The 72089-nt window shown below is 44.3% G+C and overlaps 1 protein-coding gene across 1 annotated transcript; it reads left to right on the forward strand.

The window, feature by feature from the left end:
- The first annotated feature begins 14385 nt into the window (after positions 1-14385).
- On the forward strand, positions 14386-32225 carry LOC124719672 (potassium channel KOR2-like). The gene is made up of 4 exons (XM_047244883.1): positions 14386-14400; positions 16722-16789; positions 22110-22229; positions 31697-32225. Exons 1-4 carry the CDS (start codon positions 14386-14388, stop codon positions 32223-32225), a joined length of 732 nt encoding a protein of 243 aa, XP_047100839.1.
- The last annotated feature ends 39864 nt before the right edge of the window (positions 32226-72089 follow it).

Below are 72089 nucleotides of genomic sequence, written 5' to 3' on the forward strand. Positions count from 1 at the left end.
ACTACTACAGAAGTCAGACAGATGCTCCTAAGGTTCTAAAGAGAAATGCCTGAAAAACTTTCAGCAATAAATATCTTCTGGAGTCATCCGCTGTAAGGAAATGATACAAAAGTTCACAAAAGTTCTTACGTAACTAGTGGGATACTTGGGTACTGGAGTAGCGCTAATTAGCGTCAGAAAAACATGAAACTAACGAAAATTATTATTTTTTTTGCAACAATTCTGAGAAATCACAATGGCACTTTTAGTTATGAACTGAACAAGTTATTTCCGGGTTCTTTTCGGAATGTGAAATTACCTCTTAAGGATAGGATTCGCTAATGAAATTTCTATTCAAAGTTTAATATTGTTATTGACTTGGCAGAATTGCTGAGAGCTGCGCCTACTCAACTTGAATAATTATCCGTTAGAATGTTGCTAGGTACAGTTGAGGCTGTCGCGTGTGAAATGCAGCTAAGTGTACTGTTGTGGAGGAAATATGGGGCTCGCAAGAGCTGTAGCGCACAATACCGTAAGCTGCGATGACTGCTGTCAGCGCCGCTCGCTGCTGACAAATAAGACAACTCTCGTTCTATCTGGATTGACCTTCGCAAATCAAACTCTCCCTATGCCTTGATGAAGTCAAGGACTCCTATTCGCACCTAGTCTGTAACTATTGGCGTGGTACACCGGTCAGATAACCAGTCCACCACGATGCCACTCAAAAATTCGCTCAAAGGCATTTAACTATAACTCTGTCTGTTCACACCACACAATAAGTGTGGTGGCCAACACAATGAACAATGCTTAATCACAAGGACTCAATATAGAGTCGCACTCTGATTCGCTCTCGACAGAGGTGCTCTCCCAGTGGAGTACTGAGGAGAGACTTGTTCCTCACTGAGTACACGTACGAGCGCGCACGCTCTCGTTACGTGTTCTCGCTCCAAGAGCGACAACGGAACAGCCCCTCTCCACGCCAGATGTAATGGGGTATATCTATCAGTCTCTTCCATTTCTCCTTCAGCTCAAGGTGTCAGAAATATCGTCTACCAATCAGCATTGCTCTTCTAAAACGGGAGAATGACGTTTCGTTCAAGGCGACCAATCCGGAAATCTGTAGCATCAGCGTTTGGCGTTTACTGTCTCCCTGTGAAAACGTCTGAAACTGCGTGCTATGTTTGTAAAGAATGTGTAGGCTGGGCGCTCCCACACAATGTAGCGGATTTTGCATTTAAGCCGAACACGGGGTCGCTCTCCCTTTCACTCGGGCAAATGCTGTCTGCTCTATGGGTGGTCGCCGGCCGACGTAGATAGGCTGACTCGTCCTTAGAAGTGACCAGCCTCCTGGCGCAACGTTTGCCTCTCCCGAACTAAAAGCTTTTGTGACCGTTGTGTCTTGAATGTGCGTGTGTGTACGCCAGCCTCGAGTATTTCAACCTCGGTGCGCACTTCGCGATTTACTTGTTATTTGAATATCGTTTACATGAATTCATACAACAATGACTTTATCTTATCGCGTTTGGGTTCGAATGAAGCGTCTTGATGTGCGGAATACGATTGTGAGGGCGGAATATGTAAGCAATGAAGGTCAGGAGACCGCGATGTCTTACACCATTTTCTATGTTTCCATACTGCGTTGACTTGTCGAAGCTTTTAGATGTAGTAAAACATATCACTATTACGACCTCAACCCCACATGCAGGGTCTCACGCTACTAGTAGCCTAGCATTTGCTGCAATTTCCATCAAAATGCTGTGAGGCGACTCGGCCATCCGGATGTGCTTTTAATAATTTTACTTATATCTTGACCATACCTTTATTTTTCATCAACCTGACGCATTTCGACTTTTCATCATTTTCAAAGGTGCTCTATCTGAAGATGTCGGCCAGTTGCGCTGATGAAATATTGTGCAGTTTTCACTATGACATCCGACGTCTCGCCTGAGAACCATATATACAAGTTTTTTTTAGTGCTTGTCAGATCTTGACTTCCATACCCTTAACTAGGCAAAAAAATAATACTAGCCAAGGCTGCCCACTTGTATCGGCGCCTCATACGAAGCTTAAGAAAGCTGAGACAGCCAAATGCTAGGCTTTTAAATACTTTTACTTATGTACACTTTTATTTTTGATCAACCTTATGCATGTCCACTTTCCGTCTTCTTCAAAGGCAGTGCTCTGTCAGTCACGTAAAATCCAGAAATACGGAATAAATCTGAAATCCCCTGTCAATAGCACACAACACTTCATGTGAATAAAGATCTAGTTGTCTTTCACAGGATCGACGTTTTCTAAATCCGTGTTGACTGTGTGTCAAATGACCGTTTTCTTCTAGGTAATTTATAATGTTCGAACACAATACATTTTCCAAAATCCTGCTGCCTATCGACTGTAACTATATGGGCCTGTAATTTAGTGGATTACTCCTACTACCTTTCTTGAATATTGGCGTGACCTGTGCAGCTTTCCAGTCTTTGGGTACGGATCTTTCGTCGAGCGAACGGTTGTGTATGATTGTTAAGTAGGGAGCTAATGCATCAGCATACTCTGAAAGGAACCTAATTGGTATACAGTCTGGACCAGAAAGCTTGCTTTTATTAAGTGATTTAAGTCGCTTCACTACTCCGAGGACATCTACGTTACTCATGTTGGCAGCTGTTCTTGATTCGAATTCTGGAATATTGGCTTCGTCTTCTTTTGTGAAGGCATTTCGGAAGGCTGTGTTTAGTAGCTCTGCACTGTCTTCTACAGTATCTCCATTGCTATCGCGCAGAGAGGGGATTGATTGTTTCTTGCCGCTAACATACTTCACATACGGCCAGAATCTCTTTGGATTTTCTGACAGGTTTCGAGACAAAGTTTCGTTGTGGAAACTGTTATAGGCATCTCGCACTGAAGTCCGCGCTAAATTTCGAGCTTCTGTAAAAGATCGGCAATGTCGGGGCTTTTACGTCTGTTTAAATTTGGCATGTTTGTTTCGTTGTTTCTGCAACAGTGGCCTGGCCCGTTTTGTGTACCAAGGAGGATCAGGTCCGGCGTTTGTTAATTTGTTTGGTACAAATCTCTCAATTGCTGCCGATACTATTTCTTTGAATTCAAGCCACATCTGGTCTACATTTATATTTTTAATTTGGAAGGAGTGGTCTCTCAAGAAGGCAAGAAGTGAATTTTAATCTGCTTTCTTGAATAGGCATATTTTTCGTTTATTTTTGAAGGATTTGGCGGGTACAATATTCAGTCTCCCTACGACAACCCGGTGTTCATCAATCCCTGCATCCGTTTTGATGCTCGTTATTACCTCAGGATTATTTGTTGCTAAGAGATCAACTGTGTTTTCACAACCGTTTACCATTCGCGTGGGCTCATGTATTAACTGTTCCAAATAATTTTCAGAGAATGCGTTTAGCACAATGTCGGATGATATTTTTATGCATACCTCCGGCATTAAACATGTATTTTCACTAACATATCGAGGATAAATTAAAGTCACCAGCAACTATAATCATATGAGTCAGGTACGTGTTTGAAATAAAACACAAGTTTTCTTTGAACCTTTCAGCAACTAACTGTATCATCTGGATTGGGAGGTCGGTAAAAGGATCCAATTATTTTATTTCAGTTGCCAACAATGACCTCTACCCATACTAACTCATAGGAAGTGTCTACTTCAATTTCGCGACAAGTTAAACTACTTCTGACAGCAACAAACTCGCCACCGCCAACCGTGTTTAGCCTATCTTTTCAGAACACCGCTAGGTTCTTCGCAAAAATTTCGGCTGAGCTTATATCCGGCTTTAGCGAGCTTTCAGTGCCTGTAACGATTTTAGCATCAGTGCTTGCTATTAGCGCTTGGAGCTGTGGTACTTTCCCAACACAGCTACGACAATTCACAACTGTTATACCAAATGTTCCGGTATGTACGTTCTTCCTGTGTTCGGCCTGCACCCTTTGTGACTGAAGCCCATCTTGTGTTTTCCCGAGACCCTGTAACCTAAAAAAAACCGCCCAGTGGGCGCCACACAGCCCCTGATACCCGTGTAGCCACGCAAGATCATTTCAGTAATTTCAGAGGTTCGAAGAAGGTGTATTATCGAATAGTGTATTAAGCATTGCTGTCCAGTTTCGCAATATGCTGCGGAATTCTGGTCGTATGTAAAGTACACACTCGGCAAGACGCAGTCAATAGCTTCGTTGCGCAGTGCCGATGGTTCTGTTACCGACGTCCGTGCCGCTAAAGCGGAGTTATTGAACGCAGTTTTCCGAAATTCCTTCACCAGGGAAGACGAATGGAATATTCCAGAATTTGAAACACGAACAGCTGCTAGCATGAGTTTCTTAGAAGTAGATACCTTAGGGGTTGCGAAGCAACTCAAATCGCTTGATACGGGCAAGTCTTCAGGTCCAGATTGTATACCGATTAGGTTCCTTCAAGATTATGCTGATACAATGGCTCCCTACTTAGCAATCATATACAACCGCTCGCTCACCGATACATCTGTACCTACATATTGGAAAATTGCGCAGGTCGCACCAGTATTTAAGAAGGGTAGTAGGAGTAATCCATCGAACTACAGACCTATATCATTGACGTCGGTTTGCAGTAGGGTTTTGGAGCATATACTGTATTCAAACATTATGAATCACCCCGAAGGGAACGATCTATTGATACGTAATCAGCATGGTTTCAGAAAACATCGTTCTTGTGCAACGCAGCTAGCTCTTTATTCACACGAAGTAATGGCCGCTATCGTCAGGGGATCTCAGGTTGATTCCGTATTTCTGGATTTCCGGAAAGTTTTTGACACCGTGCCTCGCAAGCGACATCTTATCAAGCTGCGGGCCGATGGGGTATCGTCTCAGTTGTGAGACTGGATTCGTGATTTCCTGTCAGGAAGTTCGCAGTTCGTAGTAATAGACGGCAAATCATCGAGTAAAACTGAAGTGATATCAGGTGTTCCCCAGGGAAGCGTCCTAGGACCTCTGCTGTTCCTGATCTATATAAATGACCTGGCTGACAATCTGAGCAGTTCTCTTAGGTTGTTCGCAGATGATGCTGTAATTTACCGTCTAGTAAGGTCATCCGAAGACCAGTATCAGCTGCAAAGCGATTTAGAAAAGATTGCTGTATGGTGTGGCAGGTGGCAGTTGACGCTAAATAACGAAAAGTGTGAGGTGATCCACATGAGTTTCAAAAGAAATCCGTTGGAATTCGATTACTCGATAAATAGTACAATTCTCAAGGCTGTCAATTCAACTAAGTACCTGGGTGTTAAAATCACGAACAACTTCAGTTGGAAAGACCACATAGATAATAATGTGGGGAAGGCGAGCCAAAGGTTGCGTTTCATTGGCAGGACACTTAGAAGATGCAACAAGTCCACTAAAGAGACAGCTTACACTTCACTCGTTCGTCCTCTGTTAGAATATTGCTGCGCGGTGTGGGATCCTTACCAAGTGGGATTGACGGAGGACATCGAAAGGGTGCAAAAAAGGGCAGCTCGTTTTGTATTATCACGTAGTAGAGGAGAGAGTGTGACAGACACGATACGCGTGTTGAGATGGAAGTCATTAAAGCAAAGACGTTTTTCGTCGCGGCGAGATTTATTTACGAACTTTCTCTTCCGAATGCGAAAATATAGGTGGGAATGATCATCAAAATAAAATATGAGAAATCAGAGCTCGAACAGAAAGGTTTAGGTGTTCGTTTTACCCGCGCGCTGTTCGGGATTGGAATGGTAGAGAGATAGTATGATTGTGGTTCGACGAACCCTCTGCCAAGCACTTAAATGTGAATTGCAGAGTAGTCATGTAGATGTAGAAGTGTACAATCATTGTTTCCGCAGGTAGCGGATTCCATGGCGGTGGGGCAGAAGCTACGCACTGTAGTGAAATTTCAGTTAAAAATGAAGGACAATACTCATTACGTGACTTGGTTTCAGGGTTTGGACGATTGCACAGAGTTCCACACTATAGATTTGCATGAAACTAGCATTACGTGGAACATTTTCTCTCGTGTTAGTGGGTATGAAGCCTCTGGTAAACTTTATGTAGAATACTTTGAACATAGCTGCTAAGGTTCAGTGACCGTGTCAGAATTATATTGGAACAAATAAGCTCTCGGTCACAAATATTAAGTCAAAATTGACCTGGTTTCGATGCTACTATGAGCGTCGTCTTCAGAATTAGACTAACTGTTCTAAAACATATTAGGTATATAGTAAATTAATAAAATTAAAGTACTGAGTGGAAAAGCTGCAGTACTTAACAGTCACATATTAAAAAAAGATCTAAGCCGGAAAGGCGGCGTCATGAACAGTTGTGAGATGGTGAGCCGCTAAGGGCTGCTCATACTGTGGACAAGGGTTGCAACCCTTAGCGGCTCGCCATCTCACAACTGTTCATGACGTCGCCTTTCCGGCTTAGATCTTTTTTTAATATGTGACTGTTAAGTACTGCAGCTTTTCCACTCAGTACTTTAATTTTATTAATTTACTATATACCTAATATGTTATAGAACAGTTAGTCTAATTCTGAAGACGACGCTCATAGTAGCGTCGAAACCAGGTCAATTTTGACTTAATATTTGTGACCGAGGGCTTATTTGTTCCAATATAATTTGTGTAGAATATTTTCTCTATTGGTACTCACAAGGGAACCTCCCCATCGCACCCCCCTCAGATTTAGTTATAAGTTGGCACAGTGGATAGGTCTTGAAAAACTGAACACAGATCAATCGGGAAAACAGGAAGAAGTTATGTGGAACTTTGAAAAAATAAGCAAAATATACAAACTGAGTACTCCATGCGCAAGATAGGCAACATCATGGCGAGTGAGAACACTGCAGCGCCGTGGTCCCGTGGGTAGCGTGAGCAGCTGCGGAACCAGAGGTCCTTAGTTCAAGTCTTCCCTCGAGTGAAACGTTTAACTTCTTATTTTCAGACAATTATCAAAGTTCAGGCACTCACACATAATCAAATTCGCTCTCCAATATTCCAGGACATGTTCAGATTTCCTTGGACATATGCAGGATTTGATGGTCTACACGCGGAAGAATTTGAAAACGTTAAAAACATATGTTATGGCAGAGCAGAGGGAAAACTGTGCGACTGTGAAACTGTTGCATTCATTTGTTGCAGTTTATGTGACTAACTCTTATCTTTTCATCACTTTTTGGGAGCGATTATCACATTCACAAGAAAACCTAAATCGGGCAAGGTAGAAGAATCTTTTTACCCATTCGCCAAGTGTGCAAGTTAGGTGGGTCGACAACACATTGCTGTCATGTGACGCACATGCCGTCATCATTGTCGTATAGAATATATCAGACGTGTTTTCCTGTGGAGGAATCGGTTGACCTATGACCTTGCGATCAAATGTTTTCGGTTCCCATTGAAGAGGCACGCCCTTTCGTCTACTAATCGCACGGTTTTGCGGTTCGGTCGCAAAACACAGACGCTAAACTTATTACAGTGAACAGAGACGTCAATGAACGAACGGACAGATCATAACTTAAAAAAAAAAGTTTTTTCACTCGAGGGAAGAATTGAACCAAGGAACTGTCGTTCCGCAGCTGCTCACGCTAACCACGGGACTACGGCGCTCCTATGTTCACATTAGCCATGATGTTGCTTATCTTGCGCATGGACTACTCAGTTTGTATATTTTGCTTATTTTTTCATAGTTCCACACAACTTCTTCCTGTTTTCTCGATTGATCTGTGTTCAGTTTTTCAAGGCCTATCCACTGTGCCAACTTATAACTAAATCTGAGGGGGGTGCGATGGGGAGGTTCCCTTGTCAGAATCGACAACACTCACTTGTCATCTGGTAGGGAAACGTGCGAACCATTAGGATAGGCGAAATGTTGTAAACAGGAAATGATAACAACAGCTTTCACTGCCATCTTGCACAGGTTTCTGCAGTCGCTGAAAGCAACGAGTGGTTACTTACGAGACAGTAATTCCTACTATCACTCCATACTTCCGTACGCTTCTGCTACCGAGCGAGGTGGCGCAGTGGCTAGCACACTGGACTCGCACTCGGGAGGACGACGGTTCAATCCCGCGTCCGGCCATCCTGATTTAGGTTTTCCGTGATTTCCCTAAATCACTCCAGGCAAATGCCGGGATGGTTCCTTTGAAAGGGCACGGCCGACTTCCTTCTCCGTCCTTCCCTAATCCGATGAGACCGATGACCTCGCTGTTTGGTCTCTTCCCCCAAACCAACCAACGCTTCTGCTTTCAAAGGAATAGTCGTGGCTTTACGTAGTAACAAGGAAGAGTGTTTTGTAGAGCATTGCACGATTACTCATACATTGAGAGAGAGGGAGTATCGTCTCACACATAGCGGTTTACAGGAACAGTTTTCGCGAGACTTGTGAAATTTTGCATGGAAATTATATTATTTACACTCACACGCCACAGGTCTGATGGCTGTCATAGAGTACTTAGGACAATTGCACAGAGCTCGCGTCTTCCACGTATGGCACAGGGCCTGAGGGTTCAGAAGCTTGGAGTAGAAGCCCAGTTGCGCAGAGCTCATCATTGTTGTGAAATTTCACACGAAAATGAAGCTGTTTATCAACGCAATACACGTTGTTGCACACGTGTTTGAGACCTCAAGGCACTGAAGCTTAGCGCAGCTGCATGCATTCACCTCAGCGCTTTTGTGAAAATACACATGACAATTAATGATGTGAAATTTGATGTCCAGTACTCTGGAGCGAAATTAAGACTATTACCAATTCTATAATGTAAGCCGTTTATGCTGTTACCTTTTCCTGTTTCACGTTCACATCCTGCAGCATCAAATCCTACTGTCCTGCCCCACTCCAATACTTTCTACATTATTAATATGTTCCTTAGATTCATTTCTTGTTTTATTTACTTCTGTGGATAATTGGGTGTTTTCCATTGTCTCGCTCATCTTTAAAATCCACAAGATCTTGCTTAATCTGACCAACAGCAAGACTTCAACTTCGCAAAATCTGTTGTCTCAGTTCATTATCAACTTGCATTGCACGCTCAGTAAAAGTTGCCTTTCTTATTTGATCTGTTTACCTATTTTGGCTTCGCTGCTAACAGCAAAATCTACCTCGCATTTTTCAATTTTACTTACAAGATCACCTTCAGTATTCTGTAATTCTTTCAACTCCCCATTAGTACATTTTAGATTTTCTACACTTCTAAAAGCAAAATATCTACTGCAAAATTACTTTGCCTTTTCTCCGGTTTCCTCAGTTGTAACTGCATACTCTTTAGCAAGATTAGCCTGAGTAACGTGATTTACTGACTATAAACTATTGAGATTCTACAAAAGTAACGTCATTGTGCTAGAAGGACCTCCTGTTACCGGATTACCCACGTCTATTTCCTGCTATTTGATTTGTAGTGGCCGTCTCGAGCATTATGACCAACAGTGTCTACAGCACTATTCATACCAAAAATGGTTTCAGATCTACAGTGTGTAAACTTTTAGATGGGGAGTTGTGAGGGGAGTGCGGTGAGAGGAGGAAGCAAGCATTGGCTAGTGAGGGGTGAGGAGCCGTTGGAAAGCAGACATGTTTGTCTACTATGCGCTCACAAATCATTCATCCGATTGCAATGAAACTGGTGAGTTGTTCTCCGAACGTCCAAAAACAGTAATGAACAATGTTTTCTTATAAGTATGTCAATATTACGTGTATAGCGCAATTTATGAAGTTCGGGCTTGTTATGCAGTGGACCCGGGTTCGATTCCCACGCCTCGCATTTTTTTTTTTCATTTTATTTCATTCCCCGCAATGTTAAACTATTAATTATAAAATTTAAATATACTTAAAAAAGGTCCTATAGTATATCGTAACTGTCAATTTTCTATGTATAAAAATGAATGTATGTATGTCTGCCCTCTGTGCGTTCCCAAACCATTCATCCGATTGCCATGAAATTTTGGTGATTTGTTCTCCGTACGCCCACGAAGATTCCTAGCCGAAAAAAAAAATAAGACACATTCTTGAGGAGATATGACGTCATAAACAATGAGATGCCACCGCGGGAAAATACCCAGATTTATGCATCTACTATTTGAGAATGAGAGCACTTAGCGACTAGCAACAAACGTCACATACAATTTCAAACCTTTAAGAAAAATTTTCTTGCTGACAGCCCCCACAACATAATGAAAGGAAAAAAAGGTTGCCGCTTACTACATTTTCTCAGTACATACCGTAAATCTGCCCGCAACATATTTCCCATACAATATCCACATATATCAGTAAATGCGCCGGCAAATTTATGTCTCTTTACGACATATAATTCAGGAGATATGACGTGGTAAACATCGAGATGCGTGAAAAAGTGCCGTGTCAGGCATGACGTTTTGTTCTACTATTTCTTCACTACTAAGACTATTCGCAACACGTTTCGCAAACGTGTTAAAAAAAGTATTTGTGAAGCAATTTTTTCTGCTCCCTTCCCCTTTCGCAGCATTCAATCACACGCAATATAATTTTGCGAGCATCGCTACGTAATACTGGTTTACTTCTAACCGTAGGCCTACCGGTAGGGGTTGTTGGCGACTCCCGAGATGGGCCAGCAACTGCCTCTTCACTCATTTTGATAATATTTAGCACAACTGCACAATAAAAACACGCAGAACAGTACAGCGCAAAACAATAACGAAGCAGACGACAATGGCTGCCATGTCCAGCACAGTCAGCTACGTAATGTTGGTAGCAGTCAAAACTGCGTGCCTACCGAAGCCTCCCGACGTTTACCGACTTCTACCGATTCAGGACTAGGGAGAGTCTGCCATCTAAACGTTTACACGCTGTACTAAATTAGTGCTTGAATCTACTAATCTTCATGTTGTGTCCTTAACACTAATTAAGGCTACATTCGCCATATACTCTGTCTTCTCTTAGCTGCCAATCTTCAGTTTCTTTCTATACGCCATAAAAATGGGTCCCAACACAGCCCAGTAAATTACTCCTTACAATGTAGTTTTTAAAAATTACAGTACACCATCAACGCTACTGATCATGCTTAACACCAATACAGCCTCATGCAATATTATGCCGCCGGCCGCTGGTGGCCGAGCGTTTCTGGCGCTACAGTCTGGCACCGCGCTACCGCTACGGTCGCAGGTTCGAATCCTGCCTCGGGCATGGATGTGTGTGATGTCCTTAGGTTAGTTAGGTTTGAGTAGTTCTAAGTTCTAGGGGACTTATGACCTCAGCAGTTGAGTCCCATAGTGCTCAGAGCCATTTCAACCAATATTATGCCCTTTGCCCAACTGTGTGCATGCTTAACTTTGTCTGGTTGTGGCAATGATTTTGCCGCTGATGCATAGTACAGAAGCTGCTATGTGATGCGACATGATTGTGCTTCAACTCTTCTTTCTTGTGTACATCCAGGTGCGATGAAAATACTTTCCACATACGATTAAATACTTCCCACATACGATTAGTTATCATTTGCGTCCATCGTTCCTAATTCACTTTTTTGGCATATCGTCTTTACTCAATGTGCACTATTAATTCTGCACCCAAAAATTACTGGCTTTTTACCCAGCCTGTGCAGACTTCTTACTAGTAAATTGTTATCACAGTTCATTCTGGCATAGTCAGATTGGCTAAAGTTCTTCTTGCAAAATTTGATCTTTCTTTCATTAAACGAAATTTAATTAATATCCGCTCATTTCTACTGCTTCCCACAGTTTCATCACCGAAGAACAGAGTTTTTCGTATGGTGACAACATATGTGCAGTTCTCCACAGAAGAACACATTCATTTCACGTTTCAGCTAACTTATCCAAAGATGGCATCAATTCGTTAAAGACATCTGTGACATACATAACCGCTGTCTATTTTATTTTAATGTTTATTCTCTCTGCAGTCGTACGAATGAGAAAAAAAAGGAGTGATGGGTAGAATAGATATGTAAAGGGGTATTGAGTTCTACCGCGGGTCTGAACTGACGTGCGCACTGTTTCCTATGCCTAGAGGGGTCTACATTCAAGAACAGAACTGAGAGATAAAAGTTACTCAATGGAAACCCAGTTTATCAATTCTTGTAGGAAGTAACTGGTCTCCATTCCTTCTCGGACAGACTCACAGCACTGATTCCGCCTCGCCATAATGAAAAAGCTGCACCTTCCGAAATTATACCGAGAACGATGTGCCTGTCTCTCTGGCTTACTCGATGAACAAAATAATTTCTTCTCCATTTGCTTAATCACTTCCTTTGTTCACTGTTCTTTTCAGAATATTTATCACGCAACGACATTAACTTGCTCTCAGACTGAGGCTACACTCTAACCATCACTTTCAGCCACTCATCCAACATTCCAATAGCTCTTCCTGTTTAAGCACACACACTCAGTTGGCGCCCAACTGTTCCCTCTCATAATATGGCAGCAACTGGAACCACAGTCAGTTCCACAATAAAGTGTACACCGTCATCTACTTGAAATAAAAGGCACTATTATAAAGATTAGATGGGTAGATCACGTAACTAATGATGAACTATTGAGTAGAATTGGGGAGAAGAGGAGTATGTGGCACAACTTGACAAAAAGAAGGGACCGGTTAGTAGGACATGTTCTGAGGCATCAAGGGATCACAAATTTAGCATTGGAGGGCAGCGTGGAGGGTAAAAATCGTAGAGGGAGGCCAAGAGATGAATACACTAAGCAGATTCAGAAGGATGTGGGTTGCAGTAAGTACTGGGAGATGAAGAAGCTTGCACAGGATAGGGTAGCGTGGAGAGCTGCATCAAACCAGTCTCAGGACTGAAGACCACAACAACAACATTATAAATGTATGTTTACATGAAAATAGATGTTATTACCAACTGCACAATTACCTAATACTTAAACCAAGCGTCGCCATTATCAATTATAGCTTGGGACCTTAGCGCTTTCTCCAGTAAATTATTCACGTTTCCAACCTGTAAATACCGTTTGATCCCATTTGCAACGAATGTCTTTGACTTTCTAAGAATCTTAGCAGCAGCTCCATATGATAGCTTTGGTCACTTTGGATGATTTACAAGGACTCTGCGTCGCCACGCTTCAGGTATTTTGCATTCATTTTAAACTGCAACCGACAAAACAAAACATTCAACTCTGTTTATCTGTACACTGTGCAAAAGCTCATTGATTACAGATTCGAGACCACTACGAGAGATGTCGCTGCGAACGTTACGTCTAAAATTGTGCCGCACACTTTCCTGTGCAACTGAGTGTGTGTGGCTGTGATCGGTTATTGGTAAAGGTATCAGGAATGGTACCCTTACCTCTCAACTCTGAATCACCTTTCCTGTTAATATGAAAACTTGCTGTAGACCCATTTATTGTCTGCGCGTCTTATAGTTCAGTTCCTAAGACATGATCAGCAGATACTTTGAACAGTGTGCGATGATCATAGTTTTACATTAAGTAGACGTAAGGTGTAACACAACCATTTTAATTTCTGTGACAATATTGTGAGAGTGATGTATCTGAACTGTCCTGTCCTATGAATGTCCTGCCAGACCAGAAATATTGTTCGTCAATACACTTCCCTATAGTTACTGCTTCATTTTGAACAATCTGTTGCTCAGCATACTAAGTTATGCTAATGCGGAGTGTAAGAGGAGCAGCCATTAATTCATTGGTAATTCATTCATGTTAACTGACAAGTCATTCTCGTTGACAGTGTGTGTTCTACACTCAAGGGCGAAAGAAACTGGTACACCTGCCTAATATCATGTAGGCCCCCTAAGAGCCGCAGAGTTGCCGCAACGCGACGTGGTAGGGACTCGACTAGTGATGGAGGGAACTGACACCAGGAATCCTGCAGGACTGTCCATAAAACCGTACGATGGGGTGGAAATCTCTTGTGAACAATACGTTGCAAGGCATCCCAGATGTGTTCAATAGTGTTCACCTCTTGGGAGTTGGGTGGCCAGCGGAAGTGTTTAAACTCAGAAGAGTGTTCCTAGAGCCACTCCGTAGCTATTCTGGACGTGTGGGGGTCGCATTGTCCTGCTGGAAATGCCCAAGTCTGACGAAATGCGTGAATGGATGAAGGTGATCAGACAGGATACTGTTGTGTGTGTCACCTGTCAGAACCGTATCTACACGTATCAGGGGTCCCGTATCACTCCAGCTGCACACGTCCCACACCATTATAGAGCTTCCACCGGCTTGAACAGTCTCCTGCTGACATGCAGGGTTCACGGATTCATGAGGTTATGTCCATACCCGTACAAGTGCACCCGCTCGATACAATATCAGGTAGTATGTTTCCAGTCATCAAGGGTCCAGTTTCGGCGTTGACAGGCCCAGGCGAGGCATAAAACTTTGCGTCGTGCAGTCATCAAGGGAACACGGGTGGGCCTTCCGCTGCGAAAGCCAATATCGATTAGGGGAGAGCGGAGCAATGCCGTACAGCGGGGTAATAGGCTAGGCGCAAATTGAGACGCGTATAGCGCGACGCAGCGCAGCGCGTGTTTTTAACTCCACAGGTTGAGATGGGACCGCGGAGCAAACTGCGACGCGACGCGACTGGGACGCGACGCGCGCCTGCGCCAGGTCATGGTTGCGGCACAGTTTCTCGCGCCGCGCGTCGCGCGTGCCAAGCTAGCAGCGTGGGAAATTTGAGGCGGGGAGCGGAAAAGTAGACCGGCCATCTGCTCACATCGGGGCGGCTCATATGAGCAGTGGTAGCACTGCCCATACGATAAGTTTTGCCTTACTGTGTACTAAATTTTATTGCCGTTGGGTAGTCTTTCGTTTTTCGCCATTTAAACGATCCAGCTTTGTTCGTTAGTACATTATACTTTTCTGTTATTTATATCTGTATAGTTTTGTTTTGTTTTGCTTTTCTTCTGTCAAGAAAAATGCAGACTTCAGTAACTGATGAGCAATTGGCCGCTGGAATTGAATCATATGCCTGCGCGATGTTTTCAGATCGCAAGAAGGGGCAGTGGGTAGTGAATAAGGAGGCAAGGAATATTATAAAATCATGTGATTAAGAATCAAGGCAGGAAAGTAAAGCAAGGTTATCTTCTCGCTGCCTAGTATGCTGGCGTATCTGTACAATCTGTTACAAAAATTTAGAAAGGGATAATCTCCACAGTTGTGATCCCTTTGTGATCCTGGTAAAAAAGCGTCCAAGATCTGAAGCATAGAAGTCTCACTGTGATTACTCTGATATGTATGTAATAATGTAATACGACACACTGTACTACATGCATGTGAACAACATATTTGCACTGCAAGCTAGAAACAGTCGAAAAGCAGTCACAAATAACAATGTTTTAATTGGTTCGCCGTGATGAGGAAAAGCATTTCAATTGTTGCATGGACATTATCAGCATTAATAAACTAATTATACAGGTTACACAAATGAAGAAAATTATCGGCATTATTACGAAAGTAGGAATATCCTAAAACAGGGTTGTGATTAGATATATTTAATTTGTTGAAATGTACAGATGACGAAGGCACTTCTACTTTCATGACAATATTTTTTGAACTCCATCTCACAAGGCACACATGGCTAGCTTGTGCATTCCTGTCACGCGCATTATCCTCCGCTGCTGACAATACACTGACCAAATATGTTGTGAGACAGATCAGTCGTATTTTTTTGTAAATAACTATTTTATTTGAGATCACACATTGTCAGTTTGGTAAGCCGTACGTAAGTAACCAATATCTGGCATGTGCCTATCATTCCGCCTGAAGGAACGCTCGTCATTATTTTAATACTGCTCAGATCAAGAGAAGGAATAGAATCCTTTGGTAAGTTTCCATTCCAGTCGCTCAGTGTTAAAAATACGATGGGTTACGGGGATTGCAACAGAATTGGCAATCTATTTTTGTGTGAGTTGTTAACCTTTTATCATTCGAAGAAGCATCACCGTTTGTGAGTAACGGCCACATTTCTCTTGGTGACTGGTTTAATTGTACGTCCTTTGTCACAGTGTAATTTGCCAAACTCATCTCACAGCAGCTATTGAGACAGAATTCCGAAACGGAGTGCCTCATTAAACAAGTAATTGGCAATCACAGAGCTCCAAAGCTTACGAAAAACATAGTGTCGGTTTTCAGTAACATAAAATAAGAAATTTCGTATTTATTTTGATACTAGGAAGCTCTTGTTTCGCTAGCTGTCGATAACTCTTGAAAAATCACAGTCACTGGAGTGAAGTAAATAGAAAGGGAAGTATAAGTACTGATATATCGCCATAGATAAGAAAGTTCCGTGTGCTTAAGAGTTGGCAAAACACTCTCCTATTTGTGTGCTATCATTCGCCAAACTTTCGTTTCGATGTCTCGAGCTGTTTAGGAGATATGAGAGATGTTGCGAGTATTTCATTCTCGCGGGTGTGAGATCGTAAGTGAGCGCGCTACATGGGATCCATTTCCTCGAGATCGGAGGCAGATAGAGACCCCCTCCCAAGTCTAAACAAAAATTCAGAATGTTAGCTAAATTTCATACGTAGCAACATAAGGTGTAATCCGCACCAAACGCAAAATCATAGCAACCACTAATCATCGTTGCAAACTTTTTTGAGTTTTGCGTAGTGTCTTACTGAAATGTGTACATCACAATAAGAATGGTCATTAGCGAGGTGATGAGCACTTCGCCACGAAGATGACATATAACGCTACAAGTAAGGCAAAAATCATATATTTCCAGTGAATAGTTTCTGTGAAATCGGTCGAGGGAGATAACAGATTGGGCGCGCTTCGGTTCTGTCGGCGCAGAGCGTCGCCAGCCGGCGCGTGCGAGGTGTGGTGTACGCGTCGCAATATGTGCTGCACCCGCGCGACTCGTGCGTGTCGCGCTGTAGTGTCGTGTCACGTGACACGCGCTGTACGCGTCTCACTTTGCGCCCAGCCATACCGTGCACCGCTTTATCCAGTTTCCCAGAGAGCGCAAAGAGCGCTGCACGGTGCTGCCACAGAGCGGAAGTAACTACACTCCTGGAAATTGAAATAAGAACACCGTGAATTCATTGTCCCAGGAAGGGGAAACTTTATTGACACATTCCTGGGGTCAGATACATCACATGATCACACTGACAGAACCACAGGCACATAGACACAGGCAACAGAGCATGCACAATGTCGGCACTAGTACAGTGTATATCCACCTTTCGCAGCAATGCAGGCTGCTATTCTCCCATGGAGACGATCGTAGAGATGCTGGATGTAGTCCTGTGGAACGGCTTGCCATGCCATTTCCACCTGGCGCCTCAGTTGGACCAGCGTTCGTGCTGGACGTGCAGACCGCGTGAGACGACGCTTCATCCAGTCCCAAACATGCTCAATGGGGGACAGATCCGGAGATCTTGCTGGCCAGGGTAGTTGACTTACACCTTCTAGAGCACGTTGGGTGGCACGGGATACATGCGGACGTGCATTGTCCTGTTGGAACAGCAAGTTCCCTTGCCGGTCTAGGAATGGTAGAACGATGGGTTCGATGACGGTTTGGATGTACCGTGCACTATTCAGTGTCCCCTCGACGATCACCAGTGGTGTACGGCCAGTGTAGGAGATCGCTCCCCACACCATGATGCCGGGTGTTGGCCCTGTGTGCCTCGGTCGTATGCAGTCCTGATTGTGGCGCTCACCTGCACGGCGCCAAACACGCATACGACCATCATTGGCACCAAGGCAGAAGCGACTCTCATCGCTGAAGACGACACGTCTCCATTCGTCCCTCCATTCACGCCTGTCGCGACACTACTCGAGGCGGGCTGCACGATGTTGGGGCGTGAGCGGAAGACGGCCTAACGGTGTGCGGGACCGTAGCCCAGCTTCATGGAGACGGTTGCGAATGGTCCTCGCCGATACCCCAGGAGCAGCAGTGTCCCTAATTTGCTGGGAAGTGGCGGTGCGGTCCCCTACGGCACTGCGTAGGATCCTACGGTCTTGGCGTGCATCCGTGCGTCGCTGCGGTCCGGTCCCAGGTCGACGGGCACGTGCACCTTCCGCCGACCACTGGCGACAACACCGATGTACTGTGGAGACCTCACGCCCCACGTGTTGAGCAATTCGGCGGTATGTCCACCCGGCCTCCCGCATGCCCACTATACGCCCTCGCTCAAAGCCCGTCAACTGCACATACGGTTCACGTCCACGCTGTCGCGGCATGCTTCCAGTGTTAAAGACTGCGATGGAGCTCCGTATGCCACGGCAAACTGGCTGACACTGCGGCGGTGCACAAATGCTGCGCAGCTAGCGCCATTCGACGGCCAACACCGCGGTTCCTGGTGTGTCCGCTGTGCCGTGCGTGTGATCATTGCTTGTACAGCCCTCTCGCAGTGTCCGGAGCAAGTATGGTGGGTCTGACACACCGGTGTCAATGTGTTCTTTTTTCCATTTCCAGGAGTGTATAATCAGATACATAGGGGTCTATATCGTTCAACGGCGCAGACGTGGTTACCTGTTCTTGAAGCCGTGCGTCGTCATCAAAACGCTGCACAACCAACCATTTCTTCATTGCTGGGAATAAGTGGAAGTCGCTCGGTGCCAGGTCGGGACTGTACGGCGGATGAGGAAACAACTCCCACTTAAAAGATTCGAGAACTTCACGAGTGGCGTTTGCCGTGTGGGCCCGGGCGTTGTCGTGAATCGGCAAGATCTTTGAGCCCAACGTTCCCCTGCGCTTGCTTTGTATTGCTCTCCTGAGGTTGTGCAGAGTTTCGCAATACCTTTGAGACTTTATTGTAGTGCGTCTTTCCAGGAAATCCACAAAAATCACACCTTTTCTGTCCCAAAATAAGAGGTAACCACGTGGTTGAAAGCGCAGGCGGCCGAATTTTACGACGAAGGAATTTCCAAGCTCGTCCATCGCTACGATAAGTGCCTTAATTTAAATGGCAACTATGTAGAAAAGTAGTATTTAAGTGTGGCTTTCATCTGTATATAATAAAAAAAATTCCAATACTTTATTTATTTTTAATTCCAAAACGTAATGTACTTTGTGGATAGCCCTCGTACATTGCGCGGTATTACCCCACCCCTCGGGGTGACACGTTTGTAAAACAGCTGTAGGAACGTAAATCGATTTAATATAGCAAATATGAAGCCATAAACGTGTGGGGCATTGATTTCTTGCCCCAAAAAAAAAGGTGTTCAGCATTTCAATTGAGTTCGAAAAATACGAAATATTTGAAAAATGGCTTACGTGCACGGTATTTCCCCGCTCTCCCCTATGTTTCAGTGAACGGTTCCCACACTGACATTTGTTGATCGCCCAACATCGAATGTGCAGCAATTTGCGGAAGGGCTGCACTTCTGTCACGCTGAACGATTCATTCGTCGTTGGTCTCGTTCTTGCAGGTACTTTTTCTGGCCGCAGCGATATCAAAGATTTGATGTTTTAACGGATTCCTGATGTCCACGATATCCCTACTCCATCGCTACCTCGGAGATGCTGTGTCCCATCGCTCGCGCGCCGACCATAATACCACGCTCAAACTCACTCAACCCTAGGACGCCCAAGCCCCCTCCTCTAACTTGGATGCCCTAGGGGGATTTCGGCGAGCCCACACGTATTAAATAAGTTTACTGACGAAAAATTACAACTTTCAAAATGGTTTATGTATTTTAACTAAGGCATCGGTTTGTAAATGTTGTTAATTGTTATAAATATTGGATTGAGTGAATAAAAAATTGACATATTACAAAACAAAATACAGATGTGTTCATATACAATAGACTACTCTGAGTCCTCAACTTCAAGGCAAGAGACACACTTCACAACTTTTTCTGGATGTGTGTTACACACATCTTTATGACACTGTCCACAATTCTGTTTTGGTTTACTTAGATTGTTGAACTTCTTTGTTTTAGCTTTTCTTACACAAATATGGCACCGACCTTTCCCTGCAGGAGGCTGACGTGCTTCTGTTGTCCCTTCTTTGATTTTATTTTGTAGAATAGTCTCCATTGATTGAACAATTTGGTTAGATAACCCTCTTGCATTGGCACTTCTTTCTTCTACCTGGAATTTCACAAGTTCCATCCCAGCTTGCAGAAGATAAAGTTTCCGTTTGCTGTGTTTCTTTTCATTCCATCTTGGATGTTGCTGGATGAAAATGGTGGTTGCATTGATATCACAAATGTCGATGAGAGAGTAAAATACAGATAGAGGCCATCTCTTTGTTCCCCTCTTGCAGGTGTACATACGCGCCATTTTATCAATGGTATGAGTTCCACCTTTAGTGGAATTATAATATGCATTTATCTCGGTTTTATTCTTCTCTCCTCCAACAGTGCCTTTATCTTGGTGCATTGTTGACAACGTCAGTAAGTTTTTACTTGGTTTCGTTTTTCCTGTAGTTACTGGAGGCCTACGTGTTGGGAACTGCACTAACTCACTGCAAGTTTACAAGATAAATAACAACTGACTGACATCAACAATCACTTCCTCTGAAAGTAAACCGATTGTTGTGAATATCAAAAATACCAACCAACAAGAAACCAACTTGCATTGTTGTAGAGATGAGAAATACGAAATCTTACTAAGGGAAATTTTCTATAGCATGGAAGCCTAAGGGAGGGGGGGTTGTTTGGACCCATAATAAGTTTATTTATTTTTTCTTTCAAAGCAAGAATTTTCTATAAAATATATTGACGCTAACGTTTCATAAAATAGCCAACAAACATAACTCAAAGGGAATATGTAGTATGAAAGTTACTTGGGCAAAAGCAGGGGACATAAAAAAATTGTGTGTTCAACGAACACCCGCCTTAGGCGTCCTAGGGTTAAATCTTGATAACCTCCCTGTTTGGACTCTGCCACTCACTCCAACTGCCATCTAGTGGCAGCTTCAAACTGGGCAGGTCAGACTGTCCAGTATAGTCTGCTCCCTGTCAGAAGAACTTGCAACCTACGTGCGGCAGTGGATCTCCCAGGTCCTTTGTTCGCGCAGGTAGGTTTAGCCGTTGTAACGGCCGGGCAGGTAGCTGCGAGACCCCGTAGCGGGCGGGCGTGTATGTCTTACAGCTAAGGCAGGAGCCGCAGTTGGCGCGCTGCCTGTGCAAGTTGTAAAGTTTAATGTAATAAATACTTGTAAAAGACAACTTCCAGAATGAAATTTTCACTTTGCAGCGGAGTGTGCGCTGATATGAAACTTCCTGGACGATTAAAACTGTGTGCCCGACCGAGACTCGAACTCGGGACCTTTGCTGTGAGTACCGGACGTGAGTCGTGCTTCGGTAGCTCAGATGGTAGAGCACTTGCCCGCGAAAGGCAAAGGTCCCGAGTTCGAGTCTCGGTCGGGCACACAGTTTTAATCTGCGAGGAAGCTTCATAACAGACGACTTGTTCCGTCTAGTTATTGTGAGTGGAAACAAGGGGAGGAGAGTAAGTGCTCTCGGACTACACATTCACACTCCAATGTGCCACCACGGGAGGAACAGCCCGCGCGCACATTTTTTGGTCCTCCGGGCCGGATACAGTGACCAAGCGGAATTTACGTTCGCGCGGACCTATATTCCGGTATTTGTGATGGCACATTGGAGTGTGAGCGTATAGTGCGAGAGGACTTACTGTCCTCCCCTTGTTTCCACTCACAATAACTAGACGGAACAAGTTGTCTGTTGTAAGTATTTATTACGTTAAACCTTACAACTTGCACAGGCAGCGCGCCAACTGTGGCTCCTGGCTTAGCTGTAAGACATACACGCCCGCCCGCTACGGGGTCTCGCAGCTACCCGCCGGCCGTTCCAACGGCTAATCCTACCTGCACGAACAAAGGACCTGGGAGATCCACTTCCGCACGTAGGTTGCAAGTTCTTCTGACACGTAGCACACTATACTGGACAGTCTGACCTGCCCAGTTTGAAGCTGCCACTAGATGACAGTTGGAGTGAGTAGCAGAGTCCAAACACTCCATTTTTAATAGCAGTAACAGATCTAACAACTGCGCCAGGCACTTGTCGTGTTATACAGGCGTTGTCGACAGCAGCGCCTGTTTACGTATCTCTGTATTTGAATGCGAATGCCTATACCAGTTTGTGCGTGCATTATCGTAGACAATCCGACAGCCTTAATGCCCGTAGTAAGCAGCCCCCGGCCCCCGTGTGAGCACGCTCGCCCACGCAGCGATTCTCTCTCTCTCTCTCTCTCTCTCTGTGCAGCGCGCCAGCCACCACCAGAAAGGGCCAGAGCGACCGCGGCCGGACCCCGGCGGCGGCTCCGCCCACCACGGCTCCCGGCCAAACTCCACCGCCTGACGAGGCCACCGTCTCTCGCTTGCGGTGAGTTGCCTAACTGCAACAGCACGGCTTCTGCACTCACAGCACAACTTACTCACGTGTTGAACAAGTGTAATACTGAAAAAAATCGAACTTGCCTTCTGTTTGTCTTTTCGGAGAAACCAAAGGTAACAGTCACAGGTAACAGTTATAGTTTTTAAGTTATGATATGGCGATTACTAACGCAATTTCTTTACAGACGAATGGAAAAACTGGTAGAAGCTGACCTCAGGGAAGATCAGTTTGGATTCCGTAGAAATGTTGGAACACATGAGGCAACACTGATCCTACGACTTATCTTAGAAGAAAAATTAAGGAAAGGCAAACCTACGTTTCTAGCATTTCTAGACTTAGAGAAAGCTTTTGACAATGTTGACTGGAATACTCCCTTTCAAATTCTGAAAGTGGCAGGGGTAAAATACAGGGAGCGAAAGGCTATTTACAAATTGTACAGAAACCAGGTGGCAGTTATAAGAGTCGAGGGAAGCAGTGGTTGGGAAAGGAGTGAGACAGGGTTGTAGCCTCTCCCCGATGCTATGCAATCTGTATATTGAGCAAGCGATTAAGGAAACAAAAGAAAAGTTTGGAGTAGGTATTAAAATCCACGGAGAAGAAATAAAAACTTTGAGGTTTGCCGATGACATTGTAATTCTGTCAGAGACAGTAAAGGACTTGGAAGAGCAGTTGAAGGGAATGAACAGTGTCTTGAAAGGAGGGTATAAGATGAACATCAACAAAAGCAAAACGAAGATGGTGGAATGTAGTAGAATTAAGTCGGGTGATGCTGAGGGAATTAGATTAGGAAATGAGACACTTAAAGTAGTAAAGGAGTTTTGCTATTTGGGGAGCAAAATAACTGATGATGGTCGAAGTAGAGAGGATATAAAATGCAGACTGGCAATGGCAAGGAAAGCGTTTCTGAAGAAGAGAAATTTGTTAACATCCAGTATAGATTTAAATGTCAGGAAGTCGTTCCTGAAAGTATTTGTATGGAGTGTAGCCATGTATGAAAGTGAAACGTGGACAAAAAATAGTTCAGACAAGAAGAGAATAGAAGCTTTCGAAATGTGATGCTATAGAAGAATGCTGAAGATTAGATGGGTAGATCACATAACTAATGAGGAGGTATTGAATAGAATTCGGGAGAAGAGGAGTTTGTGGCACAACTTGACTAGAAGAAGGGATCGCTTGGTAGGACATGTTCTGAGGCATCAAGGGATCACCAATTTGGTACTGGAGGGCAGCTTGGAGGGTAAAAATCGTAGAGGGAGACCAAGAGATGAACACAGTAAGCAGATTCAGAAGGATGTAGGCTGCAGTAGGTACTGGGAGATGAAGAATCTTTCACAGGATAGAGTAGCATGGAGAGCTGCATCAAACCAGTCTCAGGACTGAAGACCACAATAACAGACAACAATGGCGACATTTAATGTTTGACTGGGAGTGCACAAGAGAGAAATACACTCCTGGAAATGGAAAAAAGAACACATTGACACCGGTGTGTCAGACCCACCATACTTGCTCCGGACACTGCGAGAGGGCTGTACAAGCAATGATCACACGCACGGCACAGCGGACACACCAGGAACCGCGGTGTTGGCCGTCGAATGGCGCTAGCTGCGCAGCATTTGTGCACCGCCGCAGTGTCAGCCAGTTTGCCGTGGCATACGGAGCTCCAGCGCAGTCTTTAACACTGGTAGCATGCCACGACAGCGTGGACGTGAACTGTATGTGCAGTTGACGGACTTTGAGCGAGGGCGTATAGTGGGCATGCGGGAGGCCGGGTGGACGTACCGCCGAATTGCTCAACACGTGGGGCATGAGGTCTCCACAGTACATCGATGTTGTCGCCAGTGGTCGGCGGAAGGTGCACGTGCCCGTCGACCTGGGACCGGACCGCAGCGACGCACGGATGCACGCCAAGACCGTAGGATCCTACGCAGTGCCGTAGGGGACCGCACCGCCACTTCCCAGCAAATTAGGGACACTGTTGCTCCTGGGGTATCGGCGAGGACCATTCGCAACCGTCTCCATGAAGCTGGGCTACGGTTCCGCACGCCGTTAGGCCGTCTTCCGCTCACGCCCCAACATCGTGCAGCCCGCCTCCAGTGGTGTCGCGACAGGCGTGAATGGAGGGACGAAAGGAGACGTGTCGTCTTCAGCGATGAGAGTCGCTTCTGCCTTGGTGCCAATGATGGTCGTATGCGTGTTTGGCGCCGTCCAGATGAGCGCCACAATCAGGACTGCATACGACCGAGGCACACAGGGCCAACACCCGGCATCATGGTGTGGGGAGCGATCTCCTACACTGGCCGTACACCACTGGTGATCGTCGAGGGGACACTGAATAGTGCACGGTACATCCAAACCGTCATCGAACCCATCGTTCTACCATTCCTAGACCGGCAAGGGAACTTGCTGTTCCAACAGGACAATGCACGTCCGCATGTATCCCGTGCCACCCAACGTGCTCTAGAAGGTGTAAGTCAACTACCCTGGCCAGCAAGATCTCCGGATCTGTCCCCCATTGAGCATGTTTGGGACTGGATGAAGCGTCGTCTCACGCGGTCTGTACGTCCAGCACGAACGCTGGTCCAACTGAGGCGCCAGGTGGAAATGGCATGGCAAGCCGTTCCACAGGACTACATCCAGCATCTCTACGATCGTCTCCATGGGAGAATAGCAGCCTGCATTGCTGCGAAAGGTGGATATACACTGTACTAGTGCCGACATTGTGCATGCTCTGTTGCCTGTGTCTATGTGCCTGTGGTTCTGTCAGTGTGATCATGTGATGTATCTGACCCCAGGAATGTGTCAATAAAGTTTCCCCTTAATGGGGCAATGAATTCACGGTGTTCTTATTTCAATTTCCAGGAGTGTACATCTGAAAAAGGTTCACAGTGAAAATTAGGTTTAGTTCAGACTCATTCATATGTAGTTCATGGAACATGCACCAGGCGAAACTTAGCCTTTGATTTATACACTTTGTGATCAAAAGTATCAGGACACCCGACTGAAAATGACTTACAAGTTCGTGGCGCCCTCCATCGGGAATGCTGGAATTCAGTATGGTGCTGGCCCACCCTTAGCCTCGATGACAGCTTCCACTTTCGCAGGCATACGCTCAATCTGGTGCTGGAAGGTTTCTTGGGAAATGGCAGCCCATTCTTCATGGAGTGCTGCACTGAGGTATCGATGTCGGTCGTTGGGGCATTCCAAAATATCCCAAAGGTGTGCTGTAGGATTCAGGTCAGGATTCTGTGCAGGCAAGTCCATTACAGGGATGTTATTGTTACGTAATCACTCCGCCACAGACCGTGCATTATGAACAGGTGCTCGATCGTGCTGAAAGATGCAATCGTCATCCCCGAATTGCTCAACAGTGGGAAGCAACAGAAAACATCAGTGTAGGCCTGTGCTGTGATAGTGCAACGTAAAACAACGAGGGGTGCAGTCCCCTCCATGAACAACACGACCACCCCATAACACCACCGCCTCCGAATTTTTCTGTTGGCACTACACACGCTGGCAGATGATGTTCATAGGGCATTCACCATACCCAGACCCTGCCATCTGTTCGCCACATTGTGTACCGTGATTCGTCACTCCACACAACGTTTTTCCATTCTTCCATAGTCCAAAGTTTGCGCTCCTTACAACAACTGAGGCGTTGTTTGGCAGTTACTGGCGTGATGTGTGGCTTATCAGCAGCTGCTCGACCATGAAACACACATTTTCTCACCTCACGACTAACTATCATAGTACTTGCAATGGATCCTGATGTAGTTTAGAATTCCTGTGTGATGGTCTGGATAGACGTCTGCCTATTACACATTACGATCCTCTTCAGCTGTCAGAGGTCTGTCAGTCAAGAGACGAGGTCAGCCTGCACGCTTTTGTGCTATACGTGTCCCTTCACGTTTCCACTTCACTACCACATCGGAAACAGTGGACCTAGGGATGTTTAGAAGTGTGGAAATCTCGCGTACAGCCGTATCAAGCAAGTGCCACCAAATCACTTGACAATGTTCGAAGTCCGTAAGTTCTGTGGAACGCTCCATTCTGGTCTCTCGCGATGGCTACTGACTACTGAGATAGCTGATATGGAGTACCTGGCGGTAGGTGGCAGCACAATGCAGCTAGTATCAAATACGTATGTTTTGGGGCTGTTCGGATACTTTTGATAGCATCGGGTATATTTCTGTATGTAATACAGCTTCTGCTGTCAATTATGGTTATGTATCCCATAAAATGGTTTTGAAGGAATTGTGGGTAGCAACAGGGTTTTGATGAAGCGGTGTTAAACAAAAACTAGATATTAATTAAGTGAATCATTGTGAATATAAGTATACGGAGGTTTTCATAAAAGAAGTTATTTAGGAAGAGTAAGCAAAAATAGGACAAAAAGTTAATCTGCGGCTCAGAAGTGTCGATATGTCTCGTTTTAAGTGTGTGATTAAATATAACTTGATTATCTTTTGGATGTATTTTTCGTAGCTTTACATATGTAGTTACCTTTTAAAATTCGTACCTCTTTGAGGATGTAAACTGGTCTTTCTCCTTATTGCAAGCAGCTATCTTCAGCATTAAGATGCCTCAGCCCACCACCAGACCTGACGCAATCTTTCTTAGTCACTGACGTTTCCACCTTCGATTTCTAAACACTGATATCAAAGTCTCTTCCACGTGGTATATGCGAATATCAACAATTAGGGAGCAGAGTCAGCGGGCGACTGTGGCTTTCTTACTGCAGAGGACGCATATGAGAACCTTCGGTAGCAGTGCTTGTAGCCAGATCTCCAGTTATGCTCAGATGACCTAGTCTTCCAGACGTGATGGAGACGTATGCAGCACTGCGTGCCCCGCCAGATGTAAACAATCCCGTGCAGCTGTTTGGGCTATGCAAGTGTCGTAAGTCATGGGTTTGATTCATCGTGCTGTTTCTGCGTAACCCCATCCTAATGTTCACTTTTCTTTTTACAAATCATCGACCGGTTGTAGCAAATGCAGAAAATTGACTTTATGGGAAAAAATATCTCGCTGATAGTAACTGACAGATTTGTAACTACTTTGGCCATTCATTTCAAGTGACTTCTCATTTCCCGATCGAGGTTTCAATTACACTACTGGCCATTAAAAATGCTACACCAGAAACATGACGTGCTACAGACGCGAAATATAACCGACAGGAAGAAGATGCTGTGATATGCAAATGATTAGCTTTTCAGAGCATTTACAAAGGTTGGCGCCGGTGGCGACACCTACAAAGTGCTGACATAAAGAAAGTTTCCAACCGATTTCTCATACACAAACAGCAGTTGACCGGCGTTGCCTGGTGAAACGTTCTTGTGATGCCTCGTGTAAGGAGGAGAAATGCGAACCATCACGTTTCCGACTTTGATAAAGGTCGGATTGTAGCCTATCGCGATTGCGGTTTATTGTATCGCGACATTGCTGCTCGCGTTGGTCGAAATCCAATGACTGTTAGCAGAATATGGAATCGGTGGGTTCAGGAGGGTAATACGGAACGCCGTGCTGGATCCCAGCGGCCCCGTATCACTAGCAGTCGAGATGACAGGCATCTTATCCGCATGGCTGTAACGGATCGTGCAGCCACGTCCCGATCCCTGAGTCAACAGATCGGGACGTTTGCAAGACAACAACCATCTGCAAGAACAGTTCGATGACGTTTGCAGCAGCACGAACTATCAGCTCGGAGACTGTGGCTGCGGTTACGCTTGACGCTGTATCATAGACAGGAGCGCCTGCGATAATATACTCAACGAAGAACCAGGGTGCATGAATAGCAACACGTCATTTTTTCGAATGAATCCAGGTTCAGTTTGCAGCATCACGATGCCCGCATCCGTGTTTGGCGACATCGCGGTGAACGCACACTGGAAGTGTGTTTTCGTCATGGCCATACTAGCGTATCACCCGGCGTGATGGTATGGGGTGCCATTGGTTACACGTCTCGGTCACCTCTTGTTCGCGTTGACTGCACTTTCAACAGTGGACGTTACATTTCAGATGTGTTACGACCCGTGGCTCTACCCTTCGTTCGATCCCTGCGAAACTCTACATTTCAGCAGGATAATGCTCGACCGCATGTTGCAGGTCCTGTACGGGCCTTTCTGGATACAGAAAATGTTCGACTGCTGCCCTGGCCAGCACATTCTCCAGATCTGTCACCAACTGAAAACGTCTGGTCAATGGTGGCCGAGCAACTGGCTCGTCACAATGCGCCATTCACTGCTCTTGATACACTGTGGTATCGTGTTGAAGCTGCATGGCCAGCTAACCTGTACACGCTATCCAAGCTCTGTTTGACAATGCCCAGGCGTATCAAGGCCGTTATTACGGTCAGAGGTGGTTGTTCTGGGTACTGATTTCTCAGGATCTATGCACACAAATTGCGTGAAAATGTAATCCTTTGTCAGTTCTAGTATAATATATTTGTCCAATGTATACCCGATTATCATCTGCATTTCTTCTTGGTGTAGCAATTTTAATGGCCAGTAGTGTGAATGCTCTATGTTGGAGAGAGAGGGAAGGAGATGAAGGACAGAGAGGAGACTGGGGAGGAAATGACAGAGAGGGCGGTGGAAGAGAGGGACAGAGAGAGGAGTGTGGAGGTGATGGAGGGACATTAGTGGGAGGAGGAAATGGCCAGTGACAGGGGGGAGGAAGAGGAGATGGACAAAGAGAGTAGCGAAGAAGAGCAGATGGCAAAGAGAGTAGAAGGAAGTGATCGCCAGAGAGAGGGGGGCGAGGGGATTAGACATACATGCAATTCCCACATATACTAGTAATTGTGAAGCGTTGCAGTGTTCGATAGCACAATGACATTTTTACATGAGCCTGTTGTCACTCACAGGTATCAGATGGAACATTGTTGTAATATTTAACAACAGTCGAGAGAGAGAAAAAAAAAACTGAAGTCAGAAAATGAAAAATATGAAAAAATTGTCAACAGTTGCAAAAAAAAACTTTAAACAAAGTAATTTTATTTCGATACTGTCCTCAGTATTTTTCTGTCTACAAGATGAGCTTATCTGTTTCACACTACTACTTGTTCAGAATTTTTAAATATAATAATACGTCAGAGTAACCAGTTATAGGTAGAACTTGATTGTTACTTACACTGCAGTATTTTGGACTGAATTAGTGCTCTTAATGCAGTTCGTATCCGCTTAGATTTTCAGGGAAACTGTGGAGAAAACGATAAGAGATCGAGAACTTTGAACATTTTAAAGCACTCCCTCGTGCGGAGTTAAGAGTGTGTCCTTATTCACACGTGAGTATTCTTCAACCAGACCGCAATTCGTTCGTCATACCTGATGACATCAGTGGAAGGAATGCCAGTCAGCAACCGCTTTGTGTACTCTGTCCTCCCACAGTGTCCCAGGTTGTAGAAGGCAACTGTCCTTGGTTTGCACCATGGACACACTCCCTAAGGTTGGTGTAGCTGCCAGTCCCAGTAACCTCAACATGAAAAGCAGAATCTCCTCTCACTTTAGATAACGTATGTGGCTGCTTCGGCAACAGATTTAAGACATCAACTTCTCCTCTTCTTAGCCGGTCGGAGTGGCCGAGCGGTTCTAGGGGCTACAGTCTGGAACCTCGCGACTGCTACGGTCGCAGGTTCGAATCCTGCCTCGGGCATGGATGTGTGTGATGTCATTAGGTTAGTTAGGTTTAAGTAGTTCTAAGTTCTTGGGGACTGATGACCTCAGAAGTTCAGTCCCATAGTGCTCAGAGCCATTGGAACCATTTTTTCTCCTCTTCTTAACAGTCAATTCTAATGAGAAACGTGTATCCAGTACACGGAATATAGACTTCCGGTGACTCAGCCATGCAGCACATGTGTTGCACTGGAGCAGGAGTGTTCTTGCATTGGAAACAATGGTGTGGCAACGAGGAGCTAATTAAACAACTGGACAATTTTTTCTGCCGTATGAAGAAACTGTCTTTAAATCTGTAGAAATGTAATTGATTTCATAAGGAATTGCTGAATCCAGAGTGCTAGTGTTGTTGTGGTCCTCAGTCCTGAGACTGGTTTGATGCAGCTCTCCATGCTACTCTATCCTGTGCAAGCTTCCCCCCATCCAGTATCTACTGCACCCTACTTCCTTCTGAATCTCCTTAGTGTATTCATCTCTTGGTCTTCCTCTACGATTTTTACCCTCCACGCTGCCCTCCAGTGCTAAATTGGCGATCCCTCGATGTCTCAGAACATGTCCTACCAACCGATCCCTTCTTCTATTCAAGTTGAACCACAAGCTCTTCTTCTCCCCAATTCTATTCAATACCTCCTCATTAGTTATGTGATCCACCCATCTAATCTTCAGGATCCTTCTATAGCACCACATTTCGAATGCTTCTATTCTCCTCTTGTCTAAACTATTTATGGTCCACGTTTCACTTCCATACATGGCCACACTACATACAAATACTTTCAGAAATGACTTCCTGACATTTAAATCTATACTCGATGTTAACAAATTTTTCTTCTTCAGAAATGCTTTCCTTGCCATTGCCAGTCTACTTTTTATATCCTCTCTACTTCCACCATCATCAGTTATTTTGCTCCCCAAATACCAAAACTCCTTTACTACTTCAAGTGCCTCATTTCCTAATCTAATTCCCTCAGCATCACCCGACTTAATTCGACTACATTCCATTATCCTCGTTTTGCTTTTGTTGATGTTCATCTTATATCCTCCTTTCAAGACACTGTCCATTCTGTACAACTGCTCTTCCAAGTCGTTTGCTGTCTCTGACAGAATTACTACGTCATCGGCGAACCTCAGAGTTTTAATTTCTTCTCCGCGGATTTTAATACCTACTCCGAACTTTTCTTTTGTTTCCTTTATTGTTTGCTCAATATACAGATTGAATAACATCGGGTATAGGCTACAACCCTGTCTCACTCGCTTCCCAACCACTGCTTCCCTTTCATGTCCCTCGACTCTTATAACTGCCATCTGGTTTCTGTACAAATTGTAAATAGCCTTTCGCTCGCTGTATTTTACCCCTGCCACCTTCAGAATTTGAAAGAGAGTATTCCAATCAACATTGTCAAAAGCTTTCTCTAAGTCTAGAAATGCTAGAAACGTAGGTTTGTCTTTCCTTAATCTTTCTTCTTAGCTGCATTAAACGTTTCAGTGGAGGTCCACGATTTGTTGACAGTAACACCTTGAGGTCAAAGGAAATCGTTGTTCGGAATGAATAATAGGAGAATGCGACAACTGAATCATTTGGAATGTAGGAATTTTTAGTAGAAAGTGGGTGAAGGCTGTGATGAGGGGTAGTTATATATACACTGAATATCAGACTGTTCTGTATCATTTCTAGATTTCAAATTTGATGCTGGGCAGATGTGTATTCAGAAATGCCCACAGTGTATCTTACGCGACAGTTTTCTTCATTTGGAGTATGTATTTACAGAACGCTAATGTTTTGTGCAGGACCCTTCCGGCAGAAGAGAGAAGCAGAAGACTTATCCAGGCGGCTAAGTGGGGGGAAGTGGAGGAGCTACGGGCGCTGCTGGCGGCAGGTGCGAACGTGGCGGCGAAGGACCCGGAGGGCCGGACCCCTCTGCACTGGGCGGCAGAAAGAGGACACGTCGAGATGTTGAGGAGTCTGATTGAGGGTGGGCCAGACGTGGGCACCAGGACCGTAAGACGAAACGTACGTCAGGGCCAAACTCTTTGGGGCCCTCGACATGTGATGGGATATGAGGTAGTCCCTTTAGTGGAATTTGGGAATTATGTGAGAGGGCAACTGCCACAATCCGCTGATGGACCCAACACCAGGGATAGGTATATGAGGACGCCTCTGCACTATGCAGCAGAGAACGGACGCACGGAGGCAGTGGCTTTTTTGCTTGAGGTCGGAGCCAACAAGGGGGCCACAGATAACTATGGGAGAACACCCCTGGACCTGGCCAGGCGGAACAGCCACCAGCAGCTGGTAGACATTCTATCACGGAGATAGCAGTCCTACAAACATATGTATACATAAATAAGTAACTCTTCATTATATGACTTCTTCTCTTTAGAATAAAGAATATGAAAAAGTTAACTTGCGTCCATTCCCTTAATTCCTCAGTACATATACAGGGTGTTACAAAAAGGTACGGCCAAACTTTCAGGAAACATTCCTCACACACAAATAAAAAAAAGATGTTATGTGGACATGTCCGGAAACGCTTAATTTCCATGTTAGAGCTCATTTTAGTTTCGTCAGTATGTACTGTACTTGCTCGATTCACCGCCAGTTGGCCCAATTGAAGGAAGATAATGTTGACCTCGGTGCTTGTGTTGACGTGCGACTCATTGCTCTACAGTACTAACATCGAGCACATCAGTACGTAGCATCAACAGGTTAGTGTTCATCTCGAACGTGGTTTTGCAGTCAGTGCAATGTTTGCAAATGCGGAGTTGGCAGATGCCCATTTGATGTATGGATTAGCACGGGGTAATAGCCGTGGTGCGGTACGATTGTATCGAGACAGTTTTCCAGAACGAAAGTGTCCCGACAGGAAGACGTTCGACGCAATTGATCGGCGTCTTAGGGAGCACGGAACATTCCAGCCTACGACTCGCGACTGGGGAACACCTAGTACGACGAGGACACCTGCAATGGACGAGGCAATTCTTCGTGCAGTTGACGATAACCCTAATGTCAGCGTCAGAGAAGTTGCTGCTGTACAAGGTAACGTTGACCACGTCACTGTATGGAGAGTGCTACGGGAGAACCAGTTGTTTCCGTACCGTGTACAGCGTGTGCAGGCACTATCAGCAGCTGATTGGCCTCCACGGGTACACTTCTGCGAATAGTTCACCCAACAATGTGTCAGTCCTCATTTCAGTGCAAATGTTCTCTTTACGGATGGGCTTCATTCCAACTTGATCAAACTGTAAATTTTCACAATCAACATGTGTGGGCTGAAGAGAATCCGCACGTAATTGTGCAATCACGTCATCAACACAGATTTTCTGTGAACGTTTGGGCAGGCATTGTTGGTGATGTCTCGATTGGGCACCATGTTCTTCCACCTATGCTCAATGAAGCACGTTATCATGATACCTGTGCTGCTAGAACATGTGCCTTTACAAGTACGACACAACATGTGGTTCATACACGATGGAGCTCCTGCACATCTCAGTCGAAGTGTTCGTACGCTTCTCAACAACAGATTCGGTGACCGATGGATTTGTAGAGGTGGACCAATTCCGTGGCCTCCACGCTCTCCTGACCTCAACCCTCTTGACTTTCATTTATGGGGACATTTGAAAGCTCTTGTCTGCGCAACCCCGGTACCAAATGTAGACTGTTCGTGCTCGTATTGTGGACGGCTGTGATACAATACGCCATTCTCCAGGGCTGCATCAGTGCATCAGGGATTCCGTGGGACGGAGGGTGGATGCATGTATCCTCGCTAACGGAGGACATTTTGAACATTTCCAGTAACAAAGTGTTTGAAGTCACGCTGGTACGTTCTGTTGCTGTGTGTTTCCATTCCATGATTAATGTGATTTGAAGAGAACTAATAAAATGAGCTCTAACATGGAAAGTAAGCATTTCCGGACACATGTCCACATAACATATTTTCTTTCTTTGTGTGTGAGTAATGTTTCCTGAAAGTTTGGCCGTACCTTTTTGCAACACCTTGTATATGACTACTTCAGTAACACCACAACAATAGCGTCAATGAGAGATACCCATAAATAACTGTAAGTAACCTTCCGTTTGAGGAAACAATCTGAGAAGTATCTCTGGAGACACCTTTTCAGAACTGAACAACTGCTGAAAAATGCTGCTTCCAGAGCCAATGAACACCAGTTCTCTGCCTCATACTTGAGGTTTTCCGTGGCATATAAAATGATCTGACGAGCTCCGATATGCTGCTGGGTGATGTCTTCCAGGGTCACAGATATTTCTATGGGTAAACACCGAATCAATTGAAATTAAAATTTAAAAGAGTCTTGATCGCAATCTTCTTAAAATATTTTAACAAAATATTAATTATACTTTAACAAAATATTAAAATATTTTAACAAGATTGCGATCAAGACTGTTTCACATTTTAATTTTAACTACTTTCAAGATCGGTGACTATATTTTCAAAAATCTTATACCGAATCATTTTTACGCACAAATGAGGAAATATCATTGATTCTCGAAGATATCACTCGGCTGCATCTCCAGAAGTTGTTTGAACCAATCATATACATCATCTGATTATAGGTAAGTACTTGGTAGGAGCGGTCCTATATTAAACTAGCGTAAGTTGCACAACACCGAGGTTACCGCTGTGTTGGAGCTATATGGCTTCACTGCATTTTCAGTTCCATTCTCAGACAGAATTTAAAAATGGTTCAAATTGCTTTGAGCACTATAGGACTTAACTTCTGAGGTCATCAGTCCCCTAGAACTTAGAACTACTTAAACCTAACTAATCTAAGGACATCACACACATCCATGCCCGACGCAGGATTCGAACCTGCGACCGTAGCAGTCGCGAGGTTCCGGACTGAGCGCCTAGAACCGAGACAGAATTTACTTCTATCTCTCCGGTACAGATGGTGCGATAGTTTGTGTGTTTAATTACAGAGCAATACAAACAACACATCATGCGCATACCATCTCGTGTTGTGTTAACAGTCTGTGTTTAATTAAAGAGAATCGAAGAATCACCTCAAAAACATTCATTTCCCACACGGCTGTGATGCTGCTGTTACGAGACTTATCAAAGTTTGTCAGGAAACATGGACGTTCAACCTCACGGTACAGAACGCCACAACAACGCTACCTCCAGTTCCCACTACCGAGCATTCGGGAGGACGACGGTTCAATCCCGTCTCCGGCCATCCTGATTTAGGTTTTCCGTGATTTCCCTAAATCGCTTCAAGCAAATGCCGGGATGGTTCCTTTGAAAGGGCACGGCCAATTTCCTTCCCCATCCTTCCCTCACCCGAGATTGCGCTCCGTCTCTAATGACCTCGTTGTCGACGGGACGTTAAACACTAATATCTTCCTCCTCCTCCTCCAGTTCCCACTACCTGTCCTAGAGCAAGGCCGGGCAAATACCGCACTGGCAGCCCCCGCTCAGCAGCACCCCGCCGCCTACTCGCCCGGCCACGCACGTCACTGCACCGCGCGGACCCACCCGGTCCCTTCACTTCCCGTCGTTTCTATTGTCTGTCTAGACGTCGCGTTCGGTGTTTGTGATAACACAGAATTAGTGGGTCGAATATGGCTCAAGAGGAGTTAAAATTGTTGAAACGAAAGTCCTTTGAACCCAAACCCGCTAATTCACAGTGGCAAGAAGATTTATTAGACTACTGGCCATTAAAATTGCTACAGCAAGAAGAAACGCACATTTTAAACGGGTATACATTGGACAAATATATTATACTAGAACTGACATGTGATTACATTTTGACGCAATTTGGGTGTATAGATCCTGAAAAATCGGTACCCAGAAGAATCACCTCTGGCCGTAATAACGGCCTTGATACGCCTGGGCATTGAGTCAAACACAGCTTGGATGGCGTGTACAGGTACAGCTGCCCATGCAGCTTCAACACGATACCACAGTTCGTCAAGAGTAGTGACTGGCGTATTGTGACGAGCCAGTTCCTCGGCCACCATTGACCAGACGTTTACAGTTGGTGAGAGATCTGGAGAATGTGATGGCCAGGGCAGCAGCCGAACATTTTCTGTATCCGCACAGGACCTGCAAAATGCGGTCGTGCATTATCCTGCTGAAATGTATGGTTTCGCAGGGATCGAATGAAGAGTAGAGCCACGGGTCGTAACACATGTGAAATGTAACGTCCACTGTTCAAAGTAGCGTCAATGCGAACAAGAGGTGACCGAGACGTGTAACCAATGCCACCCCATACCATCACGCGGGGTGATACACCAGTATGGCGATGACGAATACACGCTTCCAATGTGCGTTCACCGCGATGTCGCCAAACACGATTGCGACCATCAAGATGCTGTAAACAGAACCTGGATTCATCAGAAAAAAATGAGGTTTTGCGATTCGTGCACCCAGGTTCGTCGTTGAGTACACCATCACAGGTGCTCCTGTCTGTGGGTGCAGCGTCAAGGGCAACCGCAGCCACGGTCTCCGAGCTGATAGTCCGGGCTGCTGCAAACGTCGTCGAACTGTTGGTGCAGATGGTTGTTGTCTTGCAAACGTCCCCATCTGTTGACTCGGCGATCGAGACGTGGCTGCACGATCCGTTACAGCCGTGCGGATAAGATGCCTGTCATCTCGACCGCTAGTGATACGAGGCCACTGGGATCCAGCACGGCGTTCCGTATTACCCTCCTGAACCCACCGATTCCATATTCTGCTAACAGTCATTGGATCTCGACCAACGCGAGCAGCAATGTCGCGATACGATAAACGGCAATCGCGATAGGCTACAATCCGACGTTTATGAAAGTCGGAAACGTGATGGTACGCATTTCTCCTCCTTACACGAGGCATCACAACAACGTTTCACCAGGCAACACCGGCCAACTGCTGTTTGTGTATGAGAAATCAGTTGGAAACTTTCCTGATGTCAGCACGTTGTAGGTGTCGCCACGGGCGCCAACCTTGTGTGAATGCTCTAAAAAGCTAATCATTTGCATATCACAGCATCGTCTTCTTGTCGGTTAAATTTCGCCTATGTAGCACGTCATGTTTCTGGTGTAGCAATTTTAATGGCCAGTACTGTAGATCCACATTATTACTGTTATGTGCATTTTCCGTCACTTTTGCATTCGGTACGTGTTTGCAGGACAAAACCCCCATCATCCACAACGATGCAGCCATGACAGTAAGTTATCATGTAGCTCCTAAAATAGCTAAAGCAGCACGGCCCTTCGGCGATGGAGAATTTGTGAAAGACTGCTTTGCTGCTCCCGTAACAATTTTGTGCCTAGCAAGTTTTCCTGTTTTTGAAACCGTTTCTCTTTCGCGAGAACGTTTTTCAGGCGGATTGTAGAAATGGCACACGATGTGGAAGCTCAATTGAGAAACAGGATCAAAGATTTGCTTTTCTTTTCATTAGCATTGGACGAAGGCAGTCATGTATTTAATGTTGCTCAACTTGCAGTCTTTTTGCGAGGAGTTGATGCTCAGTTTAATGTGACTGAGGAACTCCTAGGTTTAGTGCCAATGCATTACAGAACAGCGGCAGACGATATATTTTCGTGCGTAGAACACATAATAGAAAAATACGAGCTATGCTGGGAAAAACTTTCATCGATTGCAACAGATGGGGCTCCAGCAGTGACTGGTCACAAGTCCGATGTCGTTGTTTCGATACGAAAAAAGTTGAAAGCCGTCGGTGTCCAGCAGGTAATACCAGCAATGCATTGCGTTCTTCACGGTGTTAATATGCTAGAAAAATGAGCCGAAATAGTTGGCGTCATGGACGTGGTTATAAAAACAGTTTGAGACACACACAATTCAAATCGTTGCTGGGAGATCTCGAGTGTGAATACGGCGATATTGAGGCCAGGTGCTGTTCTAGAATGATTTTTTTATGTACGTGAAGATTCAGCGTTATTCGTGGATGCGAAAGGAAAACCGGTGAAAGAATTGGACGACCCACAGTGGATTTTAGACCTTGCCTTTTTAACTGACGTAACCAAGCATCTGAATAACTTGAATCTAGGTTTGCAAGGTAGAAATCAGGTAATCAGCAAAGTTTTTGACACTATTTTGGCATTCAAGTTAAAACTGCTTTTGTGGGCAAAGAAACTGTCAGAAATGTGTGTACACTTGTTGATGGCCCAGCACTGAAATCAGCAGCCAGGGCCGGCCTTAGCCATCCAGGTGCCCCGGGCGAGTCGTCCAGTTGGCGCCCTTTATTGTATAAATAGCGAACCTGGCAGTGCTTTGCAACACGGTATTTGACTGTTTTCTAGAAATCGTCTTCAGTGGTTAATGGCGTCATCTTATGATCATAACATGGTTTTTTCCATCGTAAATTTGAGTATTTTATTTTTTTAAATGGAAATGAAATCCAAATAATCTGAAAGCCCGCTAAGACGCTCCATGTGAGTCTTGTGTAGCCTGTGACGTCAGTCCAGCATGCTGCTGTCGCTGCCGTAACAGTCAGTATAGCGGTGATATATTGTTTGGGCATTCACGTTTCGGGAAATTGTCTAAAAATATTGCGTAGTACTGCACTGTACATCTACAACAACTCCAGGAAATTGTTTTTTCCTTTTTCAGCTTTTCTTTTCCGATTTTCTGAACCAGAAAGCTTTTTTTTAATCATTTCCTTCTCTTCTAGCATGATTTAATAATTTGACAAATTATTGCTTGGACACTGCTCTATTTCGCGACCACAATATTTGATCTATAACAAATAAAGAAATTCACCTATCAGTAGACGTAACTAGAAAAAAATCTGAACTGAAAGATAAAAATGTTTTTGGCACCTACCAGAAAATTAAAATGTTGACACAGTCACGACACTCGTTTCACTCACAATTATTCAGCCACGAAAACATGACCGCTGCCTCCGACTCTTACTGACAATTACTGACATGCGGGTGCAAATCGTATCGCTGCCAACATATGCAGTCTAACAAACATTGTGTGGCGCTGTTTTATTTCAGTAAGTTAGGGGAGAATTCTCTATGAATGCAGTGCACGCATTGCATTATCTATTAATTAATGTACATGAGTCAAGTCACAAATATTCGCTATAAATACATTCGTATTAATTAAATCATAATGTAATGTATATTTCACAGTCTGTATTTTCTTTTATTTGGAGCGACCGGTAGTTTCTGTTGTAAACGAGAGATGGTGCGGCTGCATGGGCTCTTCCTTGAAACAAATAAGAGAGGCGCTTTGGTAGAGCCCGTGCTAGCCCGCGTCAAACATGGAAGGTTGCAGACAATACGAAGATTGCATTCAGCATGATTTCTCTTCTGCTACCCCGAATTCATCGCGCATTCGTGAGATTAGCGACGTATGTTGAATGAGACTGAATAATATTTTAGTTTCGCGAAATGGGTGATTGTAAATTGTAATTTTTTTTTTACATGCGTTTAGTACGTGGCGCCCCTTCGGCCCCGGCGCCCTGGGCGACCGCTCGAGTCGCCCCACCCTAAAGCCGGCGCTGTCAGCAGCAATTTGCGGAAGGGTTGCACTTCTGTCGCATTGAACGATTCTCTGCAGTCGTCGTTGGTTCCGTTCATGCAGGGTCTTTTTCCGGTCCCAGCGATGTCGGAGATTTTATGTTTTACTCGATTCCTGACATTCACAATACACTCGAGAAGTAGTCGCACGGGAAAGTCCCCACTTCGTTGCTACCTCAGGGATGTATTATATCTCTTTAAAGAAATATAATGTAACTATGTTATTTTGAGGAAACACTCTCCTAGTAAATTTGTTTGTCCTTTGATTTATCGTGATCTGTTACTGATTTTTAGTGAAGTTAGTTTTTACGTTTAGCTTTCAAAAAAATACAAAAGAGATATAATAAGCAAAATAATGAATTTCGTAGGTTGCCAAGTACGTATTGTATCTGGTTTTACCGAGCGCCAGGCTCCCTACAATTTACTGTAAATGCAATAGCGTAGTATTACTCAGCTCTGAAATAATTACTATCACAGAAAATAGACAAGTTTTGATAAAATTATTTCACTGGATTACTTCAATTAATCTCACTGAATATTTTTACATAATTTCTTCCGCTCCGGCTATCAGACATTGTGCTGTGAAAAAATATTTTTAAATGTACCGCGTAATGGCGGCTAATTGTTAACAACCAGAGATCACTGTTACTCGCTCCGCAGCAGCTGGAAACATGCTAAATAATTTTCATTAAATATTTTTTTCATAAGATAAATGTGGCGTAGGTTCTTGAAATAACACACGGAGATCACTTTATACTAATGTATTCTTACTAGGACACAGTTTTCACCATTAAATATTTGCAATTACGTTACGACAGAAACAAATGCTAGCGCAGCACGATAGCTTGCGTACCTTATTCCAGCTAACACCAGAACGAACAGAACAAAACAGACTAGACAGAAGAATGAACATTGCATTGTGTTTTATACTCTTACAGAGATGATAATACTTCTTTTAATTACTTACACATTATAATCTCATACACTAAAAATAATGGCTTTCCTGCATTTATCGATATATATTGTATATTTTTACAGTTAAATCAATGATAAATCAATGTTTGCAATTCATTGTAAGTCACATACAGTCATTTTTATTTATTTTTCACCTCGATAAGGGTGAATATTGCAAAAGAGCCACTACAGATGCTGTGTCCCATCGCTCCTGCGCCGACTGTAACACCGCGTCCAAACTCACTTAATTCTTGATAACTTGCCACTGCAACAGCAATAACCGATCTAATAACTGCACCAGACACTGGTTGTCTTACATAGACGTTGCCGACTGCAGTGCTGTATTCTGCCTTTTTCCATATCTCTATATTTGAATACGCATACCTATACCGGTTTCTTTGGCACTTCAGTGTATATGTGCTGTAGTTAATGCCCTTGTAGTCAGTGGCAGTCCCCTGTTTCACAACTGACACTCTTGATCCTATTGTTTTCTCATCTATTGTAGCAGTTTTTTTTTTCCTTTATGACCAGTTTTCCTAATGACCAGCAATTTCACAGAAAATATAGAGATGCCGGTTCAAAATAATTGTAAAAACATCCAGGATGATGTAAACTAATGCCTATGTCCTATTTGTACGTAATCCCCTCCTCTGAACTACAAACATCTGTTTAAATACACGCAATAAATTTTTTTGCATCATCCCGGTTCCCAGAACTCCTGAAGATAAGCGTTGACTGGATATTGTATCACAGTCACAGTTCCTTTGTCTGATCAGAGCCGACCGCAGTGGCCGTGCGGTTCTAGGCGCTACAGTCTGGAACCGAGCGACCGCTACGGTCGCAGGTTCGAATCCTGCCTCGAGCATGGATGTGTGTGATGTCCTTAGGTTAGTTTGGTTTAATTAGTTCTAAGTTCTAGGCGACTGATGACCTCAGAAGTTAAGTCGCATAGTGCTCAGAGTCATTTGTCTGTTCAGAGATGTCACTAAACCCGCCCAAAGATGTAAACAGCCATGCATGAGCAGCGCCTATTAGACGAAGGGGAACCAACAGCCGTTCAGTTCCAGTCATTCCACCAGGAAGGAACTACACAGCTTGTGTTGTCTGTAGTTCAACCATGCCTAGACGGTCAATACCGCTGAGCGATCGCGTCCGCATTTTTACTTTGTATCAGAAACGGATTTCAAGGAGGTAAGTGTGCTAGCGTCGCCGACAACCAAAGCGATGGTGTTCGGACATGGAGGAAATACGGAGAGACAGGAACTGTCGATGACATGCCTCGCTCAGGCCACACAAGGGCTACTACTGCAACGGATGATCGCTACATACGGATTATGGGTCGGATGATTCCTTACACACTAACGCCACCTAGTGGAATAATGCTTTTTGTGCAGCCACAGGACGTCGTGTTACAACTCAAACTGTGCGTAATAGGGTGCACGATGCGCAACTTCATTCCCGACATCGATGGCGAGGTCCATCTTTGCAACCGCGGCACCATGCAGCGCGGTACAGATGGGCCCAACAACATGCCGAATGGACTGCTCAGGATTGGCATCACGTTCTCTTCACCGATGAGTGTCACATATGCCTTCAACCAGACAATCGTCGGAGTCGTGTCTGGAGGCAACCCGATAAGGCTGAACAACTTGGACACACTGTCCAGCGAGTGCAGCAAGGTGGAGGTTCCCTGCTGTTTTGGGGTGGCATTATGTGGGACCGGCGTACGCCGCTCGTAGTCATGGAAAGCGCCGTAACGCCTGTGTGATAATGCAACCCTATCGGCAGCATGTTGGCGAGGCATTCGTCTTCATTGACGACAATTCGTGTCCTCATTGTGCACGTCTTGTGAATGACTTCCTTCAGGACTAGAGCGACCAGCTTGTTCTCCAAACATGAATCCTATCGAACATGTCTGGAATAGATTGAAAATGGCTGTTTATGGACGACGTGACCCACCAAGCACTCTGAGGGACGTACGAAGAGTCGCCGTTGAGGAGGGGGACAATCTGGGCCAACAGTGGCTTGATGAACTTGTCGATAGTATGCCACAATGAATACAGGCATGCATCAATGCAAGAGCACGTGCTACTGGATATTGGAGGTACTGGCTTGTACAGCAATCTCGACCATCACCACTGAAGTTCTCACTGTAAGGTGGTACAACATACAATGTGTGGTTTTCACGAGCAATAAAAATGGTGGAAATGATGTTTATGTTGATCTCTGTTCCAATATTCTGTACATGTTCCTGAACTCTTGGAACAAAGGTGATGCAAAACTTTTTTTGATGTGTGTATGACGGAACATTTACAGTACAAATGTGTTCCTTTCTTAATCCTTTACGACAGTATCCTATTTGTGGCCATGAAAGAAGAACGTGTTAGAATGGTTCGAAACTGTGTTTCGCGTGTACATGGCCAACCGTTGCATGGCACAGGACACACAAACTTATATGATTGGCCTCCCGATAACCGTGTACCGGTGTAGTGTTCACGGACGCCACATACGCGTGAAACGACCCCGGACGTATGTGTGTTCCACCTGCACTACGTACGTACGTTAGCTCGTCCATACTCAGCTGCATGCGCGAAGTGCTCTCACAGCGCAGTGTGCATACCCAAGCGGCCAGCCACATCGCACAGCTCTGCTGCCCGCGCTACGTGCCCTCACAGCTACTCAGCATTGCCCTCGCGGCAACCATGCGGGCAACTCTCGTGCCCACCGCTGACCTCGAGCGCATTCCGCTCTGCCTGTGTGCCACGACTGGCCAGCGCCTTCAGCGGCCGCGACGCAACCCGCCGCGCATCAACTCCGGCCGAACAGGCGCCGCTGCCGCTGCCGCAGCACCACTACTGCCCTAGCCGGCAGTCTGTAAAACTACGGCTCGGACGCACTGTACAACTGATGGAGAACGTTGCGAGTATGTGCGGACAGTCGGATAACAGAAATAAACCTGTAAGACGACGTAGTAAAGCAAGGCCACTCTGGAAAAATAAAAGCAATGGTGCTCGTAATATTTTACGAACGTGCTACGTAGATAGAAAGAACATTACGAACTGCTACAAACTTCCCGCTACCCAATGGGGCTTTTGGCCGTCATTCTCTGCCGATGACCTTCTCCTCCACCTCACTCACCTCCTCTCTGAACAACTCAACTCCCGTCGCTCCACCATTTTCCTCTCCCTCGACCTTGAACGTGCCTACGACCATGTATCGCATTCCGGTCTCCCATTCAAACCTTCGCCCTTCCTATTACCTACGTCCGTCTGATGGCCTCCTTTCTTTCCCACCGTCCTTCCTACGTCACCATCCATAACACGGATTCCTACACCTTCTACCCCTCCGCCGCTGTGCCCCAAGGTTCCGTCCTCTCCTCTCTTCTCTACCTTCTGTATACGACGGACATGCCTCGCCTTCACCTCCCATTCACCTTCTCCAGTAGGCTGATGACACTGACTTCCTTACCCTCTTCCCCAACCTACAATGCTCCCAGCACCTTCTCCAATCCCACGCTGGCCGGTTCACCACTTGGTGTAACCAGTGGCTGCTCAAGGTGAATCCTTCTGAAACCCAAGCAATGATTGTAGGCAAAACCACCCCTTACTTCTGCCTCCTTGATTTTTATATCACCATCTATGGCCGTCCCATTCACCTCACCCCAACCCTCAAGTACCTTGATGTCACCCTTAAGCCTCACCTTTCCTGGAACCGCCTCACCTGACGATCCAAGCCGAGGCATGTTCCCGACTCTGCCTCCTCAAACTCCTTTCTGGCCGCACATGGGGTCTCTACCTCTCCACCATCCTCCACACTTATAAATCCCTCATTTGCCCTGCTATGCCCATCCCACCTGGATCTCCGCCCCTCCCATCTACTATAAGTCCCTCCAAATCCTAGAACGCCCCCGCTCCGCCTCGCCTATTGCATCCGTCTCCCATCCCCCATGTGGATCCTATATGACTTGATTCCCTTCCTGCACCTTCTCCTTTTCCTCAAACGGATGCGAATCCTTTACACCTCCTGCAAGCTCGATCCCCCACACCCGCTTGTCTCTCCCATCCTCGCCCATCCCCACCCACTGCCGCGCCTATTTTCTTGCATCCCACCTGCTCTCCATCTTCACACCCTCTGTACCCTATCCCAAGGTGGCTTCCGCCAACTCCCTGATGATGTCCCTGTCCCATCCATCTACCCCTCCTACCAGCTCTGTCTCTCCCCTTCCGTTCCCCTCTTTTTCCCCCAGGGCTCCCTCTCTCTCCTCACCTTCCCTCCCCCCCCTCCTTTCTCCAACGTCTCCCACTTCCACCCCTCTTCCCGGGCTTCCAAGCCCCCTCTCTTTCCTCCCCCTCGCTCTCCCTTCTTTCTCCCACTGACTTCACCCCCCTTTCCCGACCTCCTACCTCTTCCTTTGACCTGGAGCCAGCCACCCCCACGTTTGTCAGTGTGAGTGCTTCGCCGATGATCGTCGCCAGTGTTTTCTGTGCGTCCATGTCTTTCTGTTTCTGTACAGTGCCTTCATCAGTGTTTTCTCCTACATTCATGTCTTCACTTGGATGTCTTCATCTGTTTTCAACCGGTGCCACCCTTCATTACAGTGTCTTCCGTCGAACGACTTCTGATCTCTTGTGCAGTGTTCATCTTGTGTTTACCATGTTTTTTATATTTTCTATGTCTTCGGGCGCATTTATGTTGTGTCTTTTGGTCGAAGAGCGGCATATGTAGGCCACTGTCAGCCCGTCTCAGCTCAGGCATGAAATTACAATAAAGGAAAAAAAAACTAGTACAATAGATGAAATGGTTCAAATAGCCCTGAACACTATGGGACTTAACATCTGAGGCCAGCAGTCCCCTAGAACTTAGAACTACTTAAACCTAAGTAACCTTAGGACATCACACACATCCATGCCCGAGGCAGGACTCGAACCTGCGACCGTAGCGGTCACGCGGTTCCAAACTGAAGCGCCTAGAACCACACGGCCACTCCGGCCGGCTACAATAGATGAAAAAACAATAGGATCAGTAGTCAGCTGTGAATCAGGGGACTGCCACTGACTACAAGAGCATTAACTACAGCACATATACACTGAAGTGCCCAAGAAACTGGTATAGGCATGCGTATTCAAATATAGAGATATGCAAACAAGCAGAATACAGCACTGCGGTCGGCAACGCCTATGTAAGACAACAAGTGTCTCGCGCAGTTATTAGATCAGTTACTGATGTTGCAGTGGCAAGTTATCAAGAATTAAGTGAGTTTGGACGCGGTGTTACTGTTGGCGCAGGGGCGATGGGACACAGCATCTCTGAGGTAGCAACGAAGTGGGGACTCTCCCGTGCGACTGCTTCTCTAGTGTATTGTGAATGTCAGGAATCCGGTAAAACATAAAATCTCCGACATCGCTGGGACCGGAAAAAGATCCTGCAAGAACGGAACCAACGACGACTGCAGAGAATCGTTCAATGCGACAGAAGTGCAACCCTCCCGCAAATTGCTGCTGATTTCAGTGCTGGGCCATCAACAAGTGTCAGTGTGCGAAACATAATCGATGTGGGCTTTTGGGGCGGAAGGCCCACTCGTGTTCCCTTGATGACTGCACGAGACAAAACTTTAAGCCTCACCTGGGCTCGTCAACACCGACATTACACTGTTGATGACTGCAAACGTGTTGCCTTGTCGGACGAGTCTCCCTTCGAATTGTATCGAGCGTGTGCACATGTACAGGTATGGAGACAACCTCATGAATCCATACACCCTGCATGTCAGCAGGGGACTGTTGAAGGCTCTGTAATGGGGTGGGGCGTGTGCAGTTAGGGTGATATGTGACCCCTGATACGTCTAGTTACGACTCTGACAGGCGAAACGTACATAAACATCCTGTCTGATCACCAGCATACATTCATGTCCATTGTCAATTCCGACGGACTTGGGCAATTCCAACAGGACAATGCGTCACCTTACACGTCCAGAATTGCTACAGAGTGGCTCCAGGAACACTCTTCCGATGGCCTCCAAACTCCCCAGACATGAACATTACTGAGCATACCTCGGATGTCTTGCAACGTCCTGTTGAGAAGAGATCCCCATGCCCTCGTACTCTTACGGATTTATGGACAGTCCTGCAGGATTCACTGTGTCAGTTCCCTCCAGCACTACCTCACACATTAGTCGAGTCCATGCCACGTCGTGATGCGGCACTTTTGCGTTCTAGCGAGGCCCTACACGATATTAAGCAGATGTACAAATTTGTTCGGCTCTTCAGTGTATAACACCAACATGACATAACCATATTGAGAATATTGATAATTTGGTGTCAGAATGTTAAGATTGTTACGCAGTTACATTGGAATATGTGCTAAATACATTTTGTTTACAGTAAAAGAGCTGAAGTGACCAGAAGCTGTAACATAGTCAGAAATGATATTTCTGTCCTCACAATATTCTCTCGTGTACTTTTCATCATCAAATTACAATCGTCCAAGTGTAACACGATAGCTTAGACACTACATACTCTTTGTTGATTCATTTTTCTTTCTGTTTTGTTCAACATTCTATCATTAAGATATTGTAAATATTGATTGATTGCATTAATAGCACAAAAGTGTTTTCTCTTTCCTTTGTAAAAACTTTGATGCAATCTAGTGTACCCATCATTTAAATTCTTTGTCTCATTTGGAGGGAGACAAAACTTACTGTCTGTAACTGTAATTTCTGTGTGAATAATTTTTTGTAGAAATGTCAATATGTGCAAATGTTCAGTTTTATTTAATATGTTTGGTTGCTGTTATGTAAACTGCTGACCTTCACTTAAGGTTCTTAGTTATTTTGTATGTAAAAGGTGGTGTGGTTCCCCTCGGGAACGTAACTGTGTAGCACGCACAAAACGTGGTGGGCATGGATGTGAAGGTGGAACTCAGAGTCATTCGGGGACGAGCTACCAAATTGTCAACTGCTCGTGTAAAAGTTGTGTATCGTGCTGGTGCCGAGAGAGGCTTTTCATACCACTTTCCAATGTCTCGGATTGATGGATAAAGAGCTGGAACTATTCTGGCATTGGTATCTATCACCACCAAGAAATGACAGAGTCCAGCATTTCCGCCTGCAAATCCACCCACCGACATGCACTCGCCTCCACGTTGCGCAGTCACTGAAAAGGAACCAAGGAATTGTAAATATGTAAAGTGAAGCAGTAGCTCATTGAATGTTTTAGTGTGCTGAAATACAAAGTAACTTATAACTGAATTTATGTACCTACCTTGATTTTTTCCTTATCACAACACCTCTCAGGTTCCTCTCCGTTTGAACTATGATTACCGAGTGTCCTTGTCGTGGGAAAAATGGAAGCTCCAGAGCCAAAAAGTTAAGTAAATAATGTTGTTTGATATTTGGTAAGAAGGGAGTTTTCAGATTTACTGTGGATTTGGTAAAATTGTGGGAGGTAGTAAATGTAGCTTTGTGAAAGCCTCCCAGTGATTGAAACAGTCCAATTTAAAGTTTTGTGGGCTTTCAAAGTTACCTATTTAATCATTGACTTGAAAGTAGAAGACTGTGATAATCAAGACAGGCAGTAAACCATATTGAGGTTAGTTCCAAAAGTAAATATTACTAAAGTTTGGCTTGAAACGTTCTTCTAAGTAAGCAACTTGCAGTTACTTTTAAAAATTTAAAGTTCTTAAAACTGAGGCTTATAAAGTTTGGCTTAGTTATTGATCATAGTGTTGCCTATTGTAAATTTTAGAAGGTGAGTCAGTTTTTTTACAAATTTGTCAGTATTGTATCTCACTGCAGTAAAAATCGTGGACTGCATTTGTGGAAAGTTATATACTAATGTTTGCTAAGTGCTTGTCTCTTTTGTGTATTGGAAGTGCATATTAATGGTGTAACAGGATCCACAGTTTGTCTATTGTGCTCATGCTAGATAACGATTCATAGAAAGACCACTATCTATGAAAATAGTGACTTCTTTATTCAAAAGACAGTGAGAAGTAATTTGTTAGTGAACTCAATTTAATTTTCATTCTAAGTAGAAAGGTGTTTAGTAGTGAGAGACTTAATCTATGCACAATAACTAATTTTGCTGTGAACCACATCCATATTTCATGTCAGATGGGAATTTATTTGAAAAGTAATATCAAACCTGTGTTCAATTCACGATTCTACAGTGAATATTAATAGTAACGTTATTGAGACCATCCAGTTTGACTAAGGCCTCAAAGTAATAGTGTGTTTTGTTATCTGTTATATTTATGCAAATAGTCTGTTCTGATCTGTCAGCCCCAACCTTAACGTGAACATACTGTATGCAGGTGCCAGAGTTCATTGCACTCTCGTGTGACAAAGTATAGGCTGTGTTTGCCCATTGAAGTTACTTATTTTCAGTTTCTTGAACAAGAATGTTATTCGTATGCCTAATTAGGCTGGCGTCGGTTTTTATTATTCTTTGAACTGTGTAGATAGGTAAAATATTGTTTATTATTGTTTAAATATTTACGTAAATCTGACTTTCACTTCCGATAAGTCACTGCCATTAGGTGCAACACGGTCAACGTAACAAAATTCCTCTCAGAGGGTAAGACTGGTCTGTTGCTTTGTACTATAATTGCTTTAACAAGATAGTTTTATTTCACGACCTGCCTCCAACTTTAACGTTACGGTATAGCAGTAGCCGACGTAAGTGTACTTGGCACACATGAGGCAGGTGGTCGTGAACTGTGAATGCAGCAAGGGAGCTGTAAATAATTCATAACACTGCACACGAAGTGTACATATGTCAAGCAGTACAGGTGGCGACGTAATGAAACTGATAAAAGTAGGAGAAATAAAGTTCTCTACTTTGAACCATAAATAAAGTAAATATTTCTAAATGATGTTACGAGTGTAAACAGAGCAAGAGACTTCCACTAAATTTCACTAGAACTGTCGGATGTTTGTAACTTGCTTTCGCGATATTTTGGAAGAGTCTTGTGGCCATATTCAGGTGAATACACTAAGCTGTCCTGTTTAAGAGACCGGTACTTGTGTACTGTTCCTGGTTGGCATTGCGCACTCGTTGCTTTAGCGCCCGCCCTTTTGCCGTAAGTCTGTGCGCGGCCCCTGTCGTGAAAGCTCGCCCCTTCGCTATCAAAACGACTGTCTCGCACGGTAAGATCGCAGGACGACGGTTATTACGCGAACACCAAGTTTTTCTACAATCGGGACCCATGCAGAATTTACCTGGAAACCATCGTCTCAGTTCATAAGGGATGCAGATGGTCGTATTTCCACTGATTCATAGATGATTAGGCCCAAAAACTTTGACGTATGGGCCATACTTTTTGTTTCACTATATTTCATCGAATGGCCAGTGGAAAACTGCGTTCACCGATAGCGGACTTATTTGCTCGGAGAAGGCGAGTGTGCTGCCAGTGCTCTTCAACGCGATCCTGGACAACGCCCGTCATTTGCCTCCGTAAGATTTGCCGCATTCACTCGGAATCCTGTAAACACCTGCTTTGCGCAACTCTAAGTCTTCTTTAATCGATGAGTCCTTCAAAACGACTGCTTGTCTACCATATACTGAAAATGTTCCAGCTGAAATAGGCTTTAGACATAAATTTAAAGCAATCTTTGGACCTCCTTCTAAAATGTCAGCGTTTTTGGGATCTGTTACAGGAAAAAGTCAGCGGGATATTGAAAAAAACAGGACCGATAAACGCCTGAAGACAGGCGCCATTTATGCCACTGAAAGGTACTTACACAGACCCTTCGAAAATGAAAGTTGCGAGCTCTATCTCCTTATCTCGTGTTTTCTACTGAAAATCTCGTGCTTGTATTCTTGTTAACCTTACTGTTACAGAGATCGCCAAAACTTTCTTTTTAATTGGTCCTGTGTGCAACAGATAACTTACTTGGTCTTTCTGCTGCCACTGCTTGATCTGCTACATTCCATTATCTAACAAAAAACGTAAAAGAACCTATTATTCATGCTGAGTGCAATGCGTGTTCTGTATGGCGGCTCCTGCTGTTGCTGCGGCTGCTGCTGCTTACCACAACCACATACAATTCAAGAGAAAGGCTTTGGTCAAATCTAAACTCGATAAATGATAACCCAAACAGAAAACTGTATTCTGAAAGCGATTCTTTCTCATTCAATTAACAAAACGCTAGAAGCTCTGCGAACAATCGCTTCGTTTGTAAATCTGCCTCCAGTGGCATTAAAGCAATATTAATCAAACTCTTGAGACAGACTGAAATACTTCTCAATTGAATACATAGTGAAACAATTCCCTGACAATTACAAAAGAAATCAATGACAAAAATCATTACTTAATCTAACAATGGTTTCCCTTAAGAATTCAACCCCTATCATTATCAAAATTACCGCCTGCTGCTACGCACATACACAAACCCTTTTCTTTAAATTAATAAGTTCGCTGCAAATTATAAAAAATATCAACTCAGTACCAAATCCTGTGTCGCTGCCGGCGGACACGGCAGTACGGCAGCTCGGCGACGACCCCCCGCCCAACACACAGCAGGCGGGCTCCTACACTGGACTCCAAACTGCCACTAGTTAATCCGTGCGCTGGGAGGCGCGACAACAATATCTTTGGTTCCAGAGCTTGTGTATGCGCGCTATAGCCAACCTCTACATCCTAAGAGAGTATTGCCAACTCTCAAAGTACAGGGTGATTCAAAAAGAATACCACAACTTTAAAAATGTGTATTTAATGAAAGAAACTTAATATAACCTTCTGTTATACATCATTACAAAGAGTATTTAAAAAGGTTTTTTTTTCACTCAAAAACAAGTTCAGAGATGTTCAATATGGCCCCCTCCAGACACTCGAGCAATATCAACCCGATACTCCAACTCGTTCCACACTCTCTGTAGCATATCAGGCGTAACAGTTTGGATAGCTGCTGTTATTTCTCGTTTCAAATCATCAATGGTGGCTGGGAGAGGTGGCCGAAACACCATATCCTTAACATACCCCCATAAGAAAAAGTCGCAGGGGGTAAGATCAGGGCTTCTTGGAGGCCAGTGATGAAGTGCTCTGTCACGGGCTGCCTGGCGGCCGATCCATCGCCTCGGGTAGCTGACGTTCAGGTTTCATAACTAACCTTTTTAGTAGGACTCTCCATACAGTTGATTGTGGAATTTGCAGCTCTCTGCTAGCTCTGCGAGTCGATTTTCCTGGGCTGCGAACAAATGCTTGCTGGATGCGTGCTACATTTTCATCACTCGTTCTCGGCCGTCCAGAACTTTTCCCTTTGCACAAACACCCATTCTCTGTAAACTGTTTATACCAACGTTTAATACACCACCTATCAGGAGGTTTAACACCATACTTCGTTCGAAATGCACGCTGAACAACTGTCGTCGATTCACTTCTGCCGTACTCAATAACACAAAAAGCTTTCTGTTGAGCGGTCGCCATCTTAGCATCAACTGACGCTGACGCCTAGTCAACAGCGCCTCAAGCGAACAAATGTACAACTAAATGAATCTTTATAGCTCCCTTAATTCGCCGACAGATAGTGCTTGGCTCTGCCTTTTGTCGTTGCAGAGTTTTAAATTCCTAAAGTTGTGGTATTCTTTTTGAATCACCCTGTATTAAGTGATGACTCGAGCTAAGTTCCTCAGCCTCCCACTTATCGCTCCAGCAGGTTTCGCAATGAAAAGATGAGACTATCTGCAGCGTGCACAGAACACATTTAAACAGCCGTTCTTCCCACACTCTGAATGTGACTGGAACCAGAGAAACGATAACATGTTGTTCAGCGGCAAGTACCCTCTGTCACGCACTTCACAATGATTTTCCCGAGTATAAATGAAGCTGTAGAAATAGAACCTTCGCTGGAAGATCCTTCTCTGACTGGACTGTATTATGTGTAGCTGTTCGGAGCGTTTTTCACTTCCAACATCTTATTCATCGACTCTACATGATCCACCTCTTCCAATGTCTTTTTGTCGCAAGAGCCATGAAACTGGTATCTCCAACAGAATTTCCGAACCATTATAAATATTGTTCGGACGCAAATTTACAGGAATTTAATTACATGTGGAGCAGCAAAGAGCAATGGCTTGTTCTGAGGTTAGTAGGCGGTAAGAACAACGTCTTTGTCTACACAGCAGTGCGACGCTGCGACAAATTCTCAAACTCCCGCTACAAATCTTGGACATTTAAATAATAAATGGTTTCTTTAGACATTCGCTAATTAAACCAGAATATACAGTTTGCGCACGTAATTATCACAACTGGATGGGTCAGCCTGCCTGTTTCGTTCGAGCGTATCTTGCAGTTCACAAAGCTGCTTTCTGTTCCTGTAAAACCCATGGTTACTTCTTGTTACATGTTGCGATAGATCCGTTTAATAAAAAAGAGCATGAAGACTTTATTGTATTTTCTTCGAAATATGTTAACGTGTAGAAAATATGTGTGCAATGAAAAAAGTGAGCAGAAGAAGAAAAATAAATAAATTTACTTCTTTGATTCTTGTCACAGGAGAGTGATCCTCGAATTTTCCCGTTGAAGACGTAACAACGAAATTGATCAGTGTCACCTTTTACGTGGTTGTTAGGAAACTGAGTCCAGTCTGAGAAGTAGCATTTCACATCGAGACAATGAGCTGTTATATACCCATATGTAGTTTTCCTGTTTTGTCACAACTGATACGTAACCGACAAATAGATACTATAACAATCAGTTAAGCGAATTTCTACGTCGCTCACCCTGGACTGTATCTGAATCAAAGGTTAGTTTACAGAAAAGCAAAATAAGAAGTTAAAATACCTCCACAAATACTTCTTAATTATTTCGAAGTGGAATGCGAAAGTGAAGTTACCTGGTCGCGTATAGTAGGTGCAGGTGAAACCAAGATGACTGTTGGATGTTTTTACCAGCCAACCAATTACGCTACGATAGTTGTAGAGTAATTGAAGAAAAGTGTACGGGCAGTGGTGCTTAGATATCCAGATCACGCAATAGTAGTTGGAGGTTACTTTAACCTACCAAGTATAGACTGAGATGTCTACGGATTAATTGCGGGGGTTACAGACAGACATTCATGTGAAGTACTGTTGAACACGTTTTCTGTAAACTCTCTTCAGCAGCTGGCTCGGTAGCCCACAAACAATGGAAATATCTTAGATCTTGTAGCTTGTAGGTCGCACCTTATCGACGGTGTCAGTATAGAAACGGGGATTAGCGATCATGATGGCATTATAGCAACTGTGGTTAAGAATAAATTAGCCAAGAAGCTAGGCAAACTTTTCTGCTAGCTAGAGGATATAAGCAGTTGTTGGCATCTCGCTTAGAGAGTGAACTTGCGAGACGCCGGGGCTAGCAGTGTATTTAACACTAAATTCTTCTAGAATCTTCATATATAAATGATGCTCTAAGCCCCCCCCCCCCCCCCTATTCTGACTCCGACTTTTTCTGTTGCACATGGATTAAAAAGAAACGTGAAGTCACTGTAATCGACCCTGCAAGTCGAGTAGAAAAGAGTTCGGCACCTGCAATAATTTAATTTGGTAAATAAGTTAAATAAAGAAAGTTTCATTAATGTAGTGAGAAATGAAAGGGTTGCTCTACCGATTAACGGAATGACAGTTCTGTCCAAAATAACAATATGATTTATTATGACGAAACTCAAAATAATAAACAAAACACATGGAACATTTACAATACACCAAATTGGCTCAAATTGGATACTCAAATAAATGCTGTGAAGGTGAAGTTGTCCCTCAACTAGATTGTGACATTTATGACGAAGTGGTATGTGGAGCCAATTCCCTGCAACTCAAATCTTAAGAGAAACACACAGCCAACCCAACATTAATTGCTGCTACAGTAGTGAGAACTCAGACGATGAACACCCGAGACAGAACAAAGTTAGAAAAAGACGAACAGGCGCGCTCTGCTGAGCTCTGATTATCGCCTAGGAAAATCACTAATCTGCCGGTGCTGCGGACATACATTACTAAGCTGTCTTCTTAACTGCAAGAACACGATCTGGCGTACCAGGTGTGATGGCTGATTGTTTCGATGTCTTGTCGTGGTGATGATAATGTCGCGAGTATAGCCCGAAACAAATTATCCTGGTCTGGTTGTTCCAGACTAAAGACTTCCTATCAATACAAATGCGCCTCTGAGGGAGACAAAGAAGGCTCGCCACACAATCACTGACGGTACAGTGATTGATTTTAACAAGCGAAGTCACCCAGTAACTCCGGTACAGTCAACTTTAGCCAAAACTGCCCAAGACAGACAACATAGGCCGCTGGTACGCAGAACGCTCAATTGCCAACTGTACTCGGAAAGTTACGTTACGTTGAAGTTGGAACTTCAGCAACTTCGTCAAATAGTTACAATTAAATAAAAGTATATTAGACAGCCAACGGGAGGCAGGTTGTCCAGAGCAGCGAGAGCTCAGTCTTGTAACCTATTCTGACCGAAAAGCGAGAGACGACCCTCACAAGAGCACCCATACAAACCGAGCACAGAACATTTTCCGTTCCAATCAGCAACTCGAAAACCGGCGGAAAATTCCACTCTATTGCCAAAGCACTACCTTTCCACCAATGTAGATTCTTGGCGCCAATTTCTGCGCCGATTTTGCTACGTCACGGAGCTACGCCCTGAACAAGCCAATCACAGTTACGATTCTGCAGAAAATACGGGAATTTGCCCGCAAAGACTGCCTGGGAACACAAGTCATTCCCACGCCTCGCTGGTAGCGCGCCAGAAACGGTTATCACTAAGTTTCTGCGAAGTAACGGAATCTCTAGCCCAGCCACTCCGTCAGGCCCCTGTCGGCATGTCGCCGCCACTCTTATGACAATGTCGGCGTCTGGAAAGCATCCACTCGACTCCCTCACACCCGTCGGCTTAACCCTTTCAACATCAGCGGAGCCCGCCAGTCACCGGACCATCCGGGTGACGAGAGACGCTGCATGAGAAGTCCGCGTATGAAGCAATAGTGACTTTTCACCACATGCAATTAGAGAGGAAGATCGAATTACTCAGAGAAATATGAGAGGGGGCTCATGCCAGCTCTCAAAGTGACGTCACTTAGTTCCAATGAGACTGACGTAGAGGGATTATGGCCAAAGGTCAATCTGACTGTAAATCGTGGCCTGGGGAGTTATGTGCCTTGTAAGTGAATAAAAGAAAGATAAGACCCACCATTGTTTAATACAGAAACTTGGAAGCTACTGAGGAAGCAGAGACTGTGGAACTGTCGGTTGCAAAGAGAACGCCGAAAGATTAGTAGAGATTCGTGCGTCTGTGAAAACATCTATGCGTGATGCACACCAGCACAACCACCGTCACACCTTAGCAAAAGATCTGGGAGAGAAGCCGAGAAAAATTTGGGTGTATGTAAAATCGCCAAGCGGGTCTAAGGCATCCATTCACTCCCTTTTTGAACAGGTTGGTGGGGCAGTTGAAGATAGCAAAATGGAAACTGAAGTTTTTAATTTCGCTTTCAAGAAATCGTTCTCACAGGGGGATCGCTGAAACATGCCATCATTTGACCATCGAACAGTCTCCCATATAGACGGCATAGTAATATGCATGCCTGGCATAGAGACACAGCTAAAAGATTTGAAAGCAAATAAGTCACCAGGTCCAGGTAGAATCCCAGTTCGGTTTTTCAAAGAGTACTATAAGGCATTGGTCTCTTACCTAGCTTGATTTATCGCGAATCTCTTGCCCAGCACAAAGTCCGAAGCTACTGAAAAAAAGCGCAGGTGACTCTTGTATATAATAAGGACAAAAGAATTGGCCTGCGTAATTACACACCAATATCTCTAACTTTGGTTTGCTGCAGAATCCTTGAACATATTTCAGTTCCGAAGTAATAAATTTTTTTGAGACCGAGAAGCATATGTCCTTGAATCAGCACGGTTTTAGAAAGCACCACTCGTGTGAAACTCAGCTTGCCTTTTTCTTACATAATATACTGTGAACTATAGATGAAGGGCAACAGGAGTTTCCATATTTTTAGATTTCCGGAAAGCTTTTGACACCGTACCCCTTTGGCAGCTGTTAAAGAAGTTGGGAGTATATGGAATAAGTTCACAAATGTGTGAGTCTCTCGAAGACTTCTTAAGAAATAGGACCCAGTATGTTGTCCTCGATGGCAAGAGTTCATCAGAGACAAGGGTATCTTCAGGAAGTGTTATAGGACCGTTGTTGTTCTCTATACACAGAAATAATTTGGTGGTCAGGGTGGGCAGCAATGTGCGGTCGTTTGCTGATGATGCTGTGGTGTACGGTGAGGTGTCGAAGCTGAGTGACCTTAGGAAGGCACAAGATGACTTAGACAAAGCTTCCAGATTGTGTGATGCGGGAAAAGGTAAGGTAATGCGGATGAGTAGCAAAAACAGATCTACAGCGTGGTCCATTGATAGTGACCAGGCGAAATATCTCACGAAATAAGCATCAAACGAAAAAACTACAAAGAACGAAACTTGTCTACCTTTAAGAGGGGAAACCAGATGGCGCTATGGTTGGCCCGCTAGATGGCGCTGCCATAGGTCAAACGGATATCAACTGCGTTTTTTAAAATAGAAACCCCCATTTTTATTTCATATTGGTGTAGTACATAAAGAAATATAAATGTTTTCGTTGGACCACTTTTTTCGCTTTGTGATAGATGGCGCTGTAATAGTCACAAATGTATAAGTACGTGGTATCACGTAACATTCCGCCAGTGCGGACGATATTTGCTTCGTGATACATTACCCGTGTTAAAATGGACCGTTTACCAATTGCGGAAAAGGTCGGTATAGTGTTGATGTATGGCTACTGTGATCAAAATGCTCAATGGGCGTGTGCTATGTATGCTGCTCGGTATCCTGGACAACATCATCCAAGTGTCCGGATCGTTCGCCTGATAGTTACCTTATTGAAGGAAACAGGAAGTGTTCAGCCATATGTGAAACGTCAACCACGACCTGCAACAAATGATGATGTCCAAGTAGGTGTTTTAGCTGCTGTCGCGGCTAATCCGCTCATCAGTAGCAGACATATTGCGCGAGAATCGGATATCTCAAAAACGTCGGTGTTGAGAATGCTACAACAACATCGATTGCACCCGTACCATATTTCTATGCGCCAGGAATTGAATGGCGACGACTTTGAACGTCGTGTACAGTTCTGCCACTGGGCACAAGAGGAATAACGGGACGATGACAGATTTTTTGCACGCGTTCTATTTAGCGACGAAGCGTCATTCACCAACAACGGTAACGTAAACCGGCATAATATGCACTATTGGGCAACGGAAAATCCACGATGGCTGCGACAAATGCAACATCAGCGACCTTGGTGGGTTAATGTATGGTGCGGCATTATGGGAGGAAGGATAATTGGCCCCCATTTAATCGATGGCAGTCTAAATGGTGCAATGTATGCTGAATTACTACATAATGTTCTACCGATGTTACTACAAGACGTTTCACTGCACGACTGAATGGCGATGTACTTTCAACATGATGGATGTCCGGCACATAGATCGCGTGCGGTTGAAGCCGTATTGAATAGCATATTTCATGACAGGTGGATTGGTCGTCGAAGCACCATACCGTGGCCCGCGCGTTCACCGGATCTGACGTCCCCTGATTTCTTTCTGTGGGGAAAGCTGAAGGATATTTGCTATCGTGATCCACCGACAACGCCTGACAACATGCGTCAGCGCATTCTCAATGCATATGCGAACATTACGGAAGGCGAACTACTCGCTGTTGAGAGGAAAGTCGTTACACGTATTGCCAAATGCATTGAGGTTGACGGACAACATTTTGAAGATTTATTGCATTAATGTGGTATTTACAGATAATCACGCTGTAACAGCATGCGTTCTCAGAAATGATAAATTCACAAAGGTGCATGTATCACATTGGAACACCCGACATCAAAAGGTTCAAACGTATCTACGTTCTGTATTTTAATTTAAAAAACCTACCTGTTACCAACTGTTCGTCTAAAATTGTGAGCCATATATTTGTGGCTATTACAGCGCCATCTATCACAAAGCGAAAAAAGTGGTCCAACTAAAACATTCATATTTCTTTACGTAGTACACGAATATGTTATAAAAAATGGGGGTTTCTATTTTAAAAAACGCAGTTGATATCCGTTTGACCTACGGCAGCGCCATCTAGCGGGCCAACCTTAGCGCCATCTGGTTTCGTTCTTTGCAGTTTTTTCGTTTGACGCTTATTTCGTGAGATATTTGGCCTGGTCACCATCAATGGACCACCCTGTATAATATTCGGATACAGCATTATTAATGTAGTGCTTGACAGTGTCACGTCGTTTAAATATCTCGGCGTAGCGTTGCAAAGCGATATGAGATGGAACGAGCGTATGAGGGTTGTAGTAGGGAAGGGCAACAACGGTCGACTTCCGTTTATTGGGAGAATTTTGGGAAAGTGTGGTTCACCTGCAAAGAAGACCGCATATAGGAAGCTGGTGCGACCTATTCTTGAATACTAAACGAGTGTTTGGGACCCAAACCTGGTCGGACTGAAGGAGGCCATCGAGGGAATTGAGAGGCGGCTAGCTAGATTTGTTACTGGCTGGTTCGGACAACACATGTCATGGAGATGCTTCAGGAACTCAAATGGTAATACAGAAATTCTTCCAATCCATATGTGGCGTACAGCAAACCAGTGCTGAACAGTATTGGTTAAAAACAGTCGTGGTTGCGTTTCGCCTTATTTAGGCATCTTCAGGTTATCTTTTCTAGATGGACGGGAGAGACGCCAAGATCTGCATAGCGCGTTCCCGTTCACAGGAGCGAGCCTAAATAAGGCGAAACGCGTAGTTGAGAAATAAAAAAAAGCTATAATTGCAACCAAGACTGTTTTTAACCAATATTCAAATGGTAATCGCTGGAGAGAAGGCGACGTTCTCTTCGAGGAACGCTTCTGAGAAAATTTAGAGAAGCTGACTGCCAGATGATCCTACTGCGCGTAAGGACCGCGAAGAAGAGATACGAGAAATTAGGTTGGTTCAAATGGCTCTGAGCACTATGGGACTTAACTTCTAAGGTCATCAGTCTCCTAGAACTTAGAACTACTTAAACCCAACTAACCTAAGGACATCACACACATCCATGTCTGAGGCAGGATTCGAACCTGCGACCGTAGCGGTCACGCGGTTCCAGACTGTAGCACCTAGAACCGCACGGCCACCCTGGCCGACTGAGAAATTAGGGTTCATATGGAGGTAGATTAAAACTGAAGAAACTGCAAAAAGGTGGGAATTTAAGGAGATGGGACCTGGATAAACTGAAAGAACCAGAGGTTGTACAGAGTTTCAGGGAGAGCATAAGGGAACAATTGAAAGGAATGGGGGAAAGAAATACAGTAGAAGAAGAATGGGTAGCTCTGAGGGATGAAGTAGTGAAGGCAGCAGACGATCAAGTAGGTAAAAAGAAGAGGGTTAGTAAAAATCCTTGGCTAACAGAAGAAATATTGAATTTAATTGATGAAAGGAGAAAATATAAAAATGCAGTAAATGAAGCAGGCAAAAAGGAATACAAACGTCTCAAAAATGAGATCGCCAGAAAGTGCAAAATGGCTAAGTAGGCATGGCTAGAGGACAAATGTAAGGATGTAGAGGCTTATCTCACTAGGGGTAGGATAGATACTGCCTACAGGAAAATTAAAGAGACCTTGGCACAAAAGAGAGCCACTTGTATGAATATCAAGAGCTCAGATGGAAACCCAGTTCTAAGCAAAGAAGGGAAAGCAGAAAGGTGGAAGGAGTATATAGAGGATCTATCCAAGGGCGATGTACTTGAGGACAATATTATGGAAATGGAAGAGGATGTAGATGAAGATGAAATGGGTGATACGATACTGCGTGAAGAGTTTGACAGAGCACTGAAAGACCTGAGTCAAAACAAGGCCTCGGGAGTTGACAACATTCCATTAGAACTACTGACGGCCTTGAGAGAGCCAGTCCTGACGAAACTCTACCATCTGGTGAGCAAGATGTACGAGACAAGCGAAATACCCTCAGACTTCAAGAAGAATATAATAATTCTAATCCCAAAGAAAGCAGGTGTTGACAGATGTGAAAATTACCGAACTATCAGTTTAATAAGTCACAGCTGCAAAGTACTAACGATAATTCTTTACAGACGAATGAAAAAACTGGTAGAAGCCGACCTCGGGGAAGATCAGTTTAGATTCCATAGAAATGTAGGAACACATGAGGCAATACTGACCCTACGACTTATCTTAGAAAATAGATTAAGGAAAGGAAAACCTACGTTTCTAGATTTTGTAGACTTAGAGAAAGCTTTTGACAATGTTGAGTGGAATACTCTCTTTCAAATTCTAAAGGTGGCAGGTGTAAAATACAGGGAGCGAAAGGCTATTTACAATTTGTACAGAAACCAGATGGCAGTTATAAGAGTCGAGGGTTACGAAAGGGAAGCAGTGGGTGGGGAGGGAGTGAGACAGGGTTGTAGCCTCTCCCCGATGTTATTCAATCTGTATATTGAGCAAGCAGTAAAGGAAACTAAAGAAAAATTTGGAGTAGGTATTAAGATCCAGGGACAAGAAATAAAAACTTTGAGGTTTGCCGATGACATTGTAATTCTGTCAGAGACAGCAAAGGACTTGGAAGAGCAGTTGAACGGAATGGACAGTGTCTTGAAAGGAGGATATAAGATGAACATCAACAAAAGCAGAACGAGGATAATGGAATGTAGTCGAATTAAGTCGGGTAATGCTGAGGGAATTAGATTAGGAAATGAGACACTTAAAGTAGTAAAGGAGTTTAGCTATTTGGGGAGCAAAATAACTGATGATGGTAGAGAGGATATAAAAAGTAGACTGGGAATGGCAAGGAAAGCGTTTCTGAAGAAGAGAAATTTGTTAACATCGAGTATAGATTTAAGAGTCAGGAAGTCGTTTCTGAAAGTATTTGTGTAGCCATGTATGGAAGTGAATAGAAGCTTTCGAAATGTGGTGCTACAGAAGAATGTTGAAGATTGGGTGGGTAGATCACGTAACTAATGAGGAGGTATTGAATAGGACTGGGGAGAAGTTTGTGGCACAACTTGACTAGAAGAAGGGATCGGTTGGTAGGACATGTCCTGAGGCATCAAGAGATCACAAATTTAGCATTGGAGGGCAGCGTGGAGGATAAGTATTGTAGAGGGAGACCAAGAGATGAATACACTAAGCAGATTCAGAAGGATGTAGGTTGTAGAGGTACTGGGATATGAAGGAGCTTGCACAGGACAGAGTAGCATGGAGAGCTGCATCAAACCACTCTCTGGACTGAAGACCACAACAACAACGCCGGCCGAAGTGGCCGTGCGGTTAAAGGCGCTGCAGTCTGGAACCGCAAGACCGCTACGGTCGCAGGTTCGAATCCTGCCTCGGGCATGGATGTTTGTGATGTCCTTAGGTTAGTTAGGTTTAACTAGTTCTAAGTTGTAGGGGACTAATGACTTCAGCAGTTGCGTCCCATAGTGCTCAGAGCCATTTGAACCACAACAACAACAACAACATTCCATTATCCTTGTTTTGCTTTTGTTGGTGTTCATCTTGTATCCTCCTTTCAAGACACTGTCCATTCCGTTCAACTGCTCTTCCAAGTCCTTTGCTGTCTCTGACATAATTACAATGTCATCGGCGAACTTCAAAGTTTTTATTTTTTCTCCATGGATTTTAATACCTACTCCAAGTGTTTCTTTTGTTCCCTTCACTGCTTTCTCAATATACAGATTGAATAACATCGGGGAGAGCTTCAGTGCTTTCTTTTAGGGCTTGGAGCTCTGGTTCTCTCCCAACACAACTACGACAATTTACAACTACAATACCAATCGTTTCTACAACTACCTTACTGTGTTTTACCTGCCCACTTTTCGACGGACGTCCCTTCTGTGGTTCCCTTGTTCCCTGAGACCCTCTAACCTAAAAAACCGCCCAGTCCCTTCCACACAGCCCCCACTACCCATGCAGCTGCCTCCTGTGCTCACGATGTCTAACGCCTACTGAGACGCTGATATGGAGTATGGCAGTAGTTGGCAGCACAATGCATCTAATATGAAAAGCGTAAGTTTTTGCTTGTGTCCGGATACTTTTGATCACATAGTGTACCTGTTGAGTAAAACAAGGGTGCTGCAATAGTATGGGGAAATACTGATCATTGTGTTGTTGAAGATTTACTGCTGTTCACCTGTAGTATCAATCGCAGGTAGGATGTCGAAGTATTGTAACAGTCTTGTGATGGGCTACACTTCCCAACTGTTGGTTCATTAAAGTACAAATGTATATTAAATAGGGTCCGCAGCTCGTGGTTGTGCGGTAGCGTTCTCGCTTCCCGTGCCCAAGTTCCCGGGTTCGATTCCCGGCGGGGTCAGGGATTTTCTCTGCCTCGTGATGACTGAGTGTTGTGTGATGTCCTTAGGTTAGTTAGGTTTAGATAGTTCTAAGTTCTAGGGGACTGATGACCATAGATGTTAAGTCCCATAGTGCTCAGAGCCATTTGAACAATTTTTTGTATCAAATAGGAAATGTTGTTTAAGGACCGATGGTTGCTCAGTGTCGTCTTGTTTCAGCATCACCTACAATGGCAGCAGTTAACGAGGTTCAGCTGACCGCCGCCGTGAACTTGGGCGCCCTTCTAGATGCGGGGGAAGGCGCCGTGGTGATATTAGTGGCGGGCGAGACACGGCTGGCTGCCCACAGGACAGTGCTGGCCGCCAGGAGCCCCGTGTTCCAGGCAATGTTCCAGCATGACACGCTGGAGGCCAGCAGCGGCCACGTCACAATCACAGACGTGGAGGGGCCGGTGATGAGGGAGCTGCTGGCCTACATGTACACCCTTCAGGCTCCCGAGCTGCCTGGCATGGCCCCGCTCTTGCTCGCAGCTGCTGATAAGTACGGCTTGTCCGCCCTGAAGGCTGTCTGTGAGCATCAGGTGGTCGCACAGCTCTGTGTCGAGAACGCTGCGGCCTCGGCCGTGCTCGCAGTGAGGCATTCGTGCCCAAAACTCACAGCGGCCGCCGTCGCCTTCATAAAGGCCAACCTCCACGTGATGGGCACGAAGGGATGGGCAGACATGATGCGGAACCATCTCGAACATGTCATTGAAGTGAGTCGGATGCTTTCTGATCCGCCACCATCAACCAGGTAAGCACAAGACAAACCACACGTTCGTGTTCGGATGTGTTCAACTGTGTGTGAAATCCTAAGGGGTCAAGCTGCTGAGGCCGTCAGTCCCTAGACTCACTCACTACTTAAACTAATTTATGCTAAGGACAACACACATATCCGTGCCCGAACCTCCAGTGGGAGGGGCTGCTCAATCCGTGACGTGGCACCTCTAACCGTGCTGTCACTCTGTGCGACCACGTTTGTGTTCCCCACATATATGGCTATGTGTTTATTTTCAAGACCAAAAGGTCGTTAGCTGGAGTGGCTGAGCGGTTCTAGGCGCTACAGTCTGGACCGCGCGACTGCTATGGTCGCAGGTTCGAATCCTGCCTCGGGCATTGATGTGTGTGATGTCCTTAGGTTAGTTAGGTTTAAGTAGTTCTAAGTTCTAGGGGACTGATGACCTCAGAAGTTAAGTCCCATAGTGCTCAGAGCCATTTTTTGAACTAAAAGGTCACTCACATCCTAAGATGTGCCAGTGCTCTAGACTACAACGTAATCGATGGCCGTTTCTTAAAGCTCAAGACCTTTCATTGCCTTCTCCTAAGACGTTCATCGAATGTCTATATTGAAGTATGTTTATAAACAGTTAAGATTTGCTTAAAAAATCATGGAAAAGCGAAGGTTATTACAGCTTAAGAAATTGTTTTGGCCTTCACACAACCCATCCTTATTTGCAGTCATTAGTTCTGTTATATTGTCGTTATTTAGGTTGGATTGGAGGATAAGTTTGTATGAATTCTGCTTCAGAAGAAGAAGCAGAATTCATGCGGCTGCATTCCCGAAACTTAATGGAGCAGTCTTTGCGCCGCGAAAACCTGAAGATTCACGATAAGTTTGTAGTATATTAAGTTGGTGTAATTCTTTCTGGTGGTCACAAACGTGCACTGCTCAGCACAGAAACAGACACACTGACGAGTGCAGTTTGTAGCCAGGCAGACGAGTGCTCAGGCCTTGTTCTCCACATGATGGTACATCTCCTTATAAACTGTAGCACTTAGTTGTTTGGTGGCATTGCTGCTTCTAATAATAATGTACCTATAAATGGCCGCCCGCATCTCGTGGTCGTGCGGTAGCGTTCTCGCTTCCCACGCCCAGGTTCCTGGGTTCGATTCCCGGCGGGGTCAGGGATTTTCTCTGCCTCGTGATGGCTGGGTGTTGTGTGCTGTCCTTAGGTTAGTTAGGTTTAAGTAGTTCTAAGTTCTGGGGGACTGATGACCATAGATGTTAAGTCCCATAGTGCTCAGAGCCATTTGAACCATTATAAATGGCCTCTCACCACATTTATAGAGGTTCAAGATGCAAACTTAGTATTTTGTGTATGTCTATATGTATGTATTAAACTGGGGACCTAGAAACGATGGACAGACTCCGTCCTGCCGTAGCCCTCAGTGGTTCACAACCCCACAACAGACCCAGCAGTCTACCCACCCCACCACTGCCCCACACCGAACCCAGGGCTATTGTGCAGTTAGGCCCCCAGTGGACTCCTCCAGGAACGTTTCATACCACAAGAGTGTAACCCCAAATTTTTATGTGGTAAAGTAATTCCGGTGTACGCATACATGGAAATGGTGTTTGCACAGCAATTACCGACACAGTGTAACTGAGCCAGAATAAGGGGAACCAGCCCGCATTTGCCGAGGTGGATGTAAAACCACCTTACAAACCATCCACAGGCTGGCCGGCAAACTGAACCTCGACACTAATCTGCCAGGAGGATTCGTGCCGTGGACTGGCATCCCTTCCCGTTCGAGAAGCAGCATGTTAGAGCGCACGGCTATCCGGGTGGGCTGTTATGTCATCATTTTCCACCACCTGAAGGATTGTAGTATGTAGCAGCAAGAGTCAATGAGGCCTGCAACATAATCCCACTTTTCCATTGCGAGCAACGTGTGGGTGCTATTCTGTCATTCTGTGCAACGGATTAATCTGAGATGTACTCTTTACCCTGTGGCTCCTGCAAGATGCAATTTCCACCCCCACACTACTACAGAAGCCAGACAGACGCTCCTAACGTTCTAAAGAGAAATGCCTGAAAAACTTTCAGCAATAAATATCTTCTGGAGTCATCCGCTGTAAGGAAATGACACAAAAATTCACAAAAGTTCTTACGTAACTAGTGGGATACTTGGATACTGGAGTAGTGCTAATTAGCGTAAGAGAAACATGAAACTAACGAAAATTATTATTTTTTTTTGCAAAAATTCTGAGAAATCACAATGGCACTTTTAGTTATGAACTGAACAAGTTATTTCCGGGTTTTTTTCGGAATGTGAAATTACCTCTTAAGGATAGGATCCGCTAATGAAATTTCTATACAAAGTTTAATATTGTTATTGACTTGGCAGAATGGCTGAGAGCTGCGCCTACTCAACTTGAATAATTATCCGTTAGAATGTTGCTAGGTACAGTTGAGGCTGTTGCGTGTGAAATGCAGCTAAGTGTACTGTTGTGGAGGAAATATGGGACTCGAAAGAACTGTAGCGCACAATACTGCAAGCTGTGATGACTGCTGTCTGCGCCGCTCGCTGCCGACAAATAAGATAACTCTCGTTCTATCTGGATTGACCTTCGCCAATCAAACTCTCCCTACGCCTTGATGAAGTCAAGGACTCCTATTCGCCCCTAGTCTGTAACTATTGGCGTGGTACACCGGTCAGATAACCAGTCCACCACGATGCCACTCAAAAATTCGCTCAAAGGCATTTAACTATAACTCTGTCTGTTCACACTGCACAATAACTGTGGTGGCCAACACAGTGAACAATGCTTAATCACAAGGACTCAATATAGAGTCACACTCTGATTCGCTCTCAACAGAGGTGCTCTCCCAGTGAAGTACTGAGGAGAGACTTGTTCCTCACTGAGTACGCGTACGCGCACGCACTCGTTACGTGTTCTCGCTCCAAGAGCGGCAACAGAACAGCCCCTCTCCACGCCAGACGTTAAGGGGTATATCTATCAGTCTATTACTCCTTCAGCTCAAGGTGTCAGGAATATCGTCTGCCAATCAGCATTGCTCTTCTAAAACAGGAGAATGACGTTTCGTTCAAGGCGACCAATCCAGAAATCTGTAGCATCAGCGTTTGGCGTTTTCTGTCTCCCTGTGAAAATGTCTGAAACTGCTTGCTATGTTTGTAAAGAATGTGTAGGCTGGGCGCTCCCACACAATGTAGCGGATTTTGCATTTAAGCCGAACACGGAGTCGCTCTCCCTTTCACTCGGGCAAATTCTGTCTGCTCTATGGGTGGTCGCCGGCCGACGTAGATAGGCTGACTCGTCCTTAGAAGTGACCAGCCTCCTGGCGCGCGGTTTGCCTCTCCCGAACTAAAAGCTTTTGTGACCGTTGTGTCTTGAATGTGCGTGTGTACGCCAGCCTCGAGTATTTCAACCTCGGTGCGCACTTTGCGATTTACTTGTTATTTGAATATCTTTTACATGAATTCATACAACAATGACTTTATCTTATCGCGTTTGGGTTCGAATGAAGCGTCTTGATGTGCGGAATATGATTGTGAGGGCGGAATACGTAAGCAATGAAGGTCAGGAGACCACGATGTCAAACACCATTTTCTATGTTTCCATACTGTGTTGACTTGTCGACGCTTTTAGATGTAGTAAAACATATCACTATTACGACCTCAACCCCACTGCAGGGTCTCACGCTACTAGTAGCCTAGCATTTGCTGCAATTTCCATCAAAATGATGTGAGGCGACTCGGCCATCCGGATGTGCTTTTAATAATTTTACTTATATCTTGACCATACCTTTATTTTTCATCAACCTGACGCATTTCGACTTTTCATCATTTTCAAAGGTGCTGCTATCTCAGTGATATAAAAGGATTAGTTACATTTTATTACATCAACATTCTGGAGCGCCAGACAAGTACAGTCGTGATACAATGTATCTAATGATTTTACGTGACTGACAGAGCACTGCCTTTGAAGATAGGCCGGCCGGGTGGCCGAGCGGTTCTAGGCGCTTCAGTCTGGAACCGCGCGACCGCTACGGTCGCAGGTTCGAATCCTGCCTCGGGCATGGATGTGTGATGTCCTTAGGTTAGTTAGGTTTAAGTAGTTCTAAGTTCTCGGGGACTGATGACCACAGATGTTAAGTCCCATAGTGCTCAGAGCCATTTGAACCTTTGAAGATGACGGAAAGTCGACATGCATAAGGTTGATCAAAAATAAAAGTGTGGTCAATACATAAGTAAAACTATTTAAAAGCCTAGCATTTGGCTGTCTCAGCTTTCCTAAGCTTCCTATGAGGTGCCGATACGAGTGGGCAGCCTTGGCTAGTATTATTTTTTTGCCTAGTTTAGGGTATGGAAGTCAAGATCCGACAAGCACTAAAAAAACTTGTATATATGGTTCTCGGGCGAGACGTCGGATGTCATAGTGAAAACTCCACAATGTTTCATCAGCGCAACTGGCCGACATCTTCAGGTGTGACGAACACACTGCTAAGGCATGACTTGAGCCCCCTATTTATGCCAGTCTCAGGCAGGAAGTGCGCATGCGTGGAGCCGCCAAATTCGATGGCCAATGGCGACGATATCAACCGATAGCTGGAAGGACAGCAACGCCATCTGCAAGATGAAGAACCAAAGACCTCTCGCCCGAGAACCATATATACAACACGTCCGTCGGGAAAGCCTCAAGCAACACTAAAAAAACTTAATTTGGAGTCTGATATATAAGTCAGTGCAATCAAGAGTTGACTTTTTTTCACCCTGCCGTAATGTGTGTCTGGTGCAGAACAGGTAAGCACTACAGCCTCGCCTTTTGTGTAATTGAATGCCATTTCCTTAGTACACGTATTCAATATTCCAATAGTTTGCCGTGGGGTCTGAGGTGCCTGCATGGTTCGCGCGGCTGTAGGCGTGTGTGTATTGTCCTTAGCGTAAGTTATTTTAAGTTACGTTAAGGGACCGAAGACTTAAGCAGTTACATCCCCTAGGAACTTTCCACAAATTTCCAATTTTTTTCCAACAGTTTCTGTAGCATAATTATTTTATTACTGTTCTCTTTTTCATGCTGAACCTCTCTCTGCGGAAAAATTCTCTGTGCTGGCTTGTGAAGTTTGTTAACTGCAGTTTCTAAATTTATTCTATTAATATATCGATCTCATAGCTCTGGGACCACAGAAATTATTTCAATCCTTTGTGTTATATTACTAGTAGTTGCTGAACCTATTAACAGTCTTAAATGTTGTACAAGCGCGTTTGGATCATTGTTGCATCCGAACTGCAGAGATAAGGTGTTCAATTTCTTATGCTGAATGTGGAAAACTGTGCCTCAACTACGATCGTAGATATTACTCAATGCAAGTTTAATAATTTTTTTCTGTTTATTGGCACACACACTTTGTACTTTACCATTGCTTTGTCATCTTCTTTCGCTATGAAAAGTATTTCTGCGTAAACCTTTATGTGTAACTATACACTTCTGGAAATTTTTGTAGGTACACCAGATTTAATTAGTCAGATCTTGTTATAAATCCCCTGTCTATGACATGTGTTACTTTCTTGCTTTGTTTCATTGGATATGTTCCGAACCTATATGGTCTTTGAATGCTGATACCGTACGTATGTTTTACCTAAATCTACAGCTATGCGCTGTTTCATATATTCCGCGACTGGATCGCTGGATCGTCATCCTCTAGAGCAATTGCTTTATTAATAATTACTTGTGAATTATGCTCCATCCTTTCAGTAACAGCTTTCAGTTTAACACTGATCTCTAGTCTGTTGTCTTGCTCCTAGCAACCGTGATTTTTCACAACTAGCCTTACACACACCCATAATTTTATGTTCTGACGACATTAAACTTCATGACATTAAAAAACTGTAGGAAGCCCTAATCCAGCTATGCTTAGTGGTGGATGCAAAACATCCCACCTAGTATTGTCAGAGCATATAATCTAAAGGAATGCATACACGAATGAAGGGGTCAAAGTAATTGTGAAGCCAGAATGTGGTGACATTGAAGCGTATAAGAGACTCATTGAAGGAAAAAAAACAAACAAACAGCTGGTTTCAGCTGACAGTAAAGTTATTTGCCTCTCTATATTGTCTGAGTTTAATTTTGAAATGACATATCACGTTGCTGTACATAACACTAGGCTGTATAGGGAAGTGTAACCACTGGATACAGCAGGCCCTTGTGCCACTGAAATAATAGTAGATGATAAAATAAGAGTGGAAGATGGAAATTTGCCAAGAAAGATGGGAATAGAACCAAATCAGATTTCTGTTGAAAGACAAATAAAATAACATTGAAGGATATCTGCACAAATATCTGATGGAAGATTGGTACACCTAAGAACTTTTGGAAGTTTTAAAGTCTTTATTTTCACAGACCTGTGGCAAGATGTAAGATGATCACATGTCTTTATATTCTTAGCAGTAGTACCCAGCTTTGTAAAATAAGATACACTGGGATACTAAAATTAGTACTTGGTAGGCACAGTTACAAAATGCTAAAGAAAGATAACTGAACCACCAAAGATGTGGTATGACAGAATAATGATAAAAGTAGGTAACTGATAAGAAGTACAGAGGTTCTCCACAGAATCAGGAAACATCTTGACAAGAAGGGACATGATGAGAGACATGTTATGACATCAGGGAATAATTTATATGGTACTAGAGAGAACTGTGTAAGAAAACACTGTAGGCGAAGACAGTCTCAAATACATCAAATACTCAAGGACATTGGATGCAATCTCTAATATAAAATGAAGAAGTTGGCACAGGAGAAGTCTTGGCAGACCACATCAAACGAGGCAGATGTGTCTCACATCCACAATTCAAAAAAAAAAAATAAAATAAAAATGTTAATGTTAGACATCTGTAATAAGAACTGAAAATGCAGTCTAGTTGATTTTCATGTTTTTATTTAGTGCATAATGAAACTTGAAAGTGTCAAAGAGGAAGACTAAATTGGAAGGTAGTGTGCATATTTTTGGGAGAAGAATGTGCTGTAGTTCCATTTCTACAGGACTGGTAAGAAGAACCTGGCATCATCATATTTAATCAAATGTGACTGTGATGGCCAAATTGAGGACATTAGAGGTTATAGAGATTCCCTCTGGTGCTCATTCTTCCCAAACACCACCTTCAAAGCCACTGTTCCACACAAATGTTTCAGAAATCTTCAGATCCTTCTGCAATATTCTCTCTGTTGCGGGAAATGAGGCAGAGAATGAGGGAGTGTTGGTAACAAAGAAATTGGGACTAGTGAGAAGATAGTCAGGGACAAGAGCAAATATGGTAATATGGTAATACCAGAGAGAGACATGCAGAGATGGATGGGGGTCAGATTGCAGAGAGAGAAAGAGAGAGAGAGAGAGAGAGAGAGAGAGAGAGAGAGAGAGAGAGACTAATACAGCGAGTTAAGTGCACACACAGGTAAGGGACAACGTGATGTTCGTGCAAGTGTGTTCAACATACTAATTGAGAAGTTAACAAAACTAGTTCAGGTGCCTACTTGAATGAGAGATACAAAATGTGGGAACATGACTTAATCTGCTACAGTCGAGGCAAAGTCCAAAGCTGAGGGAGTGGGAACAGTGATGTTTGTAGCCTGGACAGCCAGTGTAGTTGCACTGAAGGGAAATGCTGAAAAACAGACATGATAATTCTTTCCAGAAGAATAGTGCAGATTGCCCTACTCCAAGCTTGGAATTTCAGATTGGCCAGTCTGGAAAAGTTTTGATGTGCAGACAAACATTTCTGGAGCAGTAGTACATACAGAACCTTGCAAGTAAACAGTTGAAGACACTGATAGCTGAACAGAAGAAGAAACAGAGAACTGTTGAAAATTTTGCAACAACACAACATTGTCCAAAAAATCTCGCATGCCTGAAAACATTTCAGCCAAAGCTGTGGTCAAGAGAAAAAGTTAATTGATAAAACCAGACAGCAGCAGGCAGATGAAAGATGAAATGATAAAGTACAGAGGTCAAATTCTGTGAGAAAAGATGAGTGTTTGGAGGTAGCACTGTAACTGCAGGCAAGCTGTGATTTGAGCACATGAAGGTGAATGCCAAAAACCCATGAAGTATGCTGAAATGGAGAAAGAATTTTCTGGTTCACCCTAAAGAATGTAGTATTGTGTAGTACAGGACTAAACAGTTGGAATATGTGTTGGAAGAATAGCTGCTCAGCAAATCATATTTTTAAAAACATTCCTTTTTACATAAGAGATAATCAATAGTAAAAAGTTTTATGGTACTCAGAAAAAGAAATAAAAAGTCATGCCATGTGTGTAGAAGTATACTGGCAGTTTTAATTGAGGTGTTCTTTTTTCTAGTTTGATGAAGAGCCACTGGGAATCTCTTGCTCTACTGAATTTATCAAGGAAGATCCTGAACAAAATTTGGAAGCTGGTGGAACTCAGAATATTGTAAGCTTTAACATTTATTGCATGCAGAGTAAGGACAATTTTCATAGGTTGATTGTTTAATGTGAAAAATACATTGCAGTGGAATTAGTGGCACTAATAATTACACAGTATTGTTCTAAAACTGCACATGACTTGGATTATCATA

The sequence above is a fragment of the Schistocerca piceifrons genome, chromosome 11 (genome assembly GCF_021461385.2).
Source record: "Schistocerca piceifrons isolate TAMUIC-IGC-003096 chromosome 11, iqSchPice1.1, whole genome shotgun sequence".
Taxonomy (NCBI): domain Eukaryota; kingdom Metazoa; phylum Arthropoda; class Insecta; order Orthoptera; family Acrididae; genus Schistocerca; species Schistocerca piceifrons.

Excerpts from the sequence above, each read along its gene's own strand:
- LOC124719672 (XM_047244883.1), top strand. Across the intron at positions 16,790-22,109 it reads GTGCTGCACCCGCGCGACTC|CGCGCCAGCCACCACCAGAA; the intron begins GTGCGTGTCGCG and ends CTCTCTGTGCAG. Across the intron at positions 22,230-31,696 it reads GCCACCGTCTCTCGCTTGCG|GACCCTTCCGGCAGAAGAGA; the intron begins GTGAGTTGCCTA and ends TGTTTTGTGCAG.